Here is a 71501-nt window from a genome sequence, read left to right on the forward strand (position 1 = left end):
CAGCAAAGCACTGACTTTCCACCTATATTATGACTGCACTCCCTTTCTGAAATGGCCTTTGATGAAAGTGTCGAACCAAATAGGCAATGTTAAAATAATCCATCACTGAAGTGAAGTCAGGAGAGGAACGTCCACACTGTTGCTTTTCTTTGATTGCTTCTGTAAATGGCTCCTTAATCAAACCACTGAATGGGTCAAATGGTATTACTGCTGATTAGATGGCCCTGGCTCGGCCCTCTAAAGAGGACATGTCCTCGATCTCTCTCGTCACTCTGTCAGTTTGTCTGCCCTTCTCTCTCTCTCGTGTCCTCCCTTCATCTATAACAAGTTCACTTCATTTTTATTGTTGTTTCTCGCCTAATTCACGTTCTTTCTCCCTCTGTCCTTCTCACTCTACATCTCCTCTCTTCCTCTCATTTGTTTTTATTTTACCTCCCAGGTTACATTCAATGTCCAAGTTCTACAATCTTTGTGCATGACATCTATGGTTAAGTGTTTCTGTGTGTTTCCACACGTTACTCGCCCTTTAGTCTGAACACAAAGTTAACAGGTTTTGCTGTTATTTAATTGCAATAAACAGGCCGAAAGGATGCTGAAATAACTACATCATGATGCCGATTTCTAAAACGTCTGAATTCATACTTTGTCGGGTCTGTCCGCAAGACGACGCACAAACAACTTTGTTTGTGATGGAGTTTGGTAAATCAAGCCTATGCTAGCTTAGTTCATGGGACAGTAAGTAACAGACTCACATTTTCAGCTCTTACAGGTGTTTTCTGTAACATTAAGAGCTTTGGCACAGATTGGGTGTATCAGGTTTTAATTTAAGCTAATTTAGCTTACTTTATCTATCAACAATAACCGTCTGTGGCTGGTGTCAAAGGGACAAGATTGTCCCCAAACTGTCAGTGGTGCACATTTTGTTTAAGAGTGAATAAGGGAGGTGAAAAGAGGCAATCGGCCAGATAAAGACAGAAATTCTTTTATGCAAGTCGAAAGCTACTTGACCGTTCAAGTAGCTTTCGACCAGCTGCAGACAAGTGTCCACTGAGGAAGAGTGTGCCGAAGAATTCAACTGATTCAGGAGCTCTGAGCACTGAAGGTTGAAATCAAAACAATGTTTACTTCTTAAATGTGAGAGGGTTTGTTCAGTGAACTGCATCCTTGGACGTATTCATGGAGATGTACTTTCCCTTTTTATTGTAAAGATTCATAAAATTGTGTGTTTTTGTTGATTTCTAATGTTCCTTTAAAGTCAGCTTTTGTGTTTTATGTCATTTTCGAAATCTGTCACTAAGTCAGTTTACTACATGATAAAAAAAAAAGGTCACTTAAAAAAAGTTGATTCAAACTATAAAAATAACAATTAGGGTCGGAGTAGTAACGCTGCCAAGGCCCTATTGAAACTGATTCTTTTTTTAATACCAAATGAATCACATTTTTGGATGCTCAAAAAGTCAGTCATGACAGTTTGGGGGAATTTAGAATTTAGATTGCTCGCAATATATTTTGATAGACCCCTACTAGGGAATTGATCGGAATTGTGTGGGAATGTCCAGGCCACTGAAGTCAAGGGTATTGACTGGACACTTCACCTAAAATACATGGATAGAGGTTTCAAACTCGTAATCAATAGCATACTTCCACAGAGGCCTCATGTCAGTTGTCCAAGGGCCGAGACTAAAACAAGACTGAAAAACTGAAAGAGTGGTCACTGCAGTATCAAAGAAAGCCTTAAAAGAGAGCTATCTTCTGGCAATTTTAGTGTCTGCCTTCTCATAGAAAAGTGGAAACGATGGCAGTGGAGAGGAAGAGCACAGAAGCTCAAAAACCCAAATCGAATCCCGGTCTTCCGCATGACAGGCGGAGATACTGTCCAATATACTAACGAGGAGAAAGACAGGGAGTACTGTGTCCTGTTAATTTCGGTGCACATTTTTATCGTGAAAGAAGAGTCCATAAAATGGAGTACCCATTTTTTCAGAGCTGTCTGAGACACTGCCGTGATTCATGTCAATTTATTGGATTCACAAGGAGGAACATCTTGTTACATAGATGGGTCTGAGGTTTGGAGCAACATGGCAAAAGACATGCCCCTCCTCCCCAGGATCAGCCACCAAGACACGTACGACCAACATGTATGAAAATTGGTACGAGCGTGTATCGTGACAAAAAGCCTCTTGGACCCATACCCCAAACCCATTTCATCCATTTTAAATTTCATGGTAATTTTTGGCAATTTTTGATGTGTATTTGAACGATCTCCTCCTAGGGAATTTATTGGATCAACTTCAAATGTTGACATATAGACATATTTACACTGAGTATATTCTTTTAAAACTTTTTCTTACACCCTTCAAACTCAGGAAGGCCTTACGACCCCCTGTGAAGCTTTTTCGACCCCTACTGGGGGTCCCGACCACCAGGATGATTATTATTTAAGATCTAAACTTTGAAGACCTGAATCCAAGCTATAGTCACAGAGCCTTCACTTTCTGATAAACAGCCTCGTCCTCCACTAGAAAAGTTCAACCATCAAAGAGCTGATGGAACGATAAGAAAACACCTGAATCTGTCAAAAAGAAGTCTATTAAGTCTGTGTGATTTTTAAAAATGAAAAAAATACATAATCCAGACAGAGAATTGTTAAAAAGGTTCTAAAAAAGACTCAACTGATGTACGCCAGTTTACACAATGATACATAAGGGGCGCCTTAAGGGAAAAAGTTGGGAACCACTGTTGTAGACACTTCATAACTATTATATATATATATATATATATATATATATATATATATATATATGTGACACTTCAGTGTAGACGACACCAGAGCAGTTTGAGAGGAGACATGAGCTGTGATTTGGGGGTCTGGAGCCAAGGTAGGATTTTCTTTATGAACAGAAAACCCCAGAAACATGTTTCAGTCTTTAGAAAGACGGATGAAAGAAACCCTTCTCTTCCTTATTCCTTCAGCTTATTGAATCACAGAAGCTCTTTAGGTGAGTCCACTGTGGCTCTATAGAGGAGGCTGGAGAGAGAGAAATATTTCTGATGGACCCTGAGCATAAAAATAAGAAGACAGACAAACAAAGAGTGAAGATACATAAAGCAAATTAAATGTGAATGAGACAAATATGGAGGGAGTTGTTGCGTTTGAAAAGAAGAAATCTGCCTGAAAAAGAAGAATCTCAACACATTTTAATGCCACAGTATCACAGAAGAAGAAAGAAACCCTGTCAGTGTTATCAAAGAGGACATTACATCCCATTATTCCTCCTATGGAGGAAACACAGAAGATAATGGGGGAGGAGGAGGAGGAGGAGGAGGAGGAGGTTGCTGACGAAGGACAGGTAGGATGTTAGAGGGCAGAGACAGACAGACGTAAAGAAACAGAGACAGAGGTATAAAGAGAGTAACAAGAGAAAGAACAGAAAGATACCGTAGAAAGGAGGGATGACAAAAAGGAAGGAAAGGGTAGGAGGGAGGAAGTAAGAGGGTAGAGTTAAAAAGGATAAAGGAAGGAAGAAAGAAAGTAAGGAAGAGGAATGGAATAAGAAGGAGCAAAGAGAGAGAAAGGAGGAGGAAATGGAGAGGAAATATGGAGTGAAGGAAGTAAGAGAGTCAAATAGCAAGGAAGGAAGGACAGAGGAAAGTGAAAAGGAAGCAATAAATGGAGAAGGAAGTAAGAGAGAGAATACAAGACAGAAAGGAGGTAAAGAAGAGAGGGAAAAGGAATCAAGGAAATAAGAGGAAAAGTAAGAGAGTGAAATAGGAAGGAAGGAGGGAGGAAGGACGGGGACGAAAAAGAAATAAAGTAAGGAAGAAAAAAAGGCAGAGAGGAGGGAAGAGTTAAAAAGGAGACAGGAAGACCTGCAGGAAGGAAGAAAATGAGGAAGGAGAGAAAGGATATAAGACAGAAAGGAGGAAAAGAAGAGAGGAAGAAAGGAAATAACTGTAAAATAGGAAAAAATGGAAGAGGATAGAGGAAGGACAGAAGGAGAAAAAGAAATGACGATTGAATGAACCTGAAAGAGTGAGCAGGAAGGAGAGTGACAGAAGAAGATCAAAATATTATTTATTTATTTCTTCTTATTGAATCCAGAGCAGCAGCCGGGGGGACTTTTACTTTGAAAGAGAGCATCAGACAGCCCTTTAACCACTCCTTACTCCTGGGAACTTTTATTTTGAAACAAGATCCCAGAGAGCTTGGATAGGAAGCTGCCGAAGCACAAGTTCAGAGCGCCATCCCTCAGAAAGCTCGTCACAGCGGCGGTGACGGGTTAATCCCAGAAAAATCTGGAACTGTAAATAATCAAAAGTAAATTTCCTTTTTTTACACTTAAAAAGATGAAAATCGGGCGCCTGGATAGCTCAGTGGGTAGAGCTGGCGAGCCATGTACCGAGGTTGAGTCCTTGCTGCAGCTGCCCAGAGTTCAAATCCGACCTGCAGCCCTTTGCTGTGTGTCATCCCCTCTCTCTATCCCCTCTTCCTGTCTGCCTTCAGCTGTCTCTATCATAAAGGCAATAAAAAGCCTAAAGAATATACTTTGAAAAAATCAAATTTTTTTCCCCCCACAAATATTTACTCTTTAATTGATTAATCTGTTATACTCAATTAAAACTGTTAATACTTTAATATTAATTGAATAAGTAAATTAATATTTTCAAAAGAAATTGTCAAATTAGTGACAATTAACAGTAAAAGTATTTGTTCTGTAATTTTACATGGATTTGTTTGTTAATTGACAGATATCTTTAAATATGTATAATTATGGAAGTTTTTAAAACAGAAACGTTAAATGTTGTTTATCAGTGTAGAAGCATTGGTAAACTGTCCAATCAGTGTAAACAGCAATAATTACTGTAAATCCCAGATAATGACTTTTATCACAGTTCTATAACTTTTAAAATTCTTGAAAAATCAAACAATAACAGCACTCTGCTGTAAATGTAGGCCTGATTATTTGTATTAAGACAGAGTTCACCTGTATTTATAGTTCATTGCATTGGTTTTACAGTGTAAATATCTTTAATTAAACATTAAAAAGACAATAAATTACACAAGATTAAAGCTAAAAACTGTATTTTAATTCTAGAAAATTAGTCAGTTATTTTCTGTTATTTTACAGTATTTTTTGGTGCCCAGCTGCAGGAATATTACAGGTTTTTTTACAGTGTAGAAGTTTTACCTGAACACTCGAGCTGCTAGCCTGGTAAATCTCCATTGATTTGTTTTCTTTTGCTAAAGTTTTAAAAATAAAATAAAATAAAACATGTGCAATTTATTTGGACAATTAGGCTTTTAGGTGTATCCATTAGGGGAACCAAGTAGGTTCCCTGTGGAACGCCTTCATGAAAGTACTTTTAAAGAAATGTAGGGGTTCTTTTGTGATCCTTTAATGGATGTTTTTGTTTCTTTTTGGTGAGGGACCTATAAGCCTTTTATTAATGGAGCTTTAACATTCAGCTCAGGTCACATAAGGTTTTACAAAGATTGTTTGTGTTTACTCTTTTTAATCCTAATAAATGTTCAGTGGCGCTAAATGAGTCCAAAGGTTCGATTGAGTGTGTGTGTGTGTATATGAATGTAAGTGTGTGTAAGTGTGTGTGTGTCTGTATGTAAGTGTGTGTGTGTGTATGAATGTAAGTGTGTGTGTGTGTATGAATGTAAGTGTGTGTGTGTATGAATGTAAGTGTGTGTATGGATGTAAGTGTGTCTGCATGTTAGTGTGTGTGTTGTGTTTAAGTGAAGAGAGATGCATTGAGATATAAGAGAGAGAGAGAGAGAGAGAGAGTAAATATGAATGTCTCTCTCTCTCACACACATAAACACTCCTGCAGGTTATTTCATCAGGACTCAGACTGACGACTCACTGCTGCGTTCAACTCGTCACTGATCGGTAACCTTTATAACGTCTCCTGTCTCGTCAGGTTGGTGGTAACAACAACAACAACAGATTAAAACATATACAAAACAGAAATTACAATCATAAACCCAAGAGCCCCCGGCCCCGAACCACCCACGAATACACAAAAGTAAAAAAGCACTAAAATATTAATATAGAATATATATAAACAGATTTCTTACACTGTGTTTTTATTCTGAAACAATAATGAAAGTTAGTTGCATTACAAGATACGAGAGGAAACTAAACAATAGGAACTACCTCAACTTCAACTACACTGTTCACTGGTTCCTTTTTCCTTAAGGGACCTTTTCTATCATTCATTAACTGACTCAGTGACATGTTTTATATATATATATTATAAAATATTTTATATTAAACACTGAACAATGAACCCAAACAGTGAACTCAGTAACTGCAGGCGGTTTGTGTAAAACAAGTGATTTGGATGAATTTTGAGCAGATTATTTCCTGTTCTGGGAACTTTGTATATAGATCGACCACCAATGAAGCTTTGGCCACCCCTATTTAGGGTCCTGACCCCCAGGTTGAGATCCACTGGCCTACACAGATATAAATGTTAAAGCTTTTGTTTTTACGTTTTTGGTTACTACTGATCTTTTATCTGTGTAACCAGACAAAAAGTAGCTTTTAGCTATATCTGGTACAATACGTGTACTGTGCATTGTCCCTGATAAATACACATACAATAAAATAAAAAGACCTTTAAGCAGAAAATATTTTAGTTCTGCTTCATGTATGTATTTTCTTTTTGCATTTTTAGTCTAAATGTTGTGATTATCTTAACTTTAAAGCCAGTATGTGTAGAACGCACATGTGACGTCTCATTACTGAGAGCTTTAGCTTTTCTTTAGCTGACTTTGGATGGTTAGTTAGCACCATCTAGTGGCTGGACAGTAGCAGTACTACATCATCTAATCTGTGGTTTCTCTGGCACTGCCTGTGGTTTCGGTAGTTTTACACAAGAAAGGTGCAGCAAATTATCTTAAATCAAATAGAACATTCATAGTATGAACTGCAATGTTTTGGTCACAAACAATGTGTAAATATGAACTCATCACTGGAGTGGAAGAAACTAAAGGTTATTGTTATTACTATCAACCACACAAGATATGTTTAAAATCTTAGATTAAACCTTAATTGCACAACATGACATGAAACAGACATTTGAGACTTAGATATTGTCTGTCTGATGTTCATCTCCATATTTCTGTTATTCTCTTCTTGTCCCACTAATCTCTTAATCATACAGTTTAACTGCAACTTTCTAAACCGTCAAACTGAGTGAAACTTTATGAAGCAGCAGAGACGTTTAAACATGACATCAGTGGTTTTCTTTTAATCTCGTCAGTTGCAACCACACCCCGCTGATTTCCATTTCCATTAACGGTTTAAACCGATCTTAGTAAGGAAACAGGTATACACTGCAGGGAGGAAGGTGGCCGTGTCTATTATTGCTTTAGAAAGAAACAATCAGAAAATAACATTTTATTTATTTGATACACTGCTTTGTTCTCTCTGTGGAAGCCCATTTCCACCAGTGAAGAAAAGGATCCTGATTTTTATCAAAATAATGACTTAATATCTCAAAATAAAGAGTAATGTTCTCAATATATTGATTCTCATTATAACAAAAATTAAAAAAAAAAAAAAAAACTTTTTTGTTTTGTCACATTGGCTGAAATGGGCTTTCACACCTTTCTCTTTCTCTCTGTCTCTTTCTCTTTTCAGTCAATCATGACCTCTCTCAACTATCACAGCTCTCTCTGCATGTGAAGACAGGCAGAAACACAACATGACATGCTGTTATTGCAGCTATAGAGAAATGAAACCAGCTTCAGAGCGTCAGTGTCTTCCACACATCCCCATGAAACGGACGTGAAGCTGAAGGAGCTCCTCTTTTCCCCAGGTGAGCTCTGTAGTTACTTCAAGTGTTATTCAAACAGCACGGTTACTGTCTGATCACAGTTATAATGAAGTCTTTATAAACGTTTAGTCATCTGTGTTTTATTAGACTCAGGAGCATATTCTTTTCACGGCTGGTCGGAACTGTGTCAGGTTGCCATTCGTGAAGAATTTGCCCTTCTTTTTAAAAACAATTTAAAAACCACTTTCCACATCATTTCAGTCCGGATATATTTGTCTAGGCCTGCTAATGTCAGGTTACACCAAGGATACAGACTTCTTTGGCTTCTTTTTTGACAGAGTCCGTGTTTCCTTGTTCTATTAGGCAGTTTCACTATTTGGGTTTATTGTACAGTTTTTAATATAATATGAAATATCCATAAAATATGTCACTTACTCAGTTTACTAAACAACAGAAAAGGGTCCCTTAAGGAAACAGGTTAGCAACTAGTGAACTACAATAGCATGAAAAGCACGAGGAGAGAAAGTTAGACAGTGACATTAGGGGGGTTATTAATGTAACCCACTTCAGTTAACATGCACACTTCCTCTAGCTCTCCCTCTCTCTCTCTGTATGAGTAATAGGACAAGTTGCACAACCGTAGCTCGTTATGGTGCACAGGACTTTATGAGGACATGTGTTTGTTTTATTCATATAAAGTTTTTTTCCACCAGCCACAGTTATTGTATGTTTTAGATGTTGATGTGTTTTAGTCTCATAAGTGATATTTTCTGACCTATTATTGAAATAAAGTCTTCAGACACTAAAATGAGTGGTAACCCTGGAAAATGTATCTCTTATTCTTAAGAGATACATTCAATTGATAATATTTGCCAAGATATAAATCCAGCTCTGTAAATTTGTTTCATGGCCAAAAGTTATGTGGAAATTCTTGAACTCAAAGTTTCTTATTCAACCAAGATAATCTAGTTAACCCCCAGAAGACAGCTTTGAGGAGACAGATAATGTACACTGTGATGGTTTTCAATAAATCGAAATAGTTACTTTCAGTCACTGATATTGCTCTTTATGATATATAACTTATAACGGTCAGTTTTTCTCAAAACTTTCCAAGAGGTGTAAAGTGAACAGTTGTAGTTAGTGGTGACGTGTTTCTAAGCTGCTGTAATGGATTGCATTAGATTTTAAGGGTCTATAATAGAGGTGTAGAGGTGAGTACTTTGACTGACTTAGTATCTCAAAATAATCAAAAACTTTAAAACAAAAGAAACTTTCTCCAAGTAATGCCTATAATAGAGGTGTAGAAATAATTACATTTTGAAGTTAAGTTAAAGGAAAAGATTTTCTTTCAGTATCTTCTAGATCTTGACCGAGATGGCGACAGATGAGGAGGTCCTCTTACGAACTTTCAATCAACTGAGTGCTGAGGACTTTGAAACATTAAAGTGGTGGCTGGGCAAAGAGGGTAGCCTAAAGGACCTCCCAGCAATTCCAGCAAGTCAACTGGAGAACGCTAAAAGGACGGACACAGTGGATCTCATAATGCACACCTACATTCCAGACCATATTAAAGTGGCCAAAAACGTTTTAACAAAGATACACAGGAATGATTTAGTGAAGAATTTATCAATCATCACATCAGGACCTATAGGTAAGTTGTTAAAAAAGGGACGTAACAAAGACAGAGCTCACATATTATTCATATTTTATTCATGCAACACTTTTGTACTCATTTATACTCACCACAATGACAATAAATACAACACACAGATCAGGGGATTGACAGTATATAAAACGGACAGAGCTTCCGAGTCTGTGAAGTGTGTTAAAGCTGCATTCTATGTAACGGCCAGCTGGGGGCAGCTCCTTTGGCTGCAATAACACACCTATACCACTCAATCTTATTGAGAAATGAGCCGACTTCTCACTTGATTTGTGAGCTCAGTAAACAGTTTCCTAATGAGTTTATGGTCTCAATCTCTAGTTTCAGTCGTCTTCATTTAGTACACTGTTGTCCCATTTAGAGTAAAATAGACCTTAAAGCAGGGTATGCATAATTTAGTGTACTGTTTAGCTGGAATATGATATCGCGTGTGACCAGGCAAGTCGTCATTGTTTCCTGCTTGAAACTGAGCAGCCAATGAGAGCAGCTCAACTGTCACCCAAACCCCAAACTCATGGCTTCCAAATGGTACTCCACAAACCAATGGCTGACGTTACGATAGGTTCCCACTTTGTTCCAACATCTAGTGTCGCCACCATTACTGCACGGTGGCAAGTCATAGTGACTCTGTGACAGCTTGCATGACTGCTGATCTTAGTGTTCATTTGAGTCATTTGATTTGACAATATCCAAAGACAGCGACTGTCTTCAAGTAAAGGGTTTTGTGTTTCACATTAAGTTTGTCACTACTGTTGAAAGCTGTTAACTGCACAGTTTCTTTGTAAAGGTAATGTTACATGGAAAGTAAACGCAGAAGTCGAAAATTGTAAACTTCTTATGACAGCTTGTATTCAAACATGTGCATACTATAGGAAACGCAACTGTAATATAGCAAAATACAAAAAGTATTTAAATCCAAGGTAAATGTTGTACTATGAAGTTTCACAAAACAAATTATTGTAGCATTATCTAATTTGAGTCATCTCTTTTTTTTATCAATTCAGAGAATATTGCTAAGTGTCAAGTGATTTGTACACTCAAATCCAATCTGAAGAAGAAGTTCCAGTGTGTGTTTGAGGGGATTGCTAAAGCAGGAAACCCAACACTTCTGAACCAGATCTACACAGAGCTCTACATCACAGAGGGAGGGACTGCAGAGGTCAATGATGAACATGAGGTCAGACAGATTGAAAAAGCATCCAGAAAACCACACAGACCAGAAAAAACAATCAGACAAGAAGACATCTTTAAACCCTCACCTGGAAGAGATGAACCAATCAGAACAGTGATGACAAAGGGAGTGGCTGGCATTGGGAAAACAGTCTTAACACAGAAGTTCACTCTGGACTGGGCTGAAGACAAAGCCAACCAGGACATACAGTTCACATTTCCATTCACTTTCAGAGAGCTGAATGTGCTGAGAGAGAAAAAGTACAGCTTGGTGGAACTTGTTCATCACTTCTTTACTGAAACCAAAGAAGCAGGAATCTGCAGGTTTGAAGAGTTCCAGGTTGTGTTCATCTTTGATGGTCTGGATGAGTGTCGACTTCCTCTGGACTTCCACAACACTGAGATCCTGACTGATGTTACAGAGTCCACCTCAGTGGATGTGCTGCTGACAAACCTCATCAGGGGGAAACTGCTTCCCTCTGCTCACCTCTGGATAACCACACGACCTGCAGCAGCCAATCAGATCCCTCCTGAGTTGGTTGACATGGTGACAGAGGTCAGAGGGTTCACTGACCCACAGAAGGAGGAGTACTTCAGGAAGAGGTTCAGAGATGAGGAGCAGACCAGAAGAATCATCTCCCACATCAAAACATCACAAAGCGTCCACATCATGTGCCACATCCCAGTCTTCTGCTGGATCACTGCTACAGTTCTGGAGGATGTGTTGAAGACCAGAGAGGGAGGAGAGCTGCCCAAGACCCTGACAGAGATGTACATCCACTTCTTGGTGGTTCAGTCCAAAGTGAAGAAGATCAAGTATGATGGAGGAGCTGAGACAGATCCCCACTGGAGTCCAGAGAGCAGGAAGATGATTGAGTCTCTTGGAAAACTGGCTTTTGAGCAGCTGCAGAAAGGCAACCTGATCTTCTATGAATCAGACCTGACAGAGTGTGGCATCGATATCAAAGTAGCCTCATTGTTCTCAGGAGTGCTCACACAGATCTTTAAAGAGGAGAGAGGACTCTACCAGGACAAGGTCTTCTGCTTCGTCCATCTGAGTGTTCAGGAGTTTCTGGCCGCTCTTCATGTCCATCTGACATTCATCAACTCTGGAGTCAATCTTCTGGCAGACAAATCCTCCTGGACTGGACTTTTGATCTACCTGTTGTCTGCAGTATTTAGAGATACATTAAAACATCTCTACCAGAGTGCTGTGGACAAGGCCTTACAGAGCCAAAATGGACACCTGGACTTGTTCTTACGCTTCCTCCTGGGTCTCTCACTGGAGACCAATCAGGCTCTTCTACAAGGCTTGCTGACACCAACAGAAAGGATCTCAGAGACCAATCAGGAAACAGTCCAGTATATCAAGAAGAAGATCAGTGAGAATCTGTCTCAAGAAAGAACCATCAATCTGTTCCACTGTCTGAATGAACTGAATGATCGTTCTCTAGTGGAGGAGATCCAACAGACCCTGAGTTCAGGACGTCTCTTCACAGATAATCTCTCCCCTGCTCAGTGGTCAGCTCTGGTTTTCATCTTACTGACATCAGAAAAAGATCTGGACGTGTTTGACCTGAAGAAATACTCTGCTTCAGAGGAGGCTCTTCTGAGGCTGCTGCCAGTGGTCAAAGCCTCCAACAAAGCTCTGTAAGTGGATTAATTACTGGATGTCTTAAATCAATTATTCATTTTGTTTGTGTTAATTGCTTATTTTTCCTCAGGCTGACTGACTGTAACCTCTCAGTGAGAAGCTGTGAAGCTCTGTCCTCAGTTCTCAGCTCCCCGTCCTCTAGTCTGAGAGAGCTGGACCTGAGTAACAACAACCTGCAAGATTCAGGAGTGGAGATGCTGTCTGTTGGACTGAAGAGTCCACACTGTAGATTGGAAACGCTCAGGTCAGGATTATAACACTATTATTAACAGAAATGAGAGCGCTATTTATTTCTTCATATTTATGTATTTCCAGGGAGGGACTTGGAAGTTGAGCAAGGTTCTGACTGAGGCTTGCACAAGTGTTATTGGAGCACAGAGCAACAAAATGATGATATTCTGTCTATCTTCAGGCTGTCAGGCTGCCAGGTCACAGAGAAAGGTTGTGCTGCTCTGGCCTCAGCTTTGAGGTACTCTTCCCATCTGAGAGAGCTGGACCTGAACTACAATCATCTAGGATACTCAGGAAAGAAGACGTTGTCTGCTGGACTGAAGGATTCAGACGTGAGACTGGACACTCTTAGGTATGGACAATTGACAGTTAGCACTCCCTTCTAATAACCGGAATATGTGCCTCTCTCAGTCCCATACAGTCACTATGTTTTCTTTGTGTATACTGTTAAATAGGCATGGTACATTTTCAATTTATTTCTTTAAATTTCTGTGTAGTTTCTCCAGATCACAAATTAATGTTGCTTCATCAAAGTTCAGAATACACTTAGTCGGTGTCAGAAACAGATCTGGTTTTATTGACAAGTAGGTCTTCAATTCAGTTCAGTTTTATTTCATAACAAAAGTTATTGCAGCGCACTTTTCAAATGGAGCAGGTCTAGACCGTACTAAAAAACTAAAAGGTTAACAGATCTCACAATGAGAACATTGAGCTCGACTTTACTGAAGGTTATTAAATGCTTCTGTTAATATAGAATAATAAAAGACAATATATGTCTGTGTTTCTTCTTCCAGTATGGACCACGATGGAGCACAGAGACTGAAACCTGGCTTGAAGAAGTGTAAGTGTGGATTCAGTTTGATTTATGGAAGCAGTTTTTTTAAGAGATTAGTTGTAATATTTCTTCTGCTAGTTGTGATATACATGTGAAGCTGAATAAAAGCATACCAACAAGTAAAACAAATATTACCGCAAGCATCAATTTGCAGGTTCAGACCTATTGTGACGTGTTCTTGTTCTCTCCATCAGATGCCTGTGAACTCTGCCTGAGCCCAAACACAGCAAACAGATTCCTCAAACTGTCTGAAAACAACAGAAAGGTCACATGGCTGAGAAAGGAACAAGCATATCTTGATAACACCGAGAGATTTGACCATTGGAAGCAGCTGCTGTGCAAGAACAGTCTGACCGGTCGCTGCTACTGGGAAGTTGCGTGGAAAGGACGCGTTCACATAGCGGTGACTTACAGAGGAATCAAAAGAAAAGGAGAAGGATTCGACAGCAGGTTCGGAGGGAACGATCAGTCCTGGAGTCTGTTCTGTTCCGAAAAACGTTACTCCGTCTGGCACGATAACAAAGCAACGAACATCCCTTTCCCGTCCTCTTCCATCTCTAACAAAGTAGCGGTGTACGTAGACCAACCTGCCGGCACTCTGTCCTTCTACGACGTCTCCTTCGACACACCAATCCACCTCCACACCTTCAACACCACATTCACCGAGCTCCCCTGTCCCGCGTTTGGAATCCTGAAATGTAGCTCCTTTGTCTCTGTGTCAACTGTCTGAGTGACAATTTGAGTATCACTGTTGATATTTAGACCCGCTACAAAGAAATGTGAGAGTAACCCTGATGCTTTAAAATCACTAGGAAGAATAGCACAAAAAGGGCAAGAAAGTTAACGATATATATTTACAAGATTCTGGTTAAAATGTTGACTAAGAAATCGAAGTGTGGACATTTTATTGTGTGCACTGTCCACCAAAAGGTTCTGGGACCTACAATTAAACCTCTAATAATAGCCCCGGCATTTATTTGCTTAAACCACTGAACTCACGCTGCCTTTATTGGAGACAAAACTGTTGCTCAGCCAATTTGCGACATCCAGTGTACAGGACAGTGAGCAGTGAAACCCTTACGGACTAAAGGAATATAAATATGAATTATACTTCGGGTGCTCATAGTTTACTTAAAATGAACCAAGCGACTGAAATGTGGAGAAATCAAATGATGTGTACCATGTCTATATATAACAAAGGTTTAAACAGGTTATACACACACAGATAAGTTCAAAAGGAAGACTTGCATCTAATTGGGACTCTTTTTAAGTTTTACTGTATTATGCTTTTATTGAGTTTCTGTCCTTTAATGTTACAATGTCGGATATGAAGGTTAACACGTGTAAAAGTAAGTAAACGAGCAAAAAGCTCAGAATTCAGATTTATTTTAAATGAGGTCAAGGAAGTGACTTTTAAAACAATTCATCACTTTTATCCCTATAAAAGTTATATTTACAAGGATAACTAAAAAACACATTTCTCATTTTGTCAACTGGCTCCAGAAGATTAAAGCCATTTATTTTGGTCTCGTCCCGAAAATGGCAAGCAAAAAGTTGACGCTTAGGGAAGTGATGGGTCTCCTATTCACTGACTCTGATTCTGAAGGGGAAAATGTACCTTTGGGAGATGACGGCCGGTCGATTAGTGAGCGTGATAGTCTCGGTGCGTCTTTGCAATGGCGCTGCCGGGCAGAGCGAGGGAAACACACAAGCACAAACACACGACCCTTTGCCCAACATAGGTGGGAGTACTACACAAACTTGTAGTATCAGTAGGGGAGCTAATGGATGTGGTAGAAGTAGCGGGGGTGGTGAGAATAGTGCTGGGACCAGCGTTAGTGTTCACTCGTTCTACAGCGCCGGTCACAGTGCGTCCATGCGCGGCAGTGGTGCAGCCATCCGATGCAGCAGTGTGTCTTAGGCTATGGTGGTGTGGGGGGGGGGGGTCTCAATATTGTTCATATTGTCTCTGTACTGTGCCTTGCAATGAGAGGTTCCACACTCTACAAATACTACAAACTTTTATCTGGATAGATCAGATTAGGCCTCTGCAGCTAAAAGACGCCTACTGTTATTATTATTATCATATTATAATGATGATAATAATAATAATAATAATAATAATAATAATAATAATAATAATGAAGAAGAGAATAAAAAAGAAAAGAAAAAGTGTCCTCCAATAGGGGGGGTGGCCTACTGTTTACAAGAGTTTTGTGGTAGTAATAGTTCTAGTTTACGACTGTTGGCTTACAATTTACTTTTCCCTGTTCATTTGATATGTAGACAACGTAATAAATAGATGGAGGGGGGTGAATCTGATGAAATCAGTTCAACTCTCTTTCAAAATATCAGGTATTTCATGGAAATTACATAATCCAATATGGCCTGGTCTCATTTACTTTTTGTCTCTATCTCAAACCACTTTCAAGCCAGAGCCTCCTGAAATTTAAATGTCAAAATCTAGTATTTTTCAAAATAAAACCCGGCGCCTAAAGGGTTAACAATACACACAATACATTACTCTAAACTTTACATTTATTTACAACATTTTTGTTAACTAGGACTAATAATGTCTGTTAATGTTCTGTCCAATGAAACTCACTTCAATAAGGTTTAATCAGTTGCTAAATTCCTTAACAAAGAAGTGGACTCTTGTTTTGTAATATTGCAAACAGGAAACATAGAGCATGTTTTTCTCATTAATAAAGAATTGACTGTTTATTTTATATGTTTCCACTCTGTTATTATTTCCTGTATGTTAAAATAAATTGTGTTTTGTTAATAAAAAATAAAAAATAAAAAGTTTTAGAAGTACAAAGGTGAGATCATCGCTGTAGTTTATTTTTTTATAAATAAAGTTGTGAAGAAAAAAGAAAAACAACTTTCCCTCCAGTATTGTACATCCGGGTCACAAACATCTGCCTCCGGTGTGAAAACCGGAAACGCGACGTAAACAAACCTCGCGCGGTGTTTCAGCTGCTCTTCACGGAAAGTAACGGGGCTCGCGGTCGCAGCGGAGCACCGACGGTTGCCATGGTGAAGTGTGTGGTCTCCGGGTGTCCGAACCGGATGGTGACCGTTAACCGGAACTTCTTGAACCGAACACCGAAGCGGTTCTTCCACTTCCCCAAAGACCCGGCTCGAGTCAAGGTAACCGTTACCGGGGTACCGGGATTTACCCGGTATATACCCGGTATATACCCGGTATATCAGTTAATGCCCCTAAAAAGTTTTTATTTTATTTTTATTCATTAGTTATAAATATTTGTTAATTTCTGGAATTGGTTGCGAATGTAAACTTTAAATTATTTAACATTTTTAAATTAAATGTATTAAATCAATAATAAAATAAAATAAATGTTCTTTTGAAACTTTGAAAATAAAAATACGACAAAAAATTAAGTGTTTTAATATTTTTGGTATTTGTTCCCCAACTACTATTTATTTCCATAAATTTGGAGATAAAATGATACAAAAGAAGCCGACATGTTTTCGTATATAGAGGGTATGTGCGTGACGTCACGGTACGCGGAAGTCGCCGGCAAGATTTTAAATATTGAGTTATATTGGATATTCACCATGGGGAGGAGCTGCTGTGCCAAAGAGACGGCGATGGATCGCTGCGATCCGGAGACACAGCTGGTACCCGGCCACCGACACCTGGATCTGCGCTCACATTAGGCGTCAGGTAACGTTAAATTATGCTGTTTTATTTACGGGCAAAATCATTATATAAAAAAATCTTATAATAAAGCTCTTAATGTTGGCATCTCTCATTTAGTTATATTCATCACCCTGTATTCATTCATTACCCGGGCTAACGTAAGGTAACCGAAGTACCCAAAGGTCATACTTTAGTACAAATACAGACATCGTGTTAAAGTATTACTTTGGTAAAATATAGACGACCGTAAACTGACTTTTTATCAGCTTGTTTTCGGCTGTGATGTTTAGTTTTGGATTCTGTTTCAATCTAATCGATTTTTAAATGTGCTAATCGTTGTATGTGTATATTCGCTGGTACCAACCATGTGTATTTGTTTGTTTCAGGACAAAAGAGTGATGACGCCCTACACCCTGACTATGTACCAAGTTTATTCAGTGTCACCTCTACCGCTGATGGGACTCGGGCTGTCAACCACCTGACCTGAAGGGATATCCATCGATGTTCTCGTCACTTTAATTTCACCGACAAATCCCGCCTTAAAGAATGACCGAGCGTCAAGGCTTTTGTTTGCCTTTAGGTTTTGCCGGGTATATTTCCCTGGCGTTGACATCAGGTACATATAAATGTCCGGATACCCGATATCTGGCCACGTGTCAGTGTCCGTGGACCAGATGGGTTTGGGGAGCTCGTAGGGATCATCGTCGAGTCCAACTGACGTCAGTTTGTTTTGATCGTTTGATTGTCAACCGATATCCTTCGACATGTTGTGGGCGGTTTGTTTTGCCACTCAGTCCGAATGAGGGGGGGCGGGGGGGGAATGAGGGAGGCGTGTCGCTCCGCACAGAAAAAAAAAAATGAGGGCGGATGAATGTTAGTTTCTGTTCGATGGACTTTGCCATGAATGTTGTGAAAGCGTAAATATGGAAGAAAGCATACCCTCTATAGTATAAAAGGTAAACAGGAAACAGGTTACCTGATTTTGTTTTTCTCTTTTCAAAATAAAAACCCGTTGACTGAAAACCCAAAGGTTCAGTTTACTGTCATAAAGGACGAAAGAAACCAGAAAGTATTCACATTGAAGAGGCTGAAATCAGAGAATTTAAACATTTTGCCTCAAAACTATTAACTGATCACCAATCAGTCGACTGATCGTTGCAGCTCTACACGCAGAGGTCAGCTGACTGCAGAAGATAACTAATAATCACTTGATACTGACAGTAACCGTTAGCGTTGTCCTCGCTCAGGTGTGGCTGGCGGCGCTGAGGGAGACCGACAAGCAGGACTCCACGGAGCGTCACATGATCTGCGAGGACCACTTCCTGCCGGAGGACGTCTCTTCCAGCGGGGTCACCAGCGACGTCATTCCCATCATGCCCCCTTACCTGGACGGGCCGCGGGGCCTGATCAGCCCCTGGGGAGCCGAGTCCTCGGAGGAAGAGGAGGAAGAGGAGGAGGATGAAGATGAAGGTGGAGATGCACCGGATCCACTGCAGCAGGTCCGGGGTCTGTCTGCCGTCTATAGTCTGTAATAAAGAAATAAGTGTTTAAATAAAGTGATTTGTTTCCAGGATCCAGGTGGAGGTCTGGAGAATCCTCCAGAGGCTGAACGGACCAGGTAACCCAACGTTTAATATTCAACCAGCCGCTCACTGCTCCTTCACTAAACACACTCAGTCTGATTCATGTTGTTGTCTGTGTGCTTCCAGCGCCGCCCCACAACAGAGGAGACAGTTGGGACAGGGTGAGTGCTGCGTTCAGGTTCACAGTCTGTTCAATTATCAGCAACTGTTTTGATGATCAGTTAATAGTTTTGAGGTAAAATGTGCAAAAATTCTCTGATTTCAGCTTCTTAAATGTGAATGTTTTCTGGTTTCTTTCGTCATTTATGACTTTAAACTTAATCTTTGGTTTTCAGTCAACGGGGTTTTATTTTGAAATGTGAAAAACAAAATCAGGTTTACAGGTTAACATTTATACATCAAAGAAAAGAAAAGAAAAAAATTATGGTTTTGTTTTGTTTTTGTTTTTAATTTGAAACCCTAAAAAACAGGAAATGTGTTGATTTTTCTTTTTAAAACCCAAAACGGAAAAAAAAAATTAAAATATGGTCGTATTTTAATTTTAATTTTTTTCACTTTTAAAATGAAAAAAAAAAACAGTAATTTTTTGTTTTACGTTCCCATATTTATAAAGTAGTCACATTGTTAATGTATGAATCTCTGCAGCTGGAATAAACGTCCATAAACCTGCTGAGAAAAAAGGCGCTGATTAGTTAATAAGCAGAATTAATTGGCTGCTTCTTTTGATAGTTCAGTCAGAGGATTATCTGCTTTTCTTTGTTTTATATCACCGTGAACTTGAACATTTGTTTGGACTGTTGGACATTTGAAGACGTCACCTCGGACTTAATTAATAAATAAATTAAGAGAAATATCGGCAGGTTAACTGGAAATAAAAAGCAGTTATCATATTTAATCCTGGACTTTGATCATAAATTTGAGACGTTCAACAACAAAAAGGAAACTGAATATTTTACTGTAGCAGAAAAAACTAAATGTTGTCTTGTTGTGTGTGATTGTGTGTGTTGTGTTCAGGCACGTCTCAGAGGCTGCTGGGATTGCTGACTCAGCGTTTCCTGGAGCTGCTGCTGGTGGCGCCGGGCGGCTCCGTGGACCTTCGGCAGGCGGCCGCGAGCCTGCAGACGCACAAACGGCGAGTGTACGACATCACCAACGTCCTGGACGGGATCAACCTCATCCAGAAGGAGTCGGCCAACAGGATCAAGTGGATGTGAGTCAGCGTGTTGGTTTCCCCTCATATCTGTAGTTTATTAAAGAGGGCCTCCATATATGTGTATATATATATAAAAATAGGATTAAACATGTAATAAAAAGCGGGAATAGTCCTGTTTAGAGGGGTTGCTGCTGTCTGACTCTCGGACCGCTCTCCCTGCAGAGGAAGGTGTCCGATCTCCAGCTTTCTGAGGAAGAACCAGCTCAAGTCCCAGAGCGAGCTGGAGAACCTGAAGCTGGTGGAGGACACGCTGGACGGCCTCATCAAAAGCTGCGCCAGGCAGCTCTTCGACATGACGGACGACGTGGAAAGCTCTGCATATCCTCTCACATTCAACCTTATTTATTGTTAGATAACAGCTGTGTTAACCCAACTATCTGCTGTGAAAAAGGTTATCAGAGATACTCACCCGGTAGCAGAAATAGGATATTTTAAAACACAGTTCATACAGAACTTTCTTTAACCTTCCTTCACGTCGGCCTACGTGACCTACGAGGACGTCAGCCGGATCCGAGGCTTCCAGGAGCAGACGGTGATCGTGGTGAAAGCTCCAGAGGAAACTAAACTGGAGATTCCTGCTCCCGGAGAGGTAGACTGTCTCCTGGTCCATCGATAAAGACCGTCATGGTTGTTTGGATAATTAACTAATGTTAAAAGATCTGATTTCCTCACTGCAGGACTGCATCCAGGTCAGCCTGAAGGCAGGGAGGGGACCCATCACCGTGGTGACCTGTGAGATGGGGTCCGGAGACGCTGTGACCTCCGACCTCGGAGAGAAAAGCAGCTTCTTTTTAACACTGGAGGAGAGTCGGATCAGCACGCTGCACACAGGTAGCCAGAGCGGGAGTGTGTCCGTTATATACGGTTAATATGTGGTGGAGGGTGAAGCTGCTGCGATTGGTCGGCCATGATTGTTACATATTCACTAACACATTTACTGTGGCGGGCCGCCGGTGCAACAGTCAGCGACTCGTTTTAGCATTTAGAAACACACAGAGAGAGGAAGACGGTGGATATTTTACCAGGTAAAGCAACCGTTTGGTTTCCGATAGTCGGCTCATTAACGAGCCTCCTCCAAAGCCGCACATTAAAGCAGTCTGTAAGCAAACTGTATATTCATTCAGTAACCAGTGTAGTATTTTTGAAGTGAGTCGACGTCGACTTATTATTAATTACCCACAGCTTTTAATGTCATATGCCTTTATATTTACATTCTTAATAAACTCCATTTAACTGAATGTGAGTAGCCCGACCTGTAGAACATTAAATAAGTTTAAAAACACGATCGCAGTCACTGAACAGATAAAACTACCGGATTAATGGACCCTGCTCTGGAGCTGCACAGAATAAATCTCTATGGTAACGTATTTGCTGTGTGTAACCGACTCTCAGCCCTCTGGTGACTCCAGGTGTTGTCGTTGTTGTTGTTGTTGCTGCAGAGTCTTCAGGTCCACAGAGTGCATAACCACCAGTCAACCACCAGGAGGCGCCAGCTGTGAGCAGGAAGCCGCCCTGCAGGTCCACTAACAGACTCACTGAAGGATTTCAGTCACAGCTCAGAGCTGCACCAAGAAGTCGAAGGAAAAGCACTTTGCTGCCAATTATTGATAATTGATTCATCGCTTCGGCCATTTTACAGCCTCTTAAAGCTGCAGGTAACTTTTATAATAATAACTTCCAGCCAGGAGGAGCCAGAGGAACCAGATCTGTCTCTACTGTCAGGATTCAGTGAGGAAGGTTATTTTTACTAAAGTTACCTCCTGCAGCTTTAATGTGAATCATTTATGATCCTAATGAAGAGTCTCTTTGGGTTTTGGACCCTTGGTTGGACAAAAGAAGACATTAAAAGACATTAAAAGACATTATAATGAGAATTTTTATAATTTTCTTTCTTTTCTTTTCTTGTTAAGATTAAAGATAAAGATAGTGTCTGGGCCTTTTTATGGCCTTTTATTAGAGCGGAGCAACGGAAGAGTGACAGGAAGGTGGCGGGACAGAGAGGGGACGCACCTGGACAATCTGTATATTTAGAGAGTAGTTTTCCGATCATGGAAACACCTGGAAAAGTATTAAAATTACCAAATACCCTGGAAATAATCCGGGTTGTCCTGAAGAATGTTTATTGTGTTTTTAGGGATCTTTTTGTCATAATGAACCGGAGACACTTCATTGTTAATGGCAGTCAAATTATACGACTTTTGAGTGAGTGAGTGCTGTCGAGAAAAACTCCTGGAAAAGGTCCTGGAAAGGTCCTGGAAAAAGGAGTGAGAATGCTGTTTGCAGCACAGAGGACTGTACGAGCCACCAGGACGATCCATCATTAGCATTTACACAAATGTTTCTCTCTCTCTCTCACTCACTCACTCACTCACTCACTCACACACATAGCATTATTCCAAAGCAGCAGGACAAAGGATTTCTGGCATTAAAATGTAAAAAGACTAATTATGGATCATTTTAAAAGTGTTTAAATATCATGACGAAGGTGATCTTTGTGTTAGAAGTGATGAAGAGGAGCGATGATGCAACAGCTGTGCCTCTGTATTAAATATGACATCATCATGTCCCAACTGACGTTCACTGTAAAATATTTTACCGTTTCTGTTCTTGTCTTTGTGTTCTGGATTTAAAAATGTTTTCATGAATAAAATGTGAACTTGTGTAAGACGGAGGAAGGATTTCTTGTTCTGACCGAACCCCTGAAGCAGCAAAACATCATCATTATTATTATTTATATTATTATTATTGTTACTGTCGAGGGCTTGGGGCCAGAGGGGTGTAAGCGGCTTTTGACAAACTTCACAGGAGAGACAAAACAAAATTTTGACCACACTTCAATCAACTGTATTATAAACTTTAAACCACAAACATTGCAACCACAGGCATACTTACATGAATGAGTATTTAAGTAATAAACTCATGGCATATTAACACAATGAATATGTTTTAAAACATTTTAAAATCAAAGAATATGGCAAAAACATCAGATACGCCTTTTTGGCACCAAACATTTCCAAGTCTGTGGACATATTGGGCGTATCTGCTGAACAATGCAGAAAATAATTGGTCAAAAGGGGAACTGATTGATTAATTAACACTTGAATAAGTAATTAATTTTCCTTTAACTCATTCATTTATTTTTATTTTTTTCTCATTTCACTTTTCCATTCTGGGCATCTGCTGAACAGTACAGACTGTAATAAAGTCACTGAACTTGCTAAACACACTTCTGATTGGCAATTCATGAGTTATTCAATTTATTTCATTACATTCATTCCTTTTTTTTCTAAATTCTGTATACAACTGACAGTTCTCTCGTGTTCTTTCTACTCATTTCACTTTTCTTTTTTGTACAACCATTTCAATTACTCTGCGAGTCTATTCATTGACCACATCCAAACAATCATGTCGCGTCTTATTTGCTTTTCTGTTCACTAGTCTAGTTCACTAGTTCACTACTCACTGTCCACTGTCAGAGCATTGTAGAACTCGTATGTGTGAGGAATACTCCCATTGCTGCACAGGGTGAGTCGATCTTTCTTCTTTAATGCACTGATCCCAGGAGGGCTTTCATACATTGAGCTTGGTTTGGACACGGAATGGGTGCTTCTGGTGCCCCTGGTTGCCTGCTTTGCCACCTTCAGTTCATGGAAGGTTGGGTCAGTGAAATCATACTTGAAGAAGATTGTTCTGGGTTCTTCTTTTGTGTAGCGAAACCATTTAATCTTCTGCCAATTCACTGCTTGTCCTCATCTTTGGTTTTGTTTTTGAGTACGTGATTGGAGAAAGACTTGAAGTCCAGGAAGTCCTTGTGACCAAGTTCATGTACGGTGTATGGGTTGTTCTTTCTTGCCACTCTCACAAGGGTGTAGTAGCCATCAGGGGAGTAGATTGGAACCTTTCTCCTCACAGTTTCCACTGCAGCATGCACGCTGTCACACTCCATCTGGCTGTGACCAGACTCCATGTACTTATGGTCAATAGTGTTGAGGGGCAATGTGCTGACTGCATGCAGGCACACTGTGCTAAAGGCAGCATTTCTATTCTGTCCACCACATGTATCTGAATAAAGAACTGCATGTTTGACTTCAGGATTAAGTTGTGAAAGGTACGAGTAAACACAAGTGCTGATCTCTGATGATCCTCGGCCGCCTTCCCCCTCATGCCACATGTAACACTCAACATCTTTACTGTCCATTTCATAAACAGTGAGGTTGTAAGTACTTAACTTGCGTGAGTAGAACAGGCTACAAACGTTGCTCCAGGGGGTGGTTAACACTTGCTCCAGGTCAAAAGTGACAGCCTTGTATGACTCCTGTTCCTTTGCTTTCCTTTTGTCATTATCTTTATGTTCTCTGGCCTGTTTTTTTCTTAACTGGTGGGCATCAGTTATCCTTATGACTTTCCTTCTCACTGTCTTCTAAACGTCGGTACCATTCACAGTATTTGCACGCGTCTTTCTTTGGAGTGTGGAAAGTTAGATTGAACTCAGTGTCAAACACCATTCTATAAAGACTTTGTTTTTCTGGTTAATCTTCCACTCCTGTTCCTCCATTTCTCTTTATACAGCGCATACATTCTTGATCCTTCCAAGTAGAGCTTGTTTGTATCTTTCCTGGAGTAGTGGGATTCAAGTTTTGGGAAAGACTTGATATGCTCTCGTATTTTGTCTTTGCTACTCTCAGGCACTTTGTTTTGAGGTGCATGCCGCCCTTTCTTGCTTGGAGGGGAAATTCCCAATTCACTAGACGGATGGCCGCCTGCAGACCTCGCAAATTTCTCAGACACATCAAGGGTCTTCAAAAAGAAGTCTTTGCATACCCTTATCTGTCTTCCCTCAAAGGTTAGATAATAAACAAATGAGTTCTTCTTGCGATTTTTTCACTCTTTTGATAACGTGATTGACAATGAAGTCTTTCTGCCTTGCTGCATCTCCCATCTCCCAATACTGTTGAAATATACTTTCCCTCACTGGCTCTGGGAAGTTCTGACTGCATTTGTAACGACAAGAGGCACAGTTCTTCTCCCTCACCTTCCTTCCTGGAACATGAATGCCATGTGAATTAATGTAAATGAGAAAGTTCAAAAGAATATTCTATGTCAGAACACTAGGCTAGTTAGCAGGCACAATTAGCCAGATCAGACCAAAACAATGGGATTAACGCTAGTCATGCTAGGCTAGGCTAACAAGGTAAGGCTCTCAAGGCATGTCTTACTGTCATCACTCTTGTGAGGAAATACATTCAAAAACAACTCTGACTCATCTTCATCAGTTTGTTTCATAATATTCATCAAAATCTTTTCTGCCTCAGACAGTTCTATGTCAGTTCCAGTTTGATCTCAGATAGGTCTTTTTGGTACCGTTGGATAGAGCTCATCGAGACCTTTATTTTGATATTAAGAACTCATATTCACCCAAAATGCCACTTACGCCCCTCTGGCTCCAAGCCCTCGCTATTATAATTAATATCATCATCATTATTGCTTTTATCATTGCAAAAATGTGAACCCTCACACTAGGACGTATTAAAACATTCAATGAAGAATTTTCAATAAAAAAGAATAATTATTTACTAAAGCTGTTCTTTCCAGAGAAATTAAAATACATAAACAAATAGCCAATAGTTAACCACCAATCTACATTACAGCTGACCTTAGCAGATCAAACTGATGAATGGAGAGAATAACAATAAATAATAATAATGAATAAACATGGAAAATAAAATATACATTAGATAAAAACTGGTTATTAATAATTATTAAAACATTTCTATAGATTTGCTTACATTTTTATTACACAAATACACAATTATGCAAATCAGATGTTTCAAATACCTGAGTGTAGACACAGCTTGGAAATCTAAATAATGTTATTTGTATGTTATTGTTTGTGTTTGTGTTGCATCAGTTGAAGGTTGTTTATGTGTTTGCTCACAATGTGAGCTGTGATACCCGGGGGCAGCCAGTGGGGGGCAGCAGAGGGCTGGAACACTTTATGGATGTTGTTGCAACTTTAAGAATTATATGAGTAATTAATTATAAGATTATTATTATTTATTCTGAAATACTTCCTCACAAGTTGAAGTATTAAAGTAAGTAGTCATTCGTTAATGTCTTCTTCTATGGTGTCTGAAACAAAGAATAATTTGTAGAATAAGAAACGACTCTCTACCACTGTGTCACCGATGTACAAATCCTCCTGCTGGTCCTGGTCCTGTTTCAGCTCAAGGACCCTGCCCTCCTCCTGCCAGGACGGGAAACACGAGACTCAAACGTGCGGATTTAACACAACAGCAGAGGAAACCACGACTGAACCATTTCTTTAAAGAGACGAGAAGCTTCTGCAGGTGAGTCTCATGAGGGTCTCCAAAGGCAGCGTGTTGCCTTCACTGCCCCAGAGTGTTTACAGTGACTTTGTGGTCTCTGTTTAATGTTGCTGCAGTGTGTCTGTGGTTGTCTCAGTGAGTTTATTGTGAGTTTAACATCCTTTTTGATTTCAATCTCTGCTTCCTGTGTCATATTTCTGTGATCACAATCTGTGGTGTTCAATGATGTTCCACAATGTTCCTCACAGAAGACGAGTTCTGTAATGTTTGTATCAGGTCCTGTTGTATGCTTCTGTCCGTCAGCAGCAGACTGAAGCTGATTATGTAACGTGAACAGAGATGATGCAGCTGTTCTCTGAATGAAACAGAACAATGTTAGAAAGAAGAAAACACTTAATTTATCAGAAAGGAAGCTTATTAAATATGTGATTGATAGAAATTATAAAAAATACATAATACGGACAGAATTGTATAAAAAGTCAGTGAGTCAGTTTAAAGAGGTCCATTAAAGAACAACTGCTTTAAATAATAATATAAACTTTAAAAATAATAATGTATCACAGAAATTAATGAAAAGTTTTCTTACAACCCTTAAAATAAAGAAAGCGTCTCGACTCCCTGTGAATCTTTGGCGACCCCTAGTGGCGTTCGGGTCCCCAGTTTGGGAACCAGTGCTCCAGAGCGCCACCATCAGGACAAATTTAAAGAATAGATGAATCACCAGGACGTGTGTGGGAGACGGGAGCAGCAGATTTAGCCTTTATTTCTTATTTAATTAAATGTAAATTCCACAGTGTTTCTTCACTCGGTGTTTCCTCGAATTTCACAGCAAAGAAAGTGAGTGTGAAACAAATCCAGCAGCTGTGTCTCTATTAGGGGAAACCCTGTTAAATAACCCCCAGCAGGGCCCTGTGGCGTCTTTGTTGTGGTGCATGTGTGTGTGTCTGACTTAGGCTAACTGCAGGGACACTTTTCAGACTAAAGACCAGTTAATTGGGGACAAAAGCTGCTCAGCTAGTTAGAAAAAAGCGGATTTTTGTGCCACTGGTTTAAGGTTAAGGTAAGTCTCCATGAAGTGAATGTAAGTAGCAGTACTGTCCCCCATTAGTGACATAAGTAAACGTGTGTGTGTGTGTGTGTGTGTGTGTGTGTGTGTGTGTAAAGAAACATTAAAAGCTAAGTGGAGTCCTGCAGAGCCCCGAAAACCTCCAGGGAGGAGAGTTCAAGACCTGAAGCCACACATGGGTTTTATTGTTTGTGGTGGCCAAAAGTTTGTGGACAAACCAAAGGAGCATTTAAGTGTTGGGTGTCCACTTACTTTTGGTAAGTGTAGAGAGGCAGTGCTTAAATCCTTTCAGTCAGTTCAACGTCATGGTTCGATTAGTTTCACATGTCAGGACTCTAAAACATCCCTCCTGTTGCTATGGTTACTCTAAATTAGTTAAAAGAAGTAAAATACTGTAAAACAACAGATAATAACTGATTGATGGGATACAGTAATTATTCTAAAATCTAAATACAGTTTTTAGCTTTAATTTCACAAAAACGTTTGTGTAATTTTTTGTCTTTTTAATGTTTAATGAAAGATATTTACACATGTAAAAACAATTAAATGACCTATAAGTACAGGTGAACACTGCTATCGTACAAATATTCAGGCTTACATTTACAGAAGAGTGCTGTTATTAAAGTTATAGAAATGTAATAAAAGTAATTTTACATAAAATTACAGTAATTATTGTTTTTGTTTTGTTATTTGTATTGTTTTACTGTTTTCTGATAAAAACTGTAGTTTGACAGTTTACCAATGCTTATACACTATTACACTTAGACTAATATACTTATTTTACTGTTGTCACCAATTTACATAATTTTAGAAATGTATTAACAGTATTAATCTAGAATTTAAGTTTTATCTATTAAATAAACAGAAAGTAACTTTAATATTTTAATCTTTTCATGTGAAAAAGGACATTTTCTTCAAATAAACAGTAATTTTATGATTATTTACAATTACACATTATTTAACAGTAGAAATGTAAATTCACAGACTATTTTTGTAGTTTTATTCACATTTCTGTGTATTTAAAAAATCTGTAAAATAAACTTTTTATTTATTATTATGATTTTTGTTTACAGTGAAGCTAAATTGCTCATCAATTAGAAAAGCAGGATTTTCTGCTTTAAGGATGTTAAGCAGGTCAAACTGTAAACAAATCCTGAAGCCGTGTTCCCTTTTCCGCCCCTGCCAACCTCTCCTCCGCCGTGGTTTGACCTGGTTGTTTGTGTTGTAAGACGAGCAGCTCAGGTGGCGATGTGGTGGCGCCGAACACTGCTCGCCTGTGTCCAGAAACCCCGCGCGGAGCTGTGTTTGCTTCCAGCAGGCCCACAGTCGGGTCTCTGTTGTTACTGCTGTGAATGTTTGGACAGTTTAAATATCCAGCTCTCTGTCCGAGAGCGCCGACACTAAACACAAACTGTGTCCTTGTCAGTGAAAGCTGAAGGATTATTCTCTGGGTTTTATCCTATTAACTGATATTGGATGAACTGCAGAGCTCTTTCGATTATCAATGAGGTTATTTATCAAGCAAAAACGTCTTCTGGTTGTTGCTTCTCTGTAGCGAATGAATCATTAACTGAATATCTGTGATATTTGTGAGATAAATCGATAATTACCTACAGCCCTGAAATGCTGTACTTTCAGCACAAGTCCTGGAAGATCTAGAAAACCTTGAAATTTAGAGAGAGTTTGTCAGTCATGGAACCACCTGGAAATTGATTATAATGACCAAATATCTGTAAAATGTTTATTATATTTTAGCCCCTCACTCAGATTACATAAACCTTGGTGTTTGAAACTGTTGGAATCTGTGACAATCCAAAGCATTAAAACATGAAAATGTTCCTTTCTGAGGGGACAGATCAGGCTGCAGAGGAACCTCCAGGAGAGAGAGAAATAGCAGGAGAAATTCTCTTTTTGTTGTTGGCAATTTGGATCCAGTTACTTTTTCTACCATTAAATGAGGACACCACAGAATCATCCTCCTCACATTGTAACCCGCCTTTTATTGTGAATTTTGCAACAAATAGAATAATCTTATGCTGCAAATTAGACATAAACAATGTCTTTTTTGAGACATAATGGTCTTTAGTGCTGAAGTCCGGCTCATCAATAACATAATCAGTTTTCCTGTTGAGCTGCCGATAAGGCTGGAGCGCGCAGTGTGGATGCTTACGTTGCTTTCGCTGTTTTTCTCGCCGTGCACGGCCCTTCAGGATGAAATGGGTTGTAATAGACGTTGCTTCAGCTTAAGGGTCACGTGATCATGAATGACATAAGTACACAAACAGACAACATTGAGCGTGATTGATTATCCCTCATAGAAAGCAGCCTGGAACGAAAGGATTTGGTTGAACATAATGGAGGCTCCAGTGATCAATAAGAGAAACACCTCAGTGATCAGTGCGACATGTGGGAGACCAGAGTCCTCCATGATCTCTTTGTTGAGGTCGTCGCTCTGTCGGCCGAGCATTACGCTCTCCTGGCTCTCCAGATGTCTCCTCGCGGTCAAACAGCATGTTGATGAGTGCCGAGTGGAGCTCATTAGTCTCCGCTGTGAGATAATGAGAGTCAGTTTACACCCTCACATCAGATCTGTGACAGAGGACTTCAGAGGTTTTGTTGTTGTGGTTTCGTCATTTAAACAAACTATTGATGGTCACAAGTTGGGTACGAATATTGATGGCAGTGACCTTTATTCGTTGTTTCTTGTTCCTGATCATACTGGATGTTTCTAAGTTAAATTAAAGCATTTTAAAGACCTTTTTTATACCACATACAATGCAATTTAATATAAAAGTATGATGGAAAACCACTACGAATACGATATATATACACGACTACGGCCTAGAATTATTTGCTTTATCACTTTTTTTGGTTCTTCTCAGTGAATTTGTGGCAGAAATTCAATTTAAATTCATACATTTTATTTAAATTCAGTGACATTTTTAGCTAAAATAAACTCAAAAATGTGTCCACTACAGCTGCTGGACTGAGGGGACGTAACACACAGCGCTGTGAGCTACTGCGACATGTCCTTCCCTTAGCAGCCTGTTCTTTTAGGAAATATGTAAATATGAGGAAACAAGCAGGTCTCTGATTTCGGTTATACCTGCAACTATACATGGTGCAGCCATATAAGTAGGTTTCTACACAGTCTTGTTTACCCAAAAGGTGAAAGGTCAACTATACTGTGACTGTTATCATCTCTTTTCTAGCCATTATTCAACACCGTAGACGTACAATAATTCTAGGTTACAGTCGTCATCTCTTCAAAAACTAAAACGCTGCATTCTTCAGAGTTTTACTTTTGAGGAAAAACAGCAGCTTGTTTCTCTGAATGCACCTGACAGACCTTCAGAAACACACACACACACTGCTGAGGTAAAACCAGCGGTTTGTTTTTTCCTCTCTTCACGGCGGGCGGGCAGCCCAGCGTGGCCGCCACAGCAGCAGCCGGTGGCAGCGGCGGTGGTAGTAGAAGAAGAAGAAGAAGGGCGTCTGTGTTCAGCTGGAATGTGCTGAGGATTTTCTACCTAATTAACCTCCACGTTCTCGTGCGAAACCGCCGCTTTCTGCACGATGGAAAGAGGCGATAGGCTCGGCCGCTGCTGTTCTGTCTTTAAGCCGCCTGATCCGACAACCAAGAGGCTTTGTTTGAGGCACGAGGCCGAGCTGATAGGATCTGACTGAGAGCTGAACTCAATCACAGCACAGAGTGAAACAGCTTCTGGCTAATGAACCTAATTGGTTCTCATTTTCACCACCATAGAGTTTTATTGCCACCGTCGACATCAAACTGACCCTTTAAAGTAGTTTTTACAGTCAAACTCAATTATGATTATAGTGCAACAACAGAAGGTCAAAGGTCGGAGGAAGAGTGTCTGCCTAAAGAAAATATAAAGTTCTAGTCTAATTTAGTCAGTATTGTTGAGCCCTAATTTAAAGATAACCAACATGATCTGTGTGAATACTTCACCTGTTATTTTTAGACAAAAACCAGAACATAAAGTGCTCTTTAAATACTTCACCCTCTGGAGAATCTCGATTTTGTTGACTTCCAGTGGTTGAACTTCTCAGCTGGCTGCAGTGATGTACAGATGTACTCCAGGACCTTGTGACATCACTGTTGGGTGAGGTTACACAGCCAGTATTTTGGCCAACAGATTTTAGTTTTGAAATGAGAAAAACAAAACCCATTTATACCATTAATAAAATTGGGGAACAAAAAAATGGTTTTCTAGTTTTTTGTTTTGAAAATGTAAAATTGGAAAATGAAAAGACGTCCCTGTGGAGGTGGGTGTGGTTTGCACTCAGCTGCAGGAGAGAGAGGTGTGGGGAAGGCTTGTGAGAGCAGCACCAGGTGAGTTGATTACCTCAGCTGCTAATCATTGTCTAATCACTCTACCTTTATCTTGCAGTAGTGTGCTGGACCTGAGGCCGGAGACTCCACTGAGAGTCAGAGCCAGAAACAAACAGAGTTGGTTGCGTGTTGTCTGTGGTGACAATATAGTGTAAATAAAAGATATGTGGTACAACTATAGGCGTGAGAATGTGTGCTGCATACATCCACGATAGTTAGGGACTTGCTACAGTTATCTGATTCTCTGTGATCAGTAAAATGCATATGGAAAACTCATCTCTCAATTCCTGCTGTCTTTACTGCTGCAGCGTACGACTGTTATTTACTTACTGCGTATTGATGTGTGGATGAGGAAAGTTTGAGAAGTAATTGAAACATTGTTTCCTAGCGAACTGATTACTGTTTTGAGAAAAATGATGTTATTCCTTATATCTGATGTGCCATCTGTAACATTAGGCTGTTATGAAGCTATACTGTAATAACCAGCGTTACATCTTTAGCAAACTTCTATAAAGTGTGTTTAATGTAAACTTGTTCATTAGCGCAGGTTTATTGTCAGAATCTAAATCCTGGGTAGATATTAGTTTGTTCCTCAGGACTGAAGTGGTTAGGGTTAACCCTTTCATGCTGTCAGTTGAATTTCTTCATCTCATTCAAATATTCCACAGCATCAAGTCCCCATCAGCTCACAGTAAAACCTTGAGGCTACAACCTCCGGCACTGAATGAAGCGTGATGCCTCTCAGCCACCGTAGGTTGCAACTATCGGGACGCTCTGACTCGGTACAGACTCACCTGCAGGTGAATTAAAGCCTCTTTGAGCTCCGCGGTCCTCAACGTCAACACAGGAAGTGGACAGAGCTGTCGAGCAGCATACCTTAACCCAAATTTAACAAGGCCAACACTGTTCTTGGCAGAAACCACTGCGGTTTCTTTTTTCCCTCCACTTTGTGGTTTGGACTCGGTTTTTGTGGACTCCCTGCTAAATTTAAAGACTCCAAACACCTCAGATTTCAGTCAGTTGAAGTGATAATGGAGTTAAAAATGAAGAAGGTTCGTTGCATAATGACGCAGTTTATTATTATTTCTTATAATTCAGCAATTTTCTCCAAAAAAGCAGAGGAAGTGTCTCAATAAACAGCAGAGCAATCTCCCAGAGAATAAAGGCATGATGAGCGCACACATTCATCCTGGTTTCATTACTGAAGGAAACTGTGCAGCTCATGATAATGAGGTTTGTTTGGTGCCTGCAGCTGTAATTTCAGGAGTCATCTGTCCACAGGACTGAAAGGCTTTGGTTAGTATGTTGGAGGGGTGAGGGAGGGTGAGGGGGCATTTTGCAGACGGTGGTGGAAAAAGCTCAACATCACCATGAAATGTAGTGGGAACCTCAGCTGCCATTATGGTGCATCTGATTACTGGAAGAACGGAGGGATACTACGATACTGGCTGCATCGCTAACAACTCAACAGGACATTGGTTTTTTAACTTAAATCTGAACACACAGACATTAAATGTTTTTCATATACGTGCATTTTCAGATTCAGACTTCATCATTCATCATTATCAGGAATAAATGTCCATAAATCAGCTTAAAATAGTCTGCACAGGTTCAGTTTTGCAAACCCGCAGATCTCAGAACCGGACCCGTTACATGTAGAAACATGAATTAAAATCATAATTAACCGTTTAGTTGAATCAATCACTGTTGCTGCTGCGTCCACACAGCTGGACACTGATGTAGTGTATGCTGTATGTTTCCTCAGAGAGGACGTCCTTGAGGCTTTCACAATAAAAGAAAATCCTGTCAGCTGGTATACTTCTGATTTCTCCAGACAAGAAAAAACATTTTTGATCTCACCCACTGTCTTGTTTTTGTGGGTTACCGCAGGGACCCGGTGCAGGGCTCTGATGCAACTGAACATTAACTGTGAGGAGTATTTGAGACTCAGCCAGTTGATTATCAGCTTCAGGAGTTGTTGGTGTTTTATAATCAGCAGAATGGTTCTTTACATTAATGTGTTTCTGTAATCTGAGAGCTGAACTGGATGTGGACTGATTGTGTGATTGTGGACTGGTATTGTGTGTTTATGGACTGGTTTGTGGACTGGTGTTTGATTGTGGACTGGTATTGTGTGTTTGTGGACTTGTGGATTGTGAGCTCGCTGTGTGTCGCTGTGTTACGTCACCCCGCCGCTGTTCTCAGAGCAGCTTCCAACCAACAACCAACCAGGATCAGTGTTTCCCTCAACAGCTGCTTCCAATTACTCACATAATACTCTCTCTCTCTTTTCCCACATCATAATAAACCCCCTCGCTCACCCCTCCCTGTCCAGAGTCATACATGTGAATTTGTGTGGCATGCAGCCGTTAATGTGTGTGTGTGTGTGTGTGTGTGTGTGTGTGTGTGTGTGTGTGTGTGTGTGTGAAAATGAAAAGACACATTGACTCTGTTAGGACACATATTCAGTGTTCAGCTCAGGAACTCACTGACGGCATCCCTGAAACGCTGTAATAAAGTCGTCATATATTTTAATTTAACACACAGACAAGCCTGAAGATGTTGAATAAAACTCTTATTCTCACTGTTCTACTAAATAAAGGTCAGCTGGACTTTGGATCGGCCTTCTAGACATTTTTCTTTATACATTTGTCTCTGTTTAAGGAAGTACGCCTGTTTCTTGGTTGAAGGTCAGTTTTCATTTCATTGTGCCTTCAGGCTCTTTCTCTGCTGTAAATTTCACATTTTTCATAATAAGACTGATGTGGAGCCGGTGAGCCCCTCCTGAAGTGGATTTGTTCAGATTGGAAAACATATCCAGTTTTCCTGTTTCCCATATCCTGGGCACATCTTTCCGTCCCTCCAGCTTCGATTCCTCTGGGGGGAAAATCACTCCTGATACGTTGAGGCTTTTATTTCCACTGCATTAGTGCAGCGTGTTGTCGTCGCGCTGGCTCCGTTCGGGGAGTTTTTCCGTCGTTGCTCAGTGGGTTTTGGTAACGGTACGCTTGAAGCTCCCAGACTCATCTGGCTCTGGTTCGCCAAACACTTTCTGAAGTGGAAAAAGTAAAAGATGCTGATGCTGAGATGCAGACAGCATATTTTTTATTGTTACCGTGCTACGAGGCTCCACAATAAATATCAGAACAGCAGAAAGTTAATGCATTTGTTTTGTGTCCTTTTGGATCAGCTCTGTCTTAATGGCCAGGTTTGGATCCAATGCATTATTGGCTGGATATCTGGGGCCATCCTTTGTCTCAACATTTCTAGCAATGAGTCCAATTTAGGAGTGATTTTGGACAATTCTCAGAGCAGCTCTGAGCAAGGAAGGGAAAAGAACAGATTTTTGAGCCACACGACTCATTTTAGAGTCGGACTGGATTTCAGCTCCCTCAGGGGCTGTTTGCCGTGCAGTGTCGGCTAACTTTAAACTTTATTTAGTCTGAACTGAGAGGGAAAAGATCATAATTCAAAGAGTTTTCTTAGGAGTTCGTCACTGACCCCAACTCTTTATACTAGGGAGCTTCTAACACATCAAGACTCAGAACATCAGTGTGGATGTTGACGAATGGCTGAAGTGAAGAAGACAAAAAGCTAAGGAGGAGAAGAAGTTGGTTGATGACTGATTTTACATATCAGTCAATCTCGATCAGTATTTGAGCAGAACTCAGACACCTGCAGTGACAAACTGCAGCCTGTAACAGTTTGAAGCCTGCAGGTGGAAATGAGGTAGCAAATCTCCATTTTTATAAGGTTGTGGTGCAAAGAGAAGAAAGGCTTCATGGGAAGTTTCCAAACTCTGCACTGTTTGCTCCACCGAGCGATGAAAACCGTGTAACATCGGAGGCTTGAATTTGGTTTCGGTCACATCCGACGTTTCGGTCATATTTCCCATGTTGCTCAGTTGATTTAATCTTTTCTTCCCAGTAGCTCTCTCTCTCTCTCTCTCTCTCTCTCTCTCTCTCTCTCTCTCTCTCTCTCTCTCTCTCTCTCTCTCTCTCTCTCTCTCTCTCTCTCTCTCTGTCTTCATTGTTTTCCAGCCTCAGTTTCTGAGTGTTGTGTAATAAGAAGAGAGAGAGAATCTGTCCTGAGTTCCCTGTGGTTTCTGGTGACTCTCGTTCTCTGGGTGTTGGGAGTAGCTCTTATGTAAGAGGACAGGGCTGCTCTGGAGTTAAGACGATTGGTATGTTTCTTTATGACACTGAAGTTCCAACAAAACAACTCATGCTTGAATTTTTACCACAAATGAAACAGCCTGTGTGTTAAATTACAAAGAGACAAAGTGGAAATCTGATGGGCTCATACATGAAAATCCAGGTGTGGTTTTTGTTCCAGCTGTGTTCTTCACATGTGGAAACTTACTTTGTGCTTCCTGTTGGGGAATAAAAAGCTCAGAGGCCGTCTGTACAGTGACAGCAGGACAGGAAGTGTGTGACGGGATGTTTGACCCTTCAGAGGTGTTTGCATCAAATGCAGCTCGGAGGAAATCTGTGTGTGTGTGTGTGTGTGTGTGTGTGTGTGTGTGTGTTGTTCACGTCATCTTGTTTACAACTAGGGTGGGAAATTCCTTCACCAGCAGCCAGATGTTGCAGCAGTTTGTCTCCAGGACGGTTTGGCTGGAAGCCCACAGTCCTGGTCTGATCTCAACGTCCAACTGCTGCATAAAAACAACACATTTAAGAATCCTCTAACAAGTCGGCATCATTGATCTTAAAATCTGAACATTTAATTCAAACATTGTATTTCCTGGTTAAGGCGAATCCAGTGAAGTACAGTGATGCCAGTTGAACCTCAAACGGTTAGAAACAAAGCAGAAAACACAAAGACTTTTGCTAAAGTGATGACTTTTTTTCCATCAATGGTTTCTAATGCGATTCTTCAAAATACGTTTATCTAAACATAAAGAATGTTTAGACACAGAGATTCAGATCTGTGAAGTGTCTTAAACCTGCATTCTATGTAAAGGCCAGCAGGGGGCAGCTCCATTGACTATGTATGCTTTAGGTATGTTTTAGGGCGGGGCAACCTTGTGATTGACAGTTCATTCTCAGTGAGTCCGTCCAGCTCAACGCACCAAACACAGATCAAACTGTCAAACTAGGCAGTGCCGATCAGATATGGATCCATATTTGAGCAGCCATTGTTTCCTGCTACGGATGAGTCGAAACTGAGCAGCCAATGAGAGCAGCACAACTCGCAGTACCTCCGCTGGCTCCGACAAACTTTCATTGTGATGACCATGACCCCAAACTCAAGGCTTCAAAGCGGTTCTCCACAAACCGATGGGTGACATCACAATAGGCTCACACTCTGTTTCAACAGGTAGCTTTGTTTTAACACCTGCCGTTGAGACTCAGCTGTGTGCAGTTAACGAATCATCTGCAAACATCTGCATTGATCCCGTCGGGTCGTAACCTCCACAAAGACCCGGCTCAACAGAATTCCTGTCGGCTTTCACTTTGGTCTTCGTCGGTATCAGAGGTGTTTTCTCAGCCTCAGTCCGGCTGCTCTGTCTGATCAGGATCATTTCCGCGACTCTGCACGAGCGCTCAGCCCACAAACAACAACTGCTGCCCAGTTTGTCTTGGAAATACTTTGTTCACCTCAGCGAGTTTACTGTAAAAGCGTTCACATTCCTCTGAGGCTCAGCGGCTGCAGCCTGTGACCTTTGAGGACAAAACCGAGCTGGTACAAACCACTGAGAGCTGTTAAACCTGCCCTTAAACAAACGCTCCTTTCTCTTGTTTTCCTCTCAGAAGAACTTTAAGGATTCTGAGCTTGTTTACAGCCGATCACATTTTCAGGACAACAACGGAAACACTGTTCTCATGAAACAGCAAGAGGATTCAAACAGGACAGAAGAAGGAAGGAGGTGTTTGAATTACCTTTTTAAGTAGTAAATTCAAACAGTTTAGAGGGCATCACGTATCTCCTTAAAAGCCTGTTTCAGTCTGCAGATTGTTCTCAAGACACACTGTCTGCACTTAAAGTAAAGGTCATGGGTTTTTCATCTTATTCTTATGGTTCTGGCAGTCGTTCCTATCAGATATCACGTTTGACGTAACAGCACCAGTTAAACAATGTCAGGCCAGGCCCGGGTGTGAGCCGCACTAGAAGACCTTTTGTCCAAACTAAAATATTTTCTACAGACTACTTATAAATATATAATCGCCTGAAGCACAACTTAAGGTAAGCCTTGATAGGTCCCATCAGAAAAGAGCAGAAAACTCATGCAGTTAATCAAAAACTGACAAACAAAAAGGCTACAGACACAAGAGCACATATAAATACATAAATCAAATGAGCTCATGGAGAATGAGCAGTCACACAGTAACTATGGCGAGGATTATCAAAACCAGCAGAAAAGCTCAGTCACGACAGGATGATTCACATGTTCGCCAAACCAAGCAGAACTACACTGTGTTTAATTTGGATCTTTGGTAAAACTCTTCTTTGCTTTCAGATTGAGAGGACTGTTCATTGTTCTGAAACCCCAACAGTCCACAAAATGTCCCATTGGACCGAAAGCCTGATACCCTGATAAGCCCACTGCCTGTTGTTCTCTCTGGAGCCTTGGACAGGCAAATAAGGACAAAGTCAGCTGACCTTCGTTTTTGTGATAATGATGATAAAGAGGTGATTTCAATTTGGTTGCAGTTTGGTTGGGTTTCGGAGAAGATCGTGGTTTGGATTAAAATAAATAATTTAAGTTAATAAATGTAAGTTGGTGACACCAGAGTGTCTGGAACAACGGGCCGTTGGAGAAATTGCGGGCTGTCTGACAGCTGGAATAACGTGAAACCTAGATTGATGTTTGTGTCACTAAATATGAAGCTTCAGCCAGCAATTGGTTGCATTTAGTTGAAAAGTAAAAGTTCTTTAACTGCTATTTCTTCAGCATTTTAGTGACAATGTTTCCTCATGGAACTACAACCTGTGTCGTTCACTGTTTGGGTTCATTGTACAATTTTGATTTTAATATAAAATATCTATAAAATATGTCCCTGAGTCAATTTACTAAATGATCCTTAAGGAAAAAGATTGGGAACCACTGATTTAAACAACCTTAATGAGGTATATGCTCAGATTTCAATGAAATGTGGTGGTAAATATCTCCAAGAACAAGTGATTAAGTTTTGGCACAAATTAAGGAATTTTATAACATTTCAGGATTTATAATTTTTCATTCATTTCATTTGCACTATTTTCTTAATGCTGCAAAAAAAGCGATTATAAATGTCTAAATACCAACAAATTCAGTTGTGTTCAGTTTGTTTGAGCTCCTCCAGCCTGTGTTTACTCTGTGGTTGGACTTTTGGTTAACCACTGAGTCCTGCTAGTGTGTGTGTGTGTGTGTGTGTGTGTGTGTGTGTGTGTGTGTTCATGAACTGGACGCCGGGCCAACATGAGCCTGAAAAAGACAAACTGCCGTCTGAGTTAACAAAACACCTGATCTTTAGGCTGCTCGTTGGATCGTTTCCATCTCGGCCTCGTGGCTCCGCTGCCAACATGTGGCTCCTTTTACCCGGCGAGGCCTTTGTGACCAACATCATTATTCACCGTTTGTCGTCTCCTTTCAGTCGGAGCTAATCAGAGTTTTATCTCAGAGGAAAACAGCACATGTTGTTTCAATGGAAACTTTTTTGCCCAAATCAGCCGTAAAAGGCCCATCGGTGTGTTTAATGTTGTTGGTTCTTTCAGTGGGAGGCTCCAGAAACTCCTGCTGGCAGAGGTTCTTCATTCATTGAGCTGCACAACAACATCATTAGTCCACAAGGATCTATCAAGATACTATGGAAGCACATTTCTGCCAATGTGGCAGGAAGAAAAGATTCTGTAATCATTATAATGAGAAACTTTCTCAATATTTTGACTTAGTATCTCAAAATAATGAGAGAATGAGATGAGAAAGTTTCTCATTATTTTGAGAAACTAATTACTTACATTATCTTTTTTACTTCCATTGCCGTTGTTTTAAGTCCCATATTGTCTATTAGCTCCAAGCTCCTATCTCTTCTCTTCTCTCTTCCTCTCCTCTTGGGGCAACAGCGTCAATGACTGTAGGCTTTAAAATTAAGTAATAAGTGTTACAGCAATAAATCTCGGGAGAAAAAAGAGATTAAAACAAAACTGTAGTGAAACCTTGAAGGCGCTACCAGTGGCTAAATGATACCTGCTGCCTCACCTTATTCTGCCTATTAAAAGGTCATTCCAGTTTTTTACAACTCTATTTTCATAGTTTTATGCAGTTCTGTCTGTAATACATTAATAATGAGACCCAATATGTTCCTTTGTAGCCACACAGAGACTCGAGGATCAGGGTCAGTGTACTTTGTGGCCAACAGATTTGTGTTTCGAAATGAGAGAACAATTTATTTCTGAGTGCTGACTACCATTTATAAATGAGGGAACAAAAATATGAGTTTGGGTCGTTTTACGTTTCTATTCTCAAAACAAAAATAACGTAAAATGGGCTGTTTTCCATTTTTTGTTCCCCTGTTTATAAATGGTTATCAGGAAACTGCTCATTTCCTGATTTTGTTTTTTTCTCTTTTCTAAATTAAAAAGTCTGTCTGCAGCACAGTACACTGACCTATCGGCATGTTGCTCTTCTCTCCAACAGTGGATCTTGTGTTTTGATGGATGTTGTGGAGGCCAAAGGGCCCCGCAGCAGCATCTGGAGCCTGAATGAAAGGACCGACGGCGGGCACTCGTCACTGCTTTGTCCAGCCTCTCTCTCTCTCTCTCTCTCTCTCTTCTCTCTCTCTCTCTCTCTCTCTCTCTCACTGTCTGTCGAAGGACAAAGGGCAAAGGGGGAGGAAGAGGAGTGTGATCAGCACGCACACATCCTCCATTCACCCCTCGCACACTCCACGCTGTCATTGAGAAGCTCACAGTTGTCTGGTTGGATTCGGCTTTCAGAGTCTAGTGATGCTTGTTCCAGTGACAAATGTTGTTATGGTGCAGATCATTTAGATAATTTAGTCTAGTGGTCCCGCAGACTGAGGACCTGGGGCCTCCATGGCTCTCTGAGGGGCCCAGGGAAGTCCCCACAATGTGGTAAGAAAGCCTTGACTTGGTTTCATGCCTCCTGAGTCCTGGAAGTGTTTGAACACAGCTATAGTTTCTTAAAGTCGACCAAGTTCAAATTGCTTCATTCTTCTTTGTCTTTTCTTGTAACTGGTCAGTGATGGAGTCTCCAATATTTTCAGTCTTAACTGAAGAAAACAGAAAATTAGTTGAATGTTTGCGGTCGCCTCGTGCTTTTATTTGTTTACAAGGACTGTAAATATTTCCTGCTGTCATTAGGAGGAACTTTTTAATTGTCCTAAAAACAGTTAAAACACAGTTTTTCCAAATTTGGAAAAATCTCTTTTCCAACTCCGTTATTATCGTAAAACCCACGAAACACAACAAACACACAACTCCGACCACGGCGTCCTCCATCCTGTTTGGTTGTTGTATGTCGCACAGATAGGACGTTCCTTTACTAACCGCTGGTTCCTTGTTCCAGTGTGAATGTAAACAGGGAAAAAAAGGCCGATTGAGGGTATAGTCAGCCTGTGCTGATGAATGTGGACGTGGTAGGTGCATAAACAAATCATAAATCCAGATTTGATCAACTCTTATTTCTGAAGATATTTCTGTTGCACAAAATGATGTGTTTGGTAGGGATGTTCCTGGAGACTAATGTCCCTGTCGATGGAAGAGAAATTTAAATTCAGACTATAGTCAACTAGTCTGAAAGTAAGAAAACACTAGAAAATTTGTTTTTGTAAGATTAAAAATTGTTCAAAAAGATATTGCCTGTACTGTAACAGGTATTTGAAAACGTTATTAATCAAATTAAAATTAATAATAACCAGATTGGGATCATAACTCAGCAGCAAACAGCAGAAACAGTCAGAGACGAGCTGGTGAACGTATATTTCAGATATTTACATCTTAACAATGCTTCATTTATGTCTGAAAACCGTCTCTCTGAACCCAAACCTTTCAAAACCAGTTAAAAACCACATTTAATAGAAATAAAAGAACATACGAACCAATCTCTTATTTATTTTTGTTATTAGCTGGCTAGCTCGGTAGCGGTTTGCTAACATTAGCCAACTTAAGTTGTGTTTCTATATTGGGAGCTAGGCTAGTTGTTTCCAGCCACTTCCAGTCTTTAAGCTAAGCTAGGCTAAACACGTGGTAAACTGGACACACAGCGATGAAACTGACTCCATCTTCTCGATTATTACAGCATGTTGGACTAAAATTAGGTGGATATTTATTATTGTTCCATATTGATAACCAGGAACATTAAATGAAGACACTGTGAGGGGAAACACAACCAGGGGGAAGAAGACCCCAGACAGACTCTGATTTATTGACAGTTCACTTAGGACCTGCAGATAACCTTCTGCTGGTTCAACCAAACTACATTTGACCTGCCATCAAATCCGATTAGGCTCTGCAGCACCGCCTGAGTCTGTCAGCCTCCCCGACACCAACAGACACTTCATTCAATTAACCGTCGATTAGAGCGGGGACTCGATCCATCACAACAGCTGAACGGCCCGCTGGGAGAGGATGATGACGGGGGGTGGAGATGACCACCGACGATGTTCAGACAAAAGCTCCAAAAACAGCGTTTTGTTTGTGTTCTCAGTGTGTCGGGCTTCATTTTCACACCTTAAATCTATAAATAATCTCAAGCTTTGACCGTTCAGAATCAAAAGATATAACGTCACCATGAGCTCAATCACAAACGGAACCTTGAATCAGGATTTAATTTCATTATCAGTGTCAGAAATATGGCCGTCACACTGTCCCAGAACCCACAATCGGGGAGAAAGGACACAACTACCAATTTTGTTGGCAGTAGCAGTGATATATAAGTAATCTAACTAGTAGTGTAACTAACTTAAGCATTATAATGCCGCATTATAATGCCGCCGCGTTATAAAAGAATTAGATGGTGTGATTTGATAACTTGGTCCGTTTGTGGCATCCCAAGGTCCACGGAGGACTCCACTGGTCGCAGGGATCCTCTATGTGTCTGTAACTGAGCTGCAGTGTTTCTTCTCTTCTTCTGGACCTCTGAGTCTCTCCAGAGGAGGAAGCAGCTGCACCAAAGCCAACACTCGGCCCCACCTGAGTCCGGGGGGCCCCGCCCGTCTGCCCGTGGTGCCAGGACAAGGACCCCAGTCAGCAAGGACAGGAAACAGACCCCCGCCTAGTCCCGCCCCCCCCCCCCCAACCCAGGCACACTTCCTCTCTGATGGGGGGAAGTCCTCCTTATCGAAGCTGCTGCTCTTTGTGCGTTCCCATGAGCGCTCCTTTTGCTCCTTGGCAACTCCCTGCAAAAACACAACCCCCCCCCCCCAACATGTGCTGCACAATTAATCCATTAAAGAAAAAGTCCAACAAGGGAAAATCATTTAACCGGAACCCAGTGGAGAAACATTTATGACCAAACATTGATATCAGTTTTGTTAATGGAGGATTGCCAGATAAGAAGATTTCACTGTTGCTCCTAGAAATGAATGACCAAAATCTATTTTATGTGCAAACATTGAGCCATAACTCACTTCTTTGTTTCTAGTTGTGTCCAAACAGTTACATTTTTATTCTCACTGGAGCAAATGAGCTTTGATTTTTCATCAATTTTACCACAAAAATTGAATAATCGCAACTATTTGTGCAGTTTTCACTTCCTTCTGCAGTTTGATTGCTAAAAAATGTCTAAAAACAACAACAACATGTAGCTCTGTTTCGTAGAAAAGCTGCTGTGAAATAATTTTAGGATGCAACAACCTCCAAAAACCTGTACAATAGCTGCTCGGTGTCAGTCCTTCCAGCTGTGGAGCCTGAACATGTTGATCTTACTAATAATAGATAAATCATCAGTGTGTTTGATCTCCTGTGTACCGGTGTAATTGATGGATGACTGAACACATCATCAGGAGTTTGTGTTTCTGTACTGGCTGACCTGAGGGTGCGTTCGTCAGTCCAGCTCTATGGAAACTGTCAGGGCGGTGTTACATATATTATATCCCACCACAGTTAGCAGCATTTTTGTGTCTGTACGTAGTCTGGACCCGTCACTGCAGAGTTTGGAAATGGAGGAACGTTTTGGCACATCGCGATGGCAAAAAAACACATCCTGCCGCCGGACCGCCAACGGTTACTTGATCTGCAGGAACATGAAGGAAAACCAGAGTGTGGAACCAGAAACTGTCAGAGCGCCTTTAACTGAAGATCCAGACGTCCGATGACTAAAATCCTTCATCCGGTTCAAATCTAGAGTTAAAAACCACCAAGATCTAAACAGTGGGTGGTAAAAATGTGGCTAACAGCTAATAGACTGAGGCTAAAGCTAACAGGTGCCAGATTATGATATCATGGTAACGGACTGAGCCGAGCTGCTGCTAACGTTAGCTCAGCTTGTTTGTCTGATAACTTAAGATCCAGACGTCAGATGACTAAAATCCTTCATCCGGTTCAAATCGAGCTCCAATCAGAGCCAATTAATAAAGTTTGATTATAAAACTGTTACTACTGTTAACAGTGGCTCCAGTGTGAAAGTCCAGGGTATGAACATATACTGAAATTACACAACTACACATGATAGTAAACAGAATAAACCTAAATGCAGCAGTCTGGAGGTTTGTGTATCTGCTGCTGCAGGAGCTGTTGCAGTTTCCTGCTATTTACTGCTGATCTGGACTTCCTGTTTCCTGTTTCAGCCTCGAGACAAAAGCTTCATTACACCGAGAGAGAGACAGAAAAACCAGCCCAACAAATGATTCCTTTAGTTTTCATGATTTAAAGCAACAGTTCCCTCATTAAACTGTGTATATATACATTTATGTTCTATCTGGTGTTGAGTTGATTTATTATCACAAATGTTTCCAACAATGTTCAGAGAAAGAAATCTGTCACTTTATTCAAGGTAACGGTGAACATGACTTTTGCCTTCTGTTATTGTTTTAAAGTGAGAGGCCCCCTAGTGGCAGAAGCTAAAGAGTGTCCATTTTTAAAGGACACAACCCGTCCACAAACGAATGAAGCGTGAAAAGCTTAAAATGCTTCGTTGTCTGTGTGGTTCGTTGGACGCTAACGTTCTTTCTCTTCCGCCGGATCAAACACATCCGGTTCGATAACGTTGAAAGAGATGCCCATGTTAGTTATTGTGCGATAAGTTCCAGCCATCCCCCCTTTCCTGTCATCCCCTGTCCTATCAAAATAAAGGCATAAAAAGGCCCAAAAAACTTTACACTGACAAACATCAAACGTTTAATTCATGAATTCAAACTGGATCAAAAAATGATTCGTCTCTCGTTGACTATCGTACAGTTTTCTTTCCTGAAATGGTTGGTAACCAACCTTTGGGTCGGGACCCTCACGAGTGGAAAAGTTAAAACATATACACAGTAGACTGATATCTCAACATTTAGGTTCACTTCTGTGAAGAAATGTTAAAAGTAAATTAAGTCAATTGTAGAACAATGTCCAACCGTCTGGGACAAGAAAACACTGAATTATAATGAAACAATTATTAAACATACATTATTAATTACAGACTAAAAGAATAAAAAGTTCCCTAAACTGGAAATAATCTGCTCCGAATTTATCCAAATCTCTGGTTTTATACAAACTTCCTGCAGGTACGGAGTTCACTGTTTGGGTTCATTGTGCAGTTTTAATATAAGATAATATATATATATAAATATATGGAAACAGGTTGCCGGGGCGACCCAGAGGACCATCAGATGATGAACAGGTGGCATTCCTCCATACGAAGCCAGCAGAGCTCGATCTGCACATTAATCAGATTCTTTTCAATTCAAAATCTGATGAATTCCTTCAATATGTCGGCCTCACGCCTGCCTGGGAGGGAGGTTGGGAGGGGTGAGGAGGGTCTTTGTTCGTGAAGAATAGGGAGTGGGGGGGTCGCCCGTGGCGGGGCGTCCTGCGAGCCGGCAGATGGCCGATAGGACGAGCAAACAAAGGTGGACAGCGGACTTTCTCCATTCAGAGTGTCTGAGCTCTGAGACACAGAACGGGGGAGGATGGAGGGGGAGTCAGGGATGGGTGAGAGTCAGAGGACTGTTGACACTCAACCTTTACTGACGCTGTGAGATCTGTTCACCTCAGACACAAACTGATTTCATTCATATTAATAATATTCTTCCCTCCAATAACTTAATCATTAGTTATTAAACTAATGATTAAGTTATTGATTAGCAGTTGCCTTCAGTCGCAGCTTCAACAGGTTTTAGGTTGAAGACTTCTCATTTTTATTGGGTTCAAAGGATCAATATTATCCTTATTATCAATAATAACCATATTATTATTGATTCTTGATAAAGTTTCCTATTTGATTAAATTAAAAATTTTTGTTCTGAATAAAAAAATGGAAAAAGTAAAATTATTATTATTATATAATATTTTAATATATCAACATTTCTCTGAAGGTCGGCCTGTTGAACTTTCTGTATTGATCTAAATGGAGCCTGAAGGTGATCAGAAATCAATAAAAACCTGTTTGTGGTTCTGAGACTTGTTGAATATTCTCTCCGTCTCCGTCGGGGCGCTCCAGCTGTCGAGCTTTCTCCTCAGCTCTTCCCGTCCTCAGTGAGAGAGGTCAGAGGTCACCGATGCATTCGAGGAGCATTGTGTTGCCATTGGTTCTCTCTCTCTCTCTCTCTCTCTCTCTCTCTCTCTCTCTCTCTCTCTCTCTCTCTCTCTCTCTCCTCTCTCCCCGTCCTTCCTCCTCAGCTCTCTGACCTCTGGGACAGGATGGGCGTCGCTCCGCCCGAGCTTGCTGCTACAGCACACTGAAGCTGGAGTCAGCCGTGACCTTTGACCTCTCCCTGGCTCGCTCAGGAAATGAGCCCTCGCAGTTCTTTCTGGAGACGAGTGTGTGATTATTATTATTATTTGTGATAATGTTGGATGTATTTTAGATTTTATACGGAGGGAAAGATTCAGATTATGTAAAGTCCTGGAAAAGTCCTGCTGGAGTTCTAAGTTTTCAATTGATGGTGAAAAGTAATAAAGTACAAATACTTTGTACTTAAGTTTTTATTTTTATGACAACTTTTTACTTTTACCTCCGAAATGTTTTCTGCGTCTTACGCTTCGGTTCTAATACATTTTAGGGGAATTATCGATTATTACTATCGGTACTCGACATAATCTGTAAAATTGTGTTAAATATTGATATTGTGATCTCGCTTTGTGGTTCACACTCGAGCGCAGTCGATGGTTCAGTCGGCTAAAAAGTTAAAGACGGGACCGGCTGAATGTCTTGCTGCTCTATTTGAGCTCTAGCTACCGTTAGCAGCGACCAATTACCCAGTAGCTACGACGCCGAAATGAGCGCACGGAAAGTTGGCGAAAACATTTCCAGCAGCGCAGAGAAATCTGAAACTATTTTTGAGATTTTTTTATAAGTTAAGATAAAGATAAAAAAATCTTGATTCTTACATAAAATGATTTTGTAGTTTTTACTTTTTCCAGCAAGTTTTGCAAATAAAAGCCTAAAATCAGGCGTTTTGTGTTGGGCTCGTTAATTTATTACTCGTTACTCTTTTCAAAAGTAACATTATTACTTTACATATTACTCCCTGCCAACAATAATTAGTTACACTACTAGTTTTATTACTTTTCTGCTGCTCCCAAAACTGGTAATTATGTCTTTTTTCCCTAAAATTCGGACTTACGACGATTGAAACTGTTTTTTGTTGTATAAATTAAAGTAATGTGAATAATTCCAAACTATTTTCCTCCACGATGACAAAAATGAATCCAAGGATGTGACTGAATTGAATTCTTCTGACATTTTATAAGTTTTATAAGTAACAATTAATTCTAAATATCACATTCATCGATAATAAACGTGTAGCTTTTTGCTCTGCTGCTGAAAACTTCAAGTTTCTTAAAATAGCTGCAGTCTGATGACCTCACAGCGAAGAAACAGAAAACGAGGAGAAAATTGTTTCACATACCAGCAAAACCAAAATAAACAGAGGACAGAGTGAGGAGGAGGAGGAGACGTCATGGAAGAGCTCCACAGAGGAGGGAGGGAGGGAGGGTCCGTACAACAGCAGGCTCTGTGTGCTGAGAGCTCATAAAGCCCCTCCCTCCCTCTGTTCTCCCCCAACAGATGAGCCGGTGTGAGGAGAGGGGCGAGCGACATACACAAACACAGGGGGAGAGAGAGAGAGAGGGAGCAGCTGGAGGCGACAGAGAGAGCTGCAGTAGTAAAGAGAGAGAGAGAGAGGAGGCAGCAGGACGGAGGAGAATGAAGGAGCTGCTGAGTTTCTGAAGAAAACAAACCGGTGAAAAATACTTTTATTGTTTTTATTCACTTTTGTTCATTGATGGAAATTTACGTTTTTTATTTGTTAAATTCTGTTTGTGTTTATTTTCACCTCCGAATCTGTTTGTTTGAGCTCCAAAAGAAAACGAGTAAAAGCTGGATAATGTTGTTTTTCATGGCGGGATGTGTTTTTATTGATTACCTACGATATGTATCAGAGAACCAGCTGAAGATGTTTTAATCAGATTAAAGTCAATAAAATAGTTTTAAGGGAAACAGATGGAGAGTTTGGAGCATTAATGTTCTGTAGTTTGAGTGAACAAACCAATCAGAACAGATCAGGATAAGGAAGCATTGATAAAATCTGGTCTTAATTTAAAACATTTAATATAATAATAATATCTGTAGTAATACTAATAACAGCTGCAGTATTAATAGTATTAGTACTAATAGATGTTGTTAGTGTTGGAGCTCTAGTCGAGTTTGGTCGAATGTAATTTGATTCATTTTAATTAAATTCATTTGCTGACATCTTGTTGCAGTGATGTCACAGCGTACTGCAGGCTGCGTCGGTGCACTGTGATGTCACTGCAGGTTAAAAAAACAAACTTAAGTTGTTGTTTAAGGAATTTAAGTATTAAAGGTTCATTCAAGACATGAACAAAACTAACAGCCAACCAGACCACATGGTCTTCATCAGCAGATTTACTGAGCTGGATGGAAAATAAAGCTACTTTAGAAGCTAACGCAAAACTTCTCATCAGACATTTTAATCGATTATAAGCGGCTGATATACGATATACTGTCCTGAAGGTCTTCAGGTGTTTGTTTTTATAATGAATGCAGACTGACGCCACCTGCTGGTGTGGAGAGGTATTACCGCACAACGTACGAGCGAGTTCGCCGTTCGCTGTAGTCGGTTTGTTTCCCAGACTACCATTTATAAACAGAGGAACAATAAACAGCATAGATCGTTTTTGGTTTTCTGTTTTTATTTTCGAAACAGCAACAGGAAACAGGTTGTTTATTCCTTTATTTCTAAATGATAGCTGGTTTTATATTACATACGTTACATTTCACTCCTACAGTATAAAACAGTGTAATGTCAGTATTAATGACCAGAGGGGGTCAGCAGGGGCCCGTAGCTCACTGTTGCCCCCATAGCAGGTAAACGCAGGTTACAGCAGTGTTGGTAGAAGCATTAGTCGCTGTTGTTGCAGTCGTCATAGAAACGGTTTCAGTCGTATTTGTGTTTCTCTTTAGTCTTGAAAAAGTGAAATATGTGTAAAGTTATTTATATAAATGTCTGTTTGAAGTCTGAGTTCACATTTCCTGGCAGATAAACAACAGTCTGTATTTTATGTCCTCCGTCTGTCTAACGTTGATGATGTTATCCTCCAGGTTACGATGGGAAACGCAGACAGTCACAGCAGCTTCGTGGCTCCTGCCAAGCCCTCCTGCGCGCTCAGGTTCTCCTCCAGGAGGGAGGAGGTGCCATCAGCTCGCAGCTGGTGGAGGAGCAGTCAGGGAGGCAGCAGGAGCCGGGGGAGGAGCTACCAGCACCAGCACGCCGCCGGCCCGCCGTACACTTCCTGGCATTATGAACATGCGCCCAAAGCAACCAGAGGGGGCGCCAAGCTGGGAGCCGGATCTCCTCAGAGATACATGAGAGGCGAGAGGGCGCAGGGCGGCTGCAGGAACCAGTTTGGTTACTTGGAGAATGGCGTTGGGAGTAACGGTGAGCGGATGTCGTTGGAGAGCGGCGGCAGCCCGAAGGTGCTGCTCAGCAAAGATGGCAGCATGAGGGTGGAGTTCACCAACGCCAGGGTCGGCGCCATGGAGCCACAGGCCACCGCCGCCGCCACCACCCCAGTCACAGAACCCTCCCTCCGCACCAGCAAGGGGAGCTCGCTCAGCTCCGACGGCTCCTGGTACGACTCGCCATGGGGGACCGGCGGCGAGCTGGCTGACAACGTGTTCGTGTGCGGGGAGAGCGTGGCTAACAGCAGCGGCTACACCACCTACTCCTCCAGCCGCACAGAGGAGAGCGCCACTGCCAGCAGCGGGTTACAACGCCTTCTTCTCCGCTCAGGTGGACATCTCACCTGGATTTAACTCCAGCCTCCTCTTCCCCGCCGCAGGCACCAGCGAGTTCACCTCCGCCGCAGGTTACAACACCTGCTCCTCCGGTCGCACGGAGGACAGCGGCATCGGAGACTCTGTGATCTTACAGTCTGACCTCGGAGACTTCGGCCTGGTTTCACCTTCCACCACCTCCCTGGACGCCGTTTACCACACGCTGCCCGCCTTCCCCACCGCCCCAGACTCCTCCCTGCAGCAGCAGCAGAGGACCGCCTTCTCCTCCACGGCGCTGCTGGATGACGTCATCCAGGAGGAGGAGGGGTCAGGAGGAGGCGTGGAACAGCGTTACTCCTCCCTCACGCTACCCTGTCGCAGGACCGAGCCTGACGTTACCGCTGCCAGCGCCGGGAACAGCCGCAAAGACTTCCTGAAGAGCCGAATCAGACGACTCAGCGACTGGACGGGAAGTCTGAGCAGGAAGAAGAGGAGGATCCAGGTAGGAAACAACGACAGCAGCAGAATTTAAAACAATACAACATCCTGTAAGAGGGAGTCATAGTTGTACAAGTACGGAAGATTTAAAATGCTTTAATGAATAACATATATATAAAAAATAAATGTTAATTGTCATTAAATTACGATGCACATATAAGAAGGACATTTTTTTTATATATAGGTATAGAGACTTTATACGTCTTATTTTTGTGTTAAAGGGCAATACAGTGTTTTATGTCCCTCTAGTGGCCACAGGAGGAATTACAACAACACTGTTTCCTCTTTTCGTTCCTTTAACTCGCAGCTTCCGGTTTGTTTTGTTAATTTTAATAAAAGAAAAATTAAAAACCAGATCAAACCATCTGATCCCTCCTCAGGAGCCACACGGCAGTGACACCAGTGACATTTTTGTCAACCGGCTTGACTCCGGATCCGTTGGCTGTGGTACGCTGTGGTCCTCCAACCCTCTCCACGCTCTGAACCAGAACCAGAACCAGAACCAGTTCCCGGCGGTCCACTGTGGCTCCTCCAGGAGCCTGAACCAGAGCGGTGACCTTCAGCGCCAGAATGTCTACGAGAACTTCATGCAGGAGCTGGAGACGGGCTGCAGCAGCGCGGCCGAGCGCACCGAGCCGTCGGAGGGGGATGGCGAGGAGGAGGAAGAGGAAGAGGAGGAGGAGGAGGAAGAGGGGAGGGAGGAGGAGATGGATGGGGAGGTGGAGGTGGGAGGAGGCGAGCAGCTGGATGTCCTGTTTGAGAAGGAGCAGGGTGTGGTGCGACGGGCCGGATGGCTCTCCTTCAAAGCTCTCATCACCGTCAGCAAGGACAGGAAGCTGGAGCTGGTCGCTCGCCGCAAGTGGAGACACTTCTGGGTGACACTGAAAGGTAACGCCGCTGCCGCCTGAGCAACAGATCGATCTGAAAGAGTTCATTATTTATAAATTTATCAAGGAAACTGTTTACTGAGCTCATAAATCAAGTGAGAAGTTAGATTGTTTCCCCATAAGACTCAATACTATCTTTCATGCAACCAGTGGAGCTGCCCCCTGCTGGCTGTTAGACAGAAGGCAGGTTGTTGGCGTCACTTCACAAACCAGGAAGCTCTGTCCGTTGTGTATATACTGTCAATAATAACTGTTGTTAACGATGTTTGGCAGCACATAAACTTTAGCCGCCACCATTTCCTCACATATCCGTACTGAGCATGTGCAGCTTTTGGCCCCTCTGGTGTGTAATAATGGATCGCTGCGTCCCCTCAGGTTGCACTCTGCTGTTTTACGAGACTTACGGGAAAAACATGAGCGCCGAGCAGGAGCTTTCTCCTCGCTACGCTCTGCTGGCCGACGACAGCATCGTCCAGGCCGTCCCCGAACACCCCAGAAGGGAGCACGTCTTCTGCCTGAGCAACTCGCACGGAGACGTCTACCTGTTCCAGGTGAGACGACCGCTCACACACACTTTTTATTTCATCCGTTGTTGTGTTTTATTTCTGGTTTTGGTGCAGATTTTTGCAGAAACTTTAGGATGTTTGTTGGCAAATTTAGTGAAATTGAGATGTCTGAGAGTTGAGCTGCTGTTGGAGCGTCCTTGAATGCACCACAAACAACTAGAATCGAATCTGAATCTTTTATTTTTGTAAAGAACATTTTAACATTACGTCTCTGTTCACACTCTTTTTATTTCATTCATTATTGTTGTTATGGTATTTCTGTTTTTTGTGTAGATCTTTGCAGGAATCTTGTGAAATCATGATATCTGAGAAGCAAACATTGTGGTAAAACTGTTGTCCTTGAACGCACCACAGACAACCAGAATCAAGTTTCAATCTCTTGTTTCTGTAGAGAACATTTCTAACATTTCTGCGGGAAACTGCGGCCGTTTTTCCGGGAAGTTCTCGCCCCGTTTCTATATTTGAATCCTCTCAGTTCTCTCCACATTGGCTGACTTTTGATTGCTGGCTGCGTCTCTTCTCCTCATCGTGTGTGATTTCAGTCCCAGAACGGTGTGAATGAATGAGACGCAGTGTTGGGAGCAGGGTTGCGGTTTCTCTGCGGCACTGAACCATCAACGTCACCACAAACATGCACACAGCCGGAGCACATTTTAGGACTTCAATGTGGATTGTAGTTTGAGTCCTACAGAGGATAACAGCAGAGAGCAGGACTTGAGAGGGTCAGAGGTCACAGAATTGGCCTAAAAATAGATGCAACACGTTTCCTGTGTTCCTCGCTGGCGGAGGCGTTGTTGACCTGAAGGGAACATTTGTCTCTGCGAGCATTTATCTTCATCCTCGAGCTTTTTACGACCTCAGAGAGCACTTTTTCTTTTAATTCCCAGAGTAGCTCTCACTCCTCTGAGCTGTAGAGTGTGTTTACAGACACACAAATCACACAGCGGTTCATCGACACGTCTCCATGGTTCCCCCGGAGGGCTGAGGAGGAAGAGGAGGAAGAGGAGGAGGGGTGAGCGGCACGGAGGTGTCGAGGAGCTTTTATAAGGAGCTGAAAGGGGCTGAAGATGGAGGGTGAAAGCCCTCTAATGGGAGTCACAACAGCCGGCTAATTACTGCAACAAATGCCCCTCTTTACGACAATGACCCCGACAACGAGCTGCTAAATCCTCCGAAACAAAAACACCTGTTAGTGTGAAGAAATGAGAGCGTCTGGTCTCCATTTGACCATTTATTTTATTTTTAAAGCCCCCCCACGTCCTCCTCCAGTCAGAAACCAGAGTTTCTTCCTGTTCAACAGTCTGACGTTTGGATGACGTATGTGCTGTTTGACTAGAAGGATGTTTTCACATTCATCTGGTCCAGAATGCAATTTCTATAGTTCGACAGGAAAACTCCTGATCAATATTCACAGGAAATAATCTTCATCCAAATCTCTGGTTCTGGTTCTCTTCTTCCTGCAGTTACTGAGTTCACTGTTTGGATGTACAGTTTTGAATATAATATATACACACTATACAAATAACTTGCTTTCACTGACATTTCTTGGTCTTATTTGATAGTAAAGTGGATAAATTTAAATTAAATATATAATTCATAATATATAAATTTGTGTGTTTTGGACTGTTGATCCGACAAAACAACCAATTTAAATATGTCAAACTTTAGCTTTGGAAAATTGTGATGAGTCTCAAACAGTTAATCAATTAATTGGCATTCATCAGCAGATTCAGCAACAAATTTTAAAATGGTAACGCTGTGTTTTCTTCATTTCTAATTACATTTTTGTTCATTTTTCTTGTTTTATTTAGTTTCTTTTATATTTATTTAAATGTTCTTTCCTCGTGTTGTTGTTGTTGTTGCTGTTGTTGTTGTTGTTGTTGTTGTTGTTGTGTAATACACCAGTTCCTGTTAACATTCCTCATTAACCCTCCTCGTCCTCCTTCAGGCCACCAACCAGACCGACCTGGAGAACTGGGTGACGGCGATCCACTCGGCGAGCGCCTCGCTGCTGGCGAAGCGTCAGGGGAAGGAGGACACGCTGCGGCTCCTCCGCTGCCAGAGCCGCTCGCTGCTGCACAAGATCGACATGGACGGGAAGATGAAGAAGATGGCGGAGCTGCAGCTGTCCGTCATCAAGGAGCAGAAGAACAGGAAGGCCGTGGAGAGCCAGGTCAGTGTGAGCCGGAGGTTCACCGGGACCAGAGAGGCCCTTTAATGGAGGCAAATTGGCCCATTAAGGTCGTTAGTGAGCTGTGATCTTCTGCCGGGGTCACAGGTTCAATTCCCTTTGAGGTTCAGTGGGTGCAACAGTGTAAGCTGTACTGTAAATATATACAACGAAAATACAATTTATTTTAATTTAAACTATTTAATGGTTCTTATAATTGATTAATGAAGACAAACAAAGACAAAGTGAATCTCTTTTCACTGTTTTCTGACGTTTTATAGATGAACTTTCTGACAGGTAATAATTTACTTTAGTGGAAGAAAACTCACTAAGTTCAACTTAAGTCGAAACATTTGTATAAATTTACTTTATTAATATAAATTCTGTGAACACATTTTAAATGCGTTTGGAGAAATGCTGCCTGATTGTGATATACTCACTAGATCAATTTACTTTGAACTTCTGAACATTCACACCAATGACACTTTGTAATCACTTCCTTGATTATAAAATGCAGGTCCAGTGTATTAATCATATAAATAACCTCAGAATTAATAAAAATCAGCCCATCGGGAGTTGAAATGTGGCAACTTCAATAACCCCCAAAACCAACTCCAATATTGTCCATAAAAGTGATTATTAATGCTGATCATTCAAACTGCCCAACATGTGGAAGTTAGCACTGTACGTTGCTAACACGTGGCTGCAGAGTTGACTAATATGAAAAGTGGTGAACATATTTTTTGAAAGAGTTTGGAGTAAAAATGTTCTTAAATGGTTCATTTAGTCTCAGATTCAGTCTTCAAGGTCTAATTTATTCCTCAGAAGCAGACAGACGTCTGGCAGGGGAGGTCAGATAATTCCACTTGTTAGTGGTTCAGTTTACTCTTTTCTTTTAGACATTAGAAAGTGATGGAGGTGGAAGGAAACATTGGAAATCATGAATCAGGGACATTTCAGGTCAACAACTGCGATGGAAACGTTTGTGGTTTGGAGTCAGCGTGCGGCTGTTACTCGCTTACCGTTTTTATTTCAAGAAAAAAGATGATTTTACTTCACTAACGGACAAAATGACTTAATTTGATGCACAATTTGGATTCTCAGCCTGTTGTAATGGACTAAACTCGCTCTGTTTCTGACATTATTATGAGTTTGAGAGGGTTTTCCTTTGCTAAGTGGAGCCACGGTGACCTTAGCAAGGACCGTGGAGACCCTGAGCTCAGGTGAAAGTGTTAACTGAAAGAATAACCTGCAGAGATGAGGGATCTTATAAAGCTGTTAGCATCCTGCTGGCAGCGTTAGCAGCTGTTGAGCGCCAGAGGAAACAGTAGAAGTCTTTACATAACAAACAGCCTTGAGGATGTTCTGGCAGCGCGTGGAGCAGAAAAATGTCCAATCTCACGTGGAGTGGAGTTTAATATCTGTTCCAGATGTTTCGGGCTGTTACCGGCAGCCTGAAACAACAAACGGTTTCCCGCTAACGACGGAGCCAGATGAGGCTGCTGAGAGTGACATCACGAGGCGAATGTGGAGATGGTGACAGCGGCGTAAAATCCAAACCTGTGTGAAGAGAAAATACACCAGAGTGAGGTTTGATCGTCTCAACGGACACTTTAACAGTCCCACGATGGCCATTTTTAATTTATGTCTGTGTGTAGTGAAACCACCACTCACACTATAGTGCTTTATTATTAATTAGTCACTGAATCAATTGTATTTATGTCATTATTGGATTTTAATCTTTATTTTAAATGTTATTTATGTAGCACATTTCATACAGTAGCCGTAGATTCACTGTGTTCAAGATAAAAAACAAATGAAAATAAAAGATCATGCAGGATAAAGACATATAGATAAGAACATATAAAGTAAGGAAGTCGAATATGAAAACCAAGCGACAACACAGAATTAACAAAAGCTGCAGGTCCTCTGACGGCCACTAGAGGCTGGCTCCAGCAGTGAGTCAATCTCCGTATTAAAATGTCCAACTTGAGAGCAGAAATAACAGCTTTACGCTAACGTCCGCCTATATCTCTTGAAAATAAGACGCAATGTCCCTCGTTTTATCAAGAAGAATTGCTTTGGGTTGCTCCGTCCTCGTTTTGGGCTGCAAAGGATTCAAAAGCAGCGATTTAGAAAGCTGACGTAAATAAAAGAGAAACAATTAGACGATGTGATTCTTTTGGTGTTTATCATTTTTAACAAGCAGCTTTCAGTCCTGTTGTCTTGGTGTTAAGCTACAGAAGACAGAATTACGCAGTACCTCACCGGCATTGCTGTACAACGGGATTATTTTACAACTTCTATTGTATACGTCTTAAAAATACCTCAGTGTGTACGGCCATGCTCCCCAGTGGTGGTGGTACTCAATAAGAAGTAAGGGTACTCGTGGGAAATAAGTCCTCGGTGCTGGTGATAACAGCCCGTTTCAGGCACTGATTGGTGGTTGAGGGTTTCGAGATGTATTGTCCTGCTGAAATCTCGCTCTGATAAGCAGTGGAGTAGCTGAGTTGATGGTTTAATTAAAGAAACAGCGATGAAACGTGGAACTGAAGACACAGTGCAGATTGTATGTATCATTTAGCAGCTGCTTAATCTCTTTCTCTGAACTGTGAAACTGATCCCAGCGCTGTCGTTTGAACTCTGGCGGGAGATTAAAGGCTAATCTCACTGCTCAACATTCAATTACACATTCACTCTGGAGGGGAGGAAGGGGGGAGAAGAGGTTTTTTTTCTCGTATATATTCTCTCAAATGTTGTTTTATTTTGTGTGTGTGTGTTTAATGAGGACTTTTATTTCCAAGTTTAACATATCTGCTGAGTTAGCGTGGGAAAGAGTCAGAGAGCGAAGTAACAAGGGAGGACAGGATGGAGAGAGGGGGGAGGAGAGATTCCTTTCATTGGTCCTGTGTGGAGATGTTAGATTAGTGTGATTGGGAGAAGAGAGGACTAATAACAGAACTAATAAAGAATATTTGACAGCCAATAGAGACTTTATTGTTGAGTACCCCAAAGTTTTATGCCAGATGTTAATGTGTGTTTGTTCGGCATTATTAAAATCATCATAATCACCTTTGTGGACAATATTTCAGGAACTTCTTGGCAGATGTGGACAACATTGGAGTTGGTTTTTGGGGGTTATTGAGGAAGCTGAATACATTTCAAACAACAAAATGGCTGTTTAAACTGGATCCGACCATATTTCAACTACTGGTGACCTGATTTTGATTCATTTTAAGGTTATTTATATGTTTAATACACGACCGCAGTGGGGAAACTGTGTCTTTGGTCAATGCTGCACAGCTTAAGGACGTTTATAAAAATGATCCGGCCATAGTTCTCCATATTTATAAAACAGAAAACCAAAATCAGGAAACTACTCGTTTTTAGTTTTCTCATTTTACTGTTGACAGTTTACTGACTGAAAGTCGTAAACTGGGATTTTTGTCTGAATGAATTGGGTCCTGGCAGGAAGCTGCTCAGTGATTATATAATAAATGACCCTATTGTGTGCTGCTGTGTGCAGATCCTGCAGTGGGAGCAGAACCTGGAGAAACTGAACCTGGATCTGTTCCGGTTGCGGTGCTACCTGTCCAGCCTGCAGGGCAGCGAGCTCCCAAACCCCAAGAGCCTCCTTGCTGTGGCCAGCCGGCCCTCCAAGAGCATGCTTGGACGCCTGGGAGTCTTCTCTGTGTCCTCCTTCCACGCCCTGGTAAGAACTGCCTCCACCTCCTTGTAGACCGTCTCACTCTGTAGACGGAGAATCTCTCACAGTGGGACCTCTCGTCTCTGCTCAGGTGTGCAGTCGGGATGAGGCGACGCTGAGGACTCGGAGTCGGACTCTGTCGGGAGGCAACCTCAGGAGGAGGGGCCTGCCGTCCTCTCTGAAGGCCCTGGATGGACTGAGCAGACGCAGGAGGGACGACAGACACTCCTTGTCCCAGGTACAAAACCCAATACACCGTACAATACCCACCGTACACTGCAACAACAACCAGGTACTGAACTAGAAACGAGAGAACTCAGTTATTTAAGGTGGACTTTCAAAAAACAAGTCTTTATTGAGCTGAATTTGAGATCATTCATTTATATTTTGATGCATTTTGTGATCAAACTTTTTTCACAACCTATACCCAGAGACAATGTCCTTCACAAAACTTGGATCCATTTTTCTTCTTCCTTTTCATTGTGAGAAAGATGAAATCAACGCTAACCTTAAACCTTTCCTACAATCTGGAATCCTGAGCAGATCTGAGGAGACAAACAGTTCAGAGTTAAAGTTTCACCTATGGTCTCTTTCTCTGTGTTGTCTGTCGGCCTCGCTCTATCAGCTCTCCAAAAAAGGCAAAATGCCACAAAACACCTTTAAAAAAAACCAACCTGATCTCACATGTTTGCAGTGAGGCTGTTTTCCGACCCAGCTTCAACTGTGGATCATCAGCCAGCTGAAGTTCCCATCATCCTCGGCTCCTGAGGGCCCCCCTCTTTGATAAACAGCGAGCTATTTTAGGACTCGGAGAGTCTGGGATTTAGAGTCCAGAGGAGATAAATCTCTCTGCAGCTGAAGGTTTATTTTGGCCGCGATGCCGTACACATCTTCGTATTAACGCGTCCTCACAGCGTAAACATACTTTTATCAACCTGAAGGGTAAAAAAACATTTTTTAACACTCCTGGTCGACAATATATGGCCAAAAGTCTGTGGACACCCGTTTTGGTTGGGAGGTTCTGGCTCCACAAGCTGCCAGATGTGGCAGCAGTTTGTCTCCACAGTCCTGCTCTGGTTTTATCTTCCAATCAGCAGGTGATTTACTTCCTGCTGCAGAAAATGGACCAATCAGAGAGGTCTCTGAGGTGGCTGACAATTTTGTAGGTGCTTTTTTGTTCAAGCTTGAGAAATAATTTGTATTATTTTCATTCACAATTTAAACATCTGCTTCTAAAAGGCACGTAAACTGTTCTCATGTGTAAATACCTTCAAGAAGCAGTTGTTCTCTCTTTTACAATAATACTGTCTGGCCAAAAGTTTGTGAACACGGTTACTCTCACGATAGACGATCTGAGATCTCAGCGCCTATCAGTCCTTCTGAGATTTCTAAATGCAAAGTAATTGTATGAATGGGCGCTAACAAACATACAACCTTTACTTTAAGGACACGCCTCACCTGAAACAGTGCTCTCCCCCAATTTACCTCCAAAACTTTGAAAAGAGACGTCCTGTGCAACGTCCAGTTTAGACAATTAAAGCTTTTTATCTCATAATTTCAACTTTTTGCTTCATAATTTTTACCTTACCTTTATTGCCAAGGCTTGCCAAGTTTTTTTATGTTTTTATTTTACTGGCAGTAATGGGCTTCCATACCAAACAGTAATAATACAAACAGTATTCACCAATTATTATTATTATTATTAATAGCAGACAGAGGACGCCCTGGCTGCGAGCCGAGCTGCTGCTAACGTTAGCTCAGCTTGTTTCTCTGATAAGGTCCAGACGAAACATATTCTAGCTTTAAATTTGATTTACAAGAAGTTGTGTTTGCATGAATACCGATAAAGAATATAATGTATTTTAGAGAGTTTGGCTCATTTTATCTCTCTTAGGAATTTTTACATCTGAATTTGTTCAAATAGGTGAATGAATAAGTTTCTCTCACACGATCCTGAACTTGCAGACTGTAATGGGAAATCTTGGTCAGTGGTCCAAAAGAAAAAAAAACCCCAAAGATAATGAAATGAAACCTTGAAACTGCTGCTGAGTGCTGAGTTTTGTGGATCTGTCCTCCGATCAGACCCGATGAGGTTTCTGGGCAGACCCACAGAGACTGTCTGATCTCTGAAGGACATGTGGAGTTAATCGCTGCGTCGTCTCTGCAGGAGACAAACAGCTGCTTTCGTCCAGCAAACATCTAACAGACGCCCACACAGTCACTGGACTCGTCCAGGAGGGGGGGGGCTGTTACTGTAAAAAGGTTAATTCCTTCCAGAAAACTCTGACAAAGCGGTGACTGTCAATAAAAGAGTGTTGGTACACTAAATGTTGGTGTACGTTGAAGTCTTTCAGCCGACGCCATCATGTGACTCACAGTCTTTTTCTTTCTCTTGTTTGATCTTTGAGGTGAAAACTGATCAGATTAAAACAATAAAACAGGAAGTTAGAAAAAGAAGAAATGCACAAAAACATTTTGTTTGTTGAAGAAGGTCACCAGTTGTTGTGAAGAAAACAACATAAGTGATAAAACTCGGTTCAACCCCCTGATCCCAGAGCCGCTCATACACGCAGATTTGAGAACGACTGAAGACTTCTCGTGCCATCCATCAATACTTTGGTACTTCCTGTTTGTTGAAACTGAAGAGTGCTCAGATCAGACGTAATATAAATATCTATAAGTGTACGAAGGACAAAATCTGTCCAGTAGGTGTCAGCGTCGTGCTTTAGAGCCGCGTTACTCTACAGGGTAGGATTTAAAAAAAAAAATTATTTATCAAACGTCGGACAACATTTAACATGTGACACTTTTAAAGATATGAAGTTTTCTGGACATTTCACCTGTGGAACAAATATAATTCACACAATTATTGGATTTTATTTTGTCATAAACGACAGAGATTCACTGAACAATAAAAAAACAAAAGAAAACACATGATAAGATAAGATGTTCCTTTATTGATTCCTCGTAGGGGGAAACAGCACAGAGGAGTGTAGTGCAAAGAGCAGAGAAAGAATAAGAATAACAATAAGAATATAGAATATAAATATATACAGTACATACAATAAAGTGTAATATGGTTGTTCTTATTAGGTTTTTAGTTAACAGTCATATAAAAGATAAAATATTAGTGTCACATGTGCAGCAGGATGTTTCCTTATAAGGAGTTTTGGTTGACGATGTGTTTACTGACCGTCGGTGGTCCTCAGACTCCAGACTGACTGCAGCTCCTCCGCACTGATTACTGCTCCGACTGCACAAACCTGTAATTTCAGCGCAGCTCACCCCCTCATTTTTTTCCCATGATTCCCTGGGGCTAATTTTGGTTTTGATCCGGAACAGAATTTAGTCTCACAGTCTCTTTTTTTCTTTCCTCGACAGATCGTTTTTAATTAAGTTTAAATATAGACGGCGAGGGAGTATTTTTAGTTTTTGTCCTGAGTCATGACTTCACTGACTGTGTGTGTGTGTGTGTGTGTGTGTGTGTGTGTGTGTGTGTGTGTGTGTTTACATTCATATGAGTCAAAGAAAAGCAGCAAATCATTTGACTTGATAAGCTGGAGCCATCAAATGTTGGTGTTTTTGCTTTAAAATAACTGAAATGTATGAGATGCCATTAGAGACATTATTCAAAATTACCATTAATATACTTTTATTATGTAAAATAAATAAATAAATATTATATTGAAGACCTTTAGTTCATAAAAATGTTTAAACTTAATTCATTTCTCCTTTTTTTATTTCATTGGTGTTTATAGAGGTTTTAAGGTTTTTCACATCAGTTTTATCCACTAAAAAGTTATGTATGTAAAATGTTGTTAATAACTATTAAATAGGCTATAAAATATCAAATTGATATAAAAACCATGAATTTCATTGCATTTAGTATGGCATCATTATAGACACACTTTCTCTCAGCACTTAATCTCTGACCGACTTTCTGCCTCTAACAGCACCTCATAATCACCTCACATATGAAGTCATTTTATCATTGTAGCGTTGCATAAATTATTACTTATCATAACTTTCCAAATTCCCCCCAAAAAGAGTCATTCTGGCCTTTTCACATGATGTAAAAAAATTATATATTAATCACAATATTAAGAGAAATATATATTTTTCACAATAAAATTCTGACTTTATTTTATAACAGAAACAAACTGTTGATCCACACACTTCTGGATCAAGTATTTAGTCACATTGTCTGCTGCCACCTGTCGACCTTTAACCCCTGAGGAGGAGAACAAAGGGAGGATGTGAAAAGGGAGGAGGAAGAGGAGAGGATGGTTGTCTTTATTCAGACAGCTGCTTCATAGCAAACTGCTGAAGAGGAGGAGGAGGAGGAGGATTAAAAGCTCTGAGAGTCTTTTATTCTCCCAGAATTCCTTTGTCCCTCAGTATTAATCCTTCTGTGGAGGCAGAAAATGACTCCCCCACCTCCTCTCCTCTCCACATGACCACCTCCTTTCTTCCCCTGCTCCTCTTTTAACCTCCTTCCTCCCTCCCTCGTCTTCCTCTCCTCGTACATCTCCTCTGTGTCCTGCTGCTGTTTCATCTCTAATTGCTTTCCATTTTCATCTTCACACTCATCATCTTTCCTCCTCCTCCGCCTCTCTTTAATCCTAACCCTCTCTTCCTCTCCTCCTCCTCTCTTTAACCGTAACCTTCCTCTTCATCCTCCTCATAAACCAGTTTATTCCTGACAGGTACAAACAGTCTTTGCTGTGTTTGAGTGTTGGAGAGAAAGTTGGATTTCTGGTACTTGTTTTTGTATTTTTATGTTTTGATGCTTCAGTTATTGAACACTGTCTTAAAACCTGCAGCTCATCAAATTTATTGATTCTGTGTGTTTTACTTCATTGATAAATTTACTTTCTGAGTGATTTGAGCTGTTTTTTTCTGTCTCTTCTTGAAGAACTTCATGTTGAATTTAACTTTCAGTTGGACTTTAATGAACTCTGTGTGTGTGTGTGTGTGTTATTCCTCCAGAAACTCCACTGTGCGTCCAATCACAGGCAGACGACGCCCCCTGCAGGACATCATGCAGCTCTACAGGTGATGCATTCACTGACTCATAAACCTGCATGTTGATCTTCATTCTGCTTGTTGTGAACTGAAAGTGCTCGTCTTTAATAATATTAATTATATATATAAATAATTAAAATATTTGTTTTAGAATAAAATCCTATATGTTATTTTTTAAATTTAACAAATTCAAGATTTTATCTGATTCGAACTCCAGCGATATGTCAATTAATCAATAAAGAAAATTAATCAGCAACTGTTTTTATAACTGATTAGTCGTTTCAGTCATTTTTTAAGTCAAATAAAAGATGTTTTTCTGATAACTCAGATATAAAAACACATTTAGATGAATTTAAATTCAACCGTCAGCATCAGAATGATCAATGTGTCTCCTGTTGTTGTTGTTCAGGTCAGTGATGAGCCGCAGCCTTCAGTCCTCGACGTTTTCACGCTCAACATCTGTCGGACCGACGCTGCAAAAGACTTTGGTGAGAAAATAAAAAAAGTTTTTATTTTAGGGAATTCATTTTATATTTTAAAATAAATTGGGATTTATCAGGAAACTTTTCAATTTTCTGGACACAATTTAATTTGAGGACAGCAGCAACACATTGTGACAGTATGAAGACACGTTTGCACAGATTACAGCATTATAGAGCAGAATATTTTCTTTAGAAAGAAGTAACATGTGGGGACTCAAACACATTTGAGATCCCAACTAATGAGTAATGTTTTTTTTACAGATGTGAAGTTTCCTTGTTGGGTTTTAAGATGTTTAAAAATGTTGGAATATTTTCATAAAAAAAGACAAACTGATGTAAACTCTTCAGACAATAACTGTGAAATTAATAAATGTATGTTTTAAAGTGTCTTTTTCTGTGAATAATAAATACATATAAAACCTGTTTTATTTTCCACCCTGCAGGTTTCGCGGTGACGGGTCACGTGGATGGAGCGGGGAGAAGCCACGTCTACGTCAGCGAAGTCGACCCGCTGGGACTGTCGGCCAGAGAAGGTTCGACCTCTGATTCCTGCTCATGTTTCCTTCATGTTCAATATCAGTGCCGCTCATCCTCCAGCAGAGGGCGCTCAGTCCTCTCTCTCTGTCTCTGTCTGAGTGTATGAGGGAGGCTTCCTGTTTGATTTATTCTACTGTCTCATCTGGATCTTGTTCCTGTTTCCCATCAGGCCTCAGGGCAGGAGACGAGGTCCTGGCTGTGAACGGGGCCGCCGTTTCCGGACTGGATCTGGACCTGATGCAGAGTCTCTTCAGCCACCAGAAGCTCCAGCTGCTGCTCAGGAGAGACGAGTCTCCCGAGCCCGAGGAGCCCGCCGCCACCACCACCCTCTGGCCCAGCCCCTGCCAGCCCCCGGCCCCTCTGGACCTCCAGACCTGGACCACAAGCACAAATTCAGGTTTATACAAGCAAAAATATTGTATTTTATTGACTGAATCTCCAGTATTTTATTGAATTTCAAAACAAGAGTAGAAAAATGTACCAGAAAGGACTTAACGTAGAAATATAACAGTTTGTTTGTGTGTGTTGTCTTATCTTACTGAACCATTTCCATCTTATTCTTTGGCATTTTGCTGTTATTTGACAGGAAATGCAGGAAGATTTATGATGTGCAACAAAGGTCCTGTTATATTATTATAATATTGTTGTTATTATATTGTTATTATGTGTTGTAACAAAACTCCTGAAGAAACCAGTATTTAATGTAGGAGCGTCGGGCCTGAAGCCAACTGCGTCTCCCAGAGGAACTTTTACTCAAATTAAAAGCTTTTATTCTGAAGGCAGGTAGATGCTCACTCAGATACAGTTAAACTGCAGCACAGAGGATCCATCCCCAGGGAATTCTGGGAAAACTGTCTGCAGGAGTGTAAAGAGATGGTTTAATCTCAGGTTACAGTGATTCACTAAAAAATGTTTTACACACTAATGCAAACTGTTTAATCTACTGTAACCCTGTAAGAGGAGGCTCAGAGGTCAAAGGTCAGGAAGGAAGTTAGCATCGCCCGGGTTCCTACGACAAAAAGCCAGAGGGAGTTTTCCATTTGATTTTGGATTATTGCAGAAAATAAGTTCTGTGGAAAACAAAAGTTTATGATAGTCTCCATTTTTATGGTTTAAAGGTTAAATGCCAGAAATAAAACGCTGAAGCTTCACATTCACATTCACTGACGTATTTTATGTTGTAGAACAAAACACTGAAACTCTGTTCCAGGTTTTATGACTTATTCCTGCATCACTTTATTCTTTTTTTCTTTCTTAACATCTTTATATTTTTATCATTTCAAGATGAAAATGAACATATTCAGAACCTGGTTTTCATTTCACAGATTCTTCGTCTCCAGACGGCGTCCTGCTTCCTGTTTTTGACGCCGTTTCGTTGAAACCGTCTGAAGACGTCGAGCTGCAGAAACAGGTGAGAGTCAGTCACTCTGTATCACTGAGCCTCCTCAAACCCACCTGCAGAAATCCTTTCCCACAATCCTCTTGGGCCGCCTGTAGCTCAGACACCTTCTGTGTCATGTGACCTCTGATCAGGCTGTTAATCCGGGTTTACAGCCTCAGGAGTGTTTGTTTGTAAAGTCTGACCCGTTGGGATTAATGGCGTCCAGTAGAACCAGAGACAACTCGTAGATGTTGCTGTTTACCAGCTCATCCTCCGGTGGTGGTGCTGGTGGTGGTAACAGCTCCCGAAGGCGACCTCTGACCCCGTCCGAGGCTTCTTCCACATCCTGCTCTCTGACCATGGGCGCTCTGTGCTGGGTGCTGCCGCTGGAGGAGGACGAGGAGATACTGGAGGAGGAACTGGAGGAGGTGGAGGAGGAGGAGGAGGAAGAGGAGGAGGGAGGGGAGGTGTTTCCCAGTGTAGGCCTGGTGGAGTGGCTGGTGGGGCTGCTGGACGAGGTGACGTGCTGCTGCCTGAGCTGCCAGCGGCCCAACGAGAGCATCGTCCTGCTGGTACACAGACTGCGGGTTGTTGTTGTTGTTGTTGTTGTTGTTTCTCTGTTGTCATGGTGACTGACTCATGTTAGCTGCGATCAGTTAAAATTGTGTGTGAGTTCTTTTAAAGGGTATTTTTCCAGCTTATTGATGATAGTAATCAATAGTAATACTAATGGAGGAAAGACTGAAACCAGCAGAGTGGTTTAGTCCCGCCCCTTTTTTGCGCTGTCCATAAAGAGGGCGGGACTTTCTCACTAAGTGAGAACCTTGTTCATCTTCTTCCTTTCCTGTGCTTAGATATGCTATGTGCTAAGCTATATTGAAAAGACAACTACATATTGAAGATGGTTGGAAGATAAAAGTAACATCTATAAATAGGCTATATATATAGTTGTCTTTTCACCATAGACGAACAATTGTGACTGATTCGTGTAAAACAGATGTTTTATTATTCGTTATGAGGAAACATTCTGTTGTTCCTCTGGAGTATCAGTGATGTTTCGTTGAATAGTTTCCGCTGTGCTTTTAAACAGCAGTTGTGGTTGGACTCACCTTCATTACAGCATTAAATCTAAACTGCCTGAGAGGGAACGTGGAGTCTCAGAGAGCCGTGAGATGAGTTCAAAGTGCTGTAAATGTGAAGCGTCCTGGTCTGTTATTAAAAGCTGTGGCTGCAGGCGAACACACACTGAATTTATCAGACTGTGGGCAGCACTTTATTAGAGTCTGGCAGCACAGATTATGATGATGAACGAGGCGGCTGGTTGGTTAAAACCTCGTCCTCCTTCAGGGTCAAACTGAACCAGTTTCCTGATGTTCTTCTGTTCGATGAGGCAGCAACACAACATGAAAACCATCTAAATGCCCCAAACGTTACTGGACCGTGGTTTTATTTTGCCCCCCCTCCACCCTTTCAGAATGTGGACCGGGTCTACTCCCTGTACCAGACCTTCCCAGAAAGCCGAGCGGCGGAGGCTGATGTTCCCAGGAACCCGTACAGCAGAGAGGTCGGCCTGCAGCCCACTAGCCCCGCCCACCTGAGTGTGTGTCAGCGCCTGCGTAAAGTCATCCAGGAGCTGGTCGACACCGAGAAGTCCTACGTCAAGGTCAGTAACACTGCAACTCATAGTAATGCTAATATGGCTAATAATGCTCTTATTTCCACTGATAATACTACTACTGCAGTATTAATGTTACTCATAGTGCTGCTAATGCTGTGTACTTTGCAGCCAACAGATTTTCATTTTGAAATTAGAAAACCAGAATCAGGAAAAAAAAGGTTTTTGTTTAAAGGTTTTATTTTCAAAACAAAAATAAGGGAAACATCAAAACAAGAAAGCTTAAGGGTTCGTTTTCCCTTTTTTGTTCCACTATTTATAAATGGTTACCAGAAAATCCAAAAGTACACTGACCCGATACGAAGTATTGATGTATTTGATAAGACAACAGAACAAAGTAACCATAGAAAATACAACGGAAACCAAAATGATTAGCATAAAGAAATTTGAAAAATTGTAATCCTGCTAATAATATCCTTATCTTTACTAAATAACTACAATCCCATTACACCTTTTTTCTGTTATTCTATTGTACTAGAAATACCAAACATCTTGGTAAAGATGGTAGATTCAGTTAATCTAATTTTATTCCTTTTTAATGTGTTAATAAATAAATGTCTTTGTCTTCTATAAAACTCTTTTCAGGATCTGGTTTGTCTGTTTGACATCTACCTGACTCCTCTGCAGAAGGAGACCTTCCTCAGTAAAGAAGAGGTAAATACATTAAAAATAAAAAGCTTTAACGAGACGTCAGTTTGTTGTCGTCTGACCCTAGCGTCTCTCCCTCAGATGGAGGCGTTGTTCGGCAGTCTGCCCGAGATGTTGGACTTCCAGAGAGTTTTTCTTCAAACGCTGGAGGAGAAAATCGCCTCCTGTCCCAACTTCAGCACCCTGGAAACACCCGGACAGTTCAAGGTTCACATGCAGCAGTGTCTTCAGACGTTTTCATCTCAGTGGATTTATTCTGATTATTAAACATTTTTCTCTCTTTGCTCTCAGAAACTCCTCTTCTCGCTGGGAGGATCTTTCCTTTACTACGCCGACCACTTCAAGCACTACAGCGGCTTCTGTGCAAACCACATCAAAGTGCAGAAAGTCCTGGAGAGAGGTGAGGTTCGGTCTGCCGCACGAAAACAAAACCTCTGTTTACATTTATTTATTTACATTAACTCGAAATAATACGAATCAGTCTCCTGTTTCTATGTCGCAGCAAACTTTATGGATATAATAATGTAGAAATTAAACAATCTTGTTTTTTTAAAAACAGATTAAAATGTATAAAATATAAATAAATATTAATAAGAAAGGAAAAGTTATAAAAAAAATACAATTAAAATAAAGGGTAAAATAAAATAAAGTTAAAACAACTACAAAAATAAATATACAAAACAAAATATAATATAATAAAATAAAATTATTGATCTAGAAATTAATAATTAAACGGTGATGTCAATTTTACAGCAAAGACAGACGGCGCCTTCAAGCACTTCCTGGAGGCGAGGAATCCGACCAATCAGCACTCGTCCTCTCTGGAGTCGTACCTGATCAAACCCGTTCAGAGAGTCCTGAAGTATCCGCTGCTGCTCAGAGAGCTGGTGTCTCTGACCGACCCCGAGAGTCCCGAACACGCACACCTGACAGGTACGACACGTCTGCGGAGGTCACCAGCAGCACTACACGCTGTTTGCCTGGTTACTTAAACTCCCTTATACTTGAACTGTAATTCCCCCGTTGTCCACACAGAGGCGCTGAGAGCGATGGAGAAGGTGGCGAGTCACATCAATGAAATGCAGAAGATCTACGAGGATTACGGCTCCGTGTTCGACCAGCTGGCTGCAGAGCAGAGCGGACCTCACAAACAGGTACGGACACATCGTACACATTGACATCAGCTGGACGCCAAGAATACGTACACTTCAATGTCCTCCTTTTGTTGGACTGGTGACGGTTGAGGGAAGGAGATTACTTCATCTATTTGACTCTTTTACCCAACTGTGACTAATCAATAATGCACCAAAAGTTCACTGGATGGCGACTTCTCCCTGATTGGACCCAACACGACCCGCCGAGTTCGGGCCCAAAACAGCTGCCATAGATCAGGCACTAAATTATGCAACATGTAGTTTACTTTAACTTGTAATAAACTATTTAAATCATTCATTTATTTTAGGCAGAAATTCGGGTTGATCCCGAGGCCCGATCAAAGCTCTACACTGCCCCAAAACTGGCCTGTCTGCTGCAAAATGAAACACATTCTCAGCCCAAAACCCCAAAAAGCTCTGGTCGCAATTACACGGACCCAGTTTTCCTTCCTTTCATAAAACCAAAGCAGTGTTATGATTGAGGCTGCAGTTAACGACGATTTAAAACCCTCCCCTCAGGTGACAGAGATCTCGATGGGGGAGTTTCTGGTCCATTCGTCGGTGGTTTGGTTGAACCCGCTGCCCAGTCTGGGACGACTGAGGAAGGAACCGGAGCTCACGCTGTTCGGTGGGTACAGACGCACTCTGATCGCAGCCGGTAGCGGTAGAGAGCGAACGCTGGGATTAACTTTGTGTTTCATCCCTCAGTGTTCAAACGGGCTGTCATTCTGGTTTACAGGGAGAGCGCCAAGCTGAAGAAGAGGATGGTGAGTCTGTTTATTACACATTACTGATATTTTACACAAGGTCAAAAGGATATATATATATATATATATCTACACAGCCAGAATAACACCGAAATTAATTTTAGTTTTTTGTTTTAAAAATGAAAATAAAAAACAACCCGTGTTTTTTGTTCCCATATTCATAAATGTTTTAATTTCCCGATTTAGATATTTTTCTCATTTAAAATCTTTTGGTTGCAAACTACACTGACACACAACGAATAAAAGTATATTAATTAAATATTGATACATGTGATTGTTTCCCCCCTCTGGACACCCCATCAATATTTCACTTGATCCTTTTACTTTCATTTTAATGGATTAAATCATTGGAAGGATGTCGTTATGGAGTTATATGATGGAGGATACGAAGTAGACACAGTTTATATTGAAGGGACGGAAACGTCAGTGTGAGATCGTACTTTATAATTCTTTATAATATAATATAATGTTCTCTGTCGGACAGACCGGCTCCCGCTCAGCTGATCTGGACCCCTTCAGGTTCCGCTGGTTAATCCCAGTTTCAGCGGTTCAGGTCAGACCGGCCAACATCACAGGTGAGCGACCAATCAATCAATACTCTGACAGATTGACCTGACAGATATTATGTTCCTCTTCATCACTAATTATTATCCTATAATAAAATATGTATTATTTTTATAATTCTGCATAACGAGTACTTATAATTTTGGTACTTTCACATATTTTGAATGGTGGATTGTAACAGCGTATTTATGCACTATTACAATATTACTACTTGTACTTAAGTAACAGATCTTGTGTCTTCAGGCTCAGAGAACCCGTGTGTCTGGGAGCTGGTTCACAGCAGGTCGGAGGTGGAGGGACGACCGGAGACAGTCTTTCAGCTCTGCAGCAGGTAACAACCAATCAGATCACAGTTTATAGATGATCAATCAGAATCAATGACAGAACAATAAACTCATTTTATTGTAGTAAAATATTTATAATCTGTATTTTTATACCTCAGTCTCGTGGAAAACTTTCATTTGTATCTCGCTAGCGTAACGTTAGCTCTCTGGAACTTGGTTTCAGGTTAGAATTAGTTGATCAATCAAGATTCAGATTAGGTCATTTACAGAAAATAAATTTGCTACTGTTGATAATCAATTGTTGTCTCCTTGGACACTGACGGACATTTTTCACTATTTTCTGATGATTTGTAATCAACAGATTAATCAATAAGTCAATCTGTTTGCCTGAGCATCGTGCTGTTTGTGTTTCAGTGGTTTGGAGACGAAGGCCAGCGTGCTGCGAGCTCTTCGTTCCCTCCTCAGAGACCGAGCGCCCACCGGCTCCCTGAGGAGGACCAGGCTATCGACGGCAGAGAGGAGCGGCTCCTGGAGGAGGAGGCAGCAGCGTTGTCGCTCTGACGGCCAGAGGACGACCAACCGCCAGCCGGAGGAGAGCTGCAGACCCGACGCCGGCTTCCTCCTGGGAGAGACCTGCTCGGAGCCCCTGCTGCCCAGCCGCGCCGCCTCCGACTCCACAGGGAAGAGGACCCGACTTTGCTCCCTCACCAGCGAGTTGGAGGCTCAGCTGCAGAGGCTGAACTTCACTGAGGAGGAGGAGGCCGAGCGAGGAGCGGCGGCGTCTCACAGCGACGACCGGAGGAACGAGGAGACGAGACGGAGCTTCAGTCTGCGTCGAAGTCCTGGAGGAGAAGTGCTGGACATGGAGAGAGACTTCAGTGTTCAGAGCTTGACCTCCATGATTAACGAGGACTGTTTCTATGACTCCATGCTGGGGATGCAGAAGGCGGCTGTTCCCACGCTACAGGGCTAAAGCTAACACGCTAACTGCTGGAAACCACAGGGAGTAAAACTTTTATCAGACCTATTTCTTCCATCGCGTCTGATATCAACCCGTCGTACTGAAGGAGTCACACGTGGAACGACCTCTGGCAGCCGTCTGATTGGCTGAGAGTTCTTTAAAAACGTTTTCCCGAAGAGGAAGTTTACGTCATAAATTTAGAGACGTGAAGTGAATAAACTCAAATAGAACAAAGTTTTAGAGTCA

General features: G+C 41.2%; 3 protein-coding genes across 3 annotated transcripts in view; all 3 read left to right on the forward strand.

Moving 5' to 3' along the window:
- Positions 1-7728: 7728 nt before the first annotated feature.
- Positions 7729-16076, forward strand: LOC127368223 (NACHT, LRR and PYD domains-containing protein 12). The gene is made up of 7 exons (XM_051408808.1): positions 7729-7836; positions 9147-9445; positions 10462-12277; positions 12352-12525; positions 12694-12864; positions 13307-13353; positions 13542-16076. Exons 2-7 carry the CDS (start codon positions 9169-9171, stop codon positions 14075-14077), a joined length of 3021 nt encoding a protein of 1006 aa, XP_051264768.1. The 5' UTR covers positions 7729-7836; positions 9147-9168; the 3' UTR covers positions 14078-16076.
- Positions 16077-16267: 191 nt separating this feature from the next.
- Positions 16268-22475, forward strand: LOC127368229 (transcription factor E2F6-like). The gene is made up of 9 exons (XM_051408815.1): positions 16268-16500; positions 18262-18513; positions 18586-18632; positions 18724-18758; positions 19612-19807; positions 19973-20127; positions 20284-20399; positions 20488-20641; positions 21250-22475. Exons 1-9 carry the CDS (start codon positions 16384-16386, stop codon positions 21273-21275), a joined length of 1098 nt encoding a protein of 365 aa, XP_051264775.1. The 5' UTR covers positions 16268-16383; the 3' UTR covers positions 21276-22475.
- Positions 22476-47713: 25238 nt separating this feature from the next.
- LOC127368221 (rho guanine nucleotide exchange factor TIAM2) overlaps positions 47714-71501 on the forward strand; it is a 24777-nt gene continuing 989 nt past the window's right edge. Inside the window, 24 exon segments of the mRNA XM_051408789.1 lie at positions 47714-47893; positions 49276-49931; positions 49933-50452; positions 50829-51336; positions 51711-51886; positions 53850-54074; positions 57598-57783; positions 57869-58015; positions 62767-62832; positions 63212-63290; positions 63728-63817; positions 63991-64218; positions 65147-65232; positions 66677-66865; positions 67463-67531; positions 67607-67732; positions 67817-67925; positions 68279-68458; positions 68561-68679; positions 69199-69307; positions 69388-69446; positions 69931-70021; positions 70254-70341; positions 70709-71501. The exon segment at positions 70709-71501 is cut by the window's right edge and continues 989 nt beyond it. Coding sequence (XP_051264749.1) covers positions 49282-49931; positions 49933-50452; positions 50829-51336; positions 51711-51886; positions 53850-54074; positions 57598-57783; positions 57869-58015; positions 62767-62832; positions 63212-63290; positions 63728-63817; positions 63991-64218; positions 65147-65232; positions 66677-66865; positions 67463-67531; positions 67607-67732; positions 67817-67925; positions 68279-68458; positions 68561-68679; positions 69199-69307; positions 69388-69446; positions 69931-70021; positions 70254-70341; positions 70709-71267 — 4659 coding nt within the window. The 5' untranslated portion in view covers positions 47714-47893; positions 49276-49281 and the 3' untranslated portion in view covers positions 71268-71501.

This window comes from Dicentrarchus labrax, unplaced genomic scaffold (assembly GCF_905237075.1).
Source record: "Dicentrarchus labrax unplaced genomic scaffold, dlabrax2021, whole genome shotgun sequence".
Classification (NCBI taxonomy): Eukaryota; Metazoa; Chordata; class Actinopteri; family Moronidae; genus Dicentrarchus; species Dicentrarchus labrax.

Excerpts from the sequence above, each read along its gene's own strand:
- LOC127368223 (XM_051408808.1), top strand. The coding sequence starts at position 9,169 with ATGGCGACAGATGAGGAGGTCCTCTTACGAACTTTCAATCAACTGAGT. Across the intron at positions 12,278-12,351 it reads AAAGCCTCCAACAAAGCTCT|GCTGACTGACTGTAACCTCT; the intron begins GTAAGTGGATTA and ends ATTTTTCCTCAG. Across the intron at positions 13,354-13,541 it reads GAAACCTGGCTTGAAGAAGT|ATGCCTGTGAACTCTGCCTG; the intron begins GTAAGTGTGGAT and ends TCTCTCCATCAG.
- LOC127368229 (XM_051408815.1), top strand. The coding sequence starts at position 16,384 with ATGGTGAAGTGTGTGGTCTCCGGGTGTCCGAACCGGATGGTGACCGTT. Across the intron at positions 16,501-18,261 it reads AAGACCCGGCTCGAGTCAAG|GTGTGGCTGGCGGCGCTGAG; the intron begins GTAACCGTTACC and ends GTCCTCGCTCAG. Across the intron at positions 18,514-18,585 it reads CACCGGATCCACTGCAGCAG|GATCCAGGTGGAGGTCTGGA; the intron begins GTCCGGGGTCTG and ends ATTTGTTTCCAG.